This window comes from Diceros bicornis, chromosome 28 (assembly GCF_020826845.1).
Source record: "Diceros bicornis minor isolate mBicDic1 chromosome 28, mDicBic1.mat.cur, whole genome shotgun sequence".
In the NCBI taxonomy this organism is placed as follows: Eukaryota; Metazoa; Chordata; class Mammalia; order Perissodactyla; family Rhinocerotidae; genus Diceros; species Diceros bicornis.
In genome coordinates this window covers 30,417,099-30,489,187 of record NC_080767.1, presented here as the reverse complement: position 1 = coordinate 30,489,187, position 72,089 = coordinate 30,417,099, and the positions used below count along the sequence as shown (strand labels likewise).

General features: G+C 37.9%; 3 protein-coding genes and 2 pseudogenes across 3 annotated transcripts; all 5 read right to left on the bottom strand.

Annotated features, from left to right (window-relative positions):
* Nucleotides 1-325: 325 nt before the first annotated feature.
* On the bottom strand, nucleotides 326-1,250 carry LOC131393307 (olfactory receptor 1J21-like; annotated as a pseudogene).
* A 15,447-nt stretch (nucleotides 1,251-16,697) lies between these two features.
* LOC131393591 (olfactory receptor 1J2-like) lies at nucleotides 16,698-17,354 on the bottom strand. Its single transcript, XM_058524663.1, has one exon. The coding sequence runs from the start codon at nucleotides 17,352-17,354 to the stop codon at nucleotides 16,698-16,700; it is 657 nt and encodes a 218-aa protein (XP_058380646.1).
* Nucleotides 17,355-31,090: 13,736 nt separating this feature from the next.
* LOC131393309 (olfactory receptor 1J4-like) lies at nucleotides 31,091-32,099 on the bottom strand. The gene has a single exon (XM_058523959.1). The coding sequence runs from the start codon at nucleotides 32,027-32,029 to the stop codon at nucleotides 31,091-31,093; it is 939 nt and encodes a 312-aa protein (XP_058379942.1). The 5' UTR covers nucleotides 32,030-32,099.
* Nucleotides 32,100-40,949: 8,850 nt separating this feature from the next.
* LOC131393304 (olfactory receptor 1J4-like) lies at nucleotides 40,950-42,168 on the bottom strand (annotated as a pseudogene).
* A 14,434-nt stretch (nucleotides 42,169-56,602) lies between these two features.
* On the bottom strand, nucleotides 56,603-57,665 carry LOC131393590 (olfactory receptor 1J4-like). Its single transcript, XM_058524662.1, has one exon. The coding sequence runs from the start codon at nucleotides 57,593-57,595 to the stop codon at nucleotides 56,603-56,605; it is 993 nt and encodes a 330-aa protein (XP_058380645.1). The 5' UTR covers nucleotides 57,596-57,665.
* Nucleotides 57,666-72,089: the final 14,424 nt, after the last annotated feature.

Genomic DNA, 72,089 nt, shown 5'->3' with positions numbered 1-72,089 from the left:
TAGGGCAAGGGATACCTACAAGAGACACCTACATAAACATTTTAACTGCTTGTAGAAAGGGATACCTTTCTTCAGAGAAAGAAAAAAAATGTTTAGAATAAAATAATTACATAGGTATGTTTTTAATAAAACTTTCCCATGACACTCTAAAATGAACAAAAACCAAACCTAGAAGAAAACTAAGTCCAAGTTGTAACAGTGACTGAAGAAATAGTGCTGCATCAAGATTCACTAAAAAGCAGCTATTCAAGAGGAAAGGATGTTCACATGGCATTTTCAGGATGGAGAGTGTCTTATATCAAATTAGTAGGAAAAACAATGCTCATCATGGTGAAAATTTTCCTCTATTGACCGTATTTCCCAAAGCTCCATTCATATCCTGATTCCTCAGACTGTAGATAAAGGGATTTAGCATGGGAGTGACCGGTGTGTACAATATAACCACAATGACATCCTTGTCATTGGAGTTCTTAGATGAGGGGGAAAAGTACAGTCCAATAATTGCTCCATAGTACAGAGACACCACAGAGAGGTGAGAGCTGCATGTGGACTAGGCTTTGTAGATTGCCTTGGTGGAGGAGACTCTAAAGATTGTGGCCATAAGAGACCAAGATGCATATTAATGGCATGGTAAGGACCGCTGCTCCTACGATGAGGATAACCAGTTCATTGACTTTGGTGTCTGAGCCGGACAGCTTAAGTAAGGCAGAGAGATCACAGAAGAAGTGGGGGAGAATGTTGTCTCCACAGAAAGAGAGACGGGCCAGGAGAAGGGTGTGCAAAAGTGCACTGGTGAAGGATAGGACCCAGGACACAGTTACTAGCAGGAAACACAGGTTCTGACTCATGATGGTGGTGCAGTGGAGGGGGTGACAGATGTCCAGGTACCTGTCATAGGCCATTGATGTGAGAAGCAAGCTTTCAAGACACCCCCAAAATAAGAAGAAACACACCTGAGAAATACACCCAGCATATGACTTGGATTGATTCTGTGTCTGTATGTTCATGAGCATCTTTGGAGCTCTGACTGATGAGAAAAAGACATCAGTGAAGGCCAAGTGGCTGAGGAAGAAGTACATGGGAGTGTGGAGGTGAGAGTCCAGCCTGATGAGCAGGATGATGAGCAGGTTCCCCAGCACTGTGGTCAGGTACATGACCAGAAAAAGACTGTAATATATGCCTTGCTTCTCCGTCCAGATGGGGAGTCCCAGGAGGAGGAATTCAGACACACTCTGATTATCCCTCCTCATGTTCTTCTCTTTTGCTAGAGATAAGAAAAGAGGTGGAAATGTGAAAGAATGAGAAATAATTATGACTGTCACATAATGGAAACATGGTTTTGGACTAGTCAGTACATGAATTTTAACCTGAATTGCTCATTCTTTTTGCCCTGTTAATGGGCTAAAACTCCATAAACCTGATCTAACATCAGGATATTATGTGTCCCCCCAGCAACCAAAACGCTCTCTTTTGGAGAAACCATGAAACCTCAGAATGATTATGATATCAGATCAGGATAAAATTTGAGGATTCCAGGAGTTCATGACAGAAATCTGAGATCAAGAAACTATGGTGCAAGACTAAGTCAGTAACCAGTTCTTAGAAACTCTAATAGAGGCTCTCCAATTGTTCTGCTGGCCTTTCTTAACCTTTCCCATGCCTCTTATAAATTTTTGGCTAACACTTTTTTTCCATGGATTGGATCAAGGTAAGACAAACCAGTGGGCTGCTCTGATCTCCTAGAAATCAGGATTTGGAGACTTGGTGCAAACATATGTAACTTATCAAGGCAAGAGCATTAAGGACAAGAATCTATGTCAATAACATAAAAGATCTAGGGACATACCTTGTAACATAGCCTTCAGTCCTTCCTTTAAGAAAATTTCTTCCCACTCCTCAACATTTTCAGTCTACCATCACTCTTTCTAAAGGAATTTTCATGGAGTGTGGAGAAAAAACTCTCCTCTCCCAAATTCCCACCTTATTCCCTCATTTCTAGCCAGGTCACTCTTATTCAAGTTCTCAGAACACCAGGAAATACTTTGGCTTTTCCAGTGATATCCTGGATCTGCCAAAGAATAAGCTCTTTGTATGTGTCTGTCCAGATATTGCCAGATAACATAACTTTTTTGAGAGTTCCTAACCTAAGTTTTATGCCAGTGATTCATAACAACATTTTTCTCATCATATTCTAACACTTCTTGTACTTTGCCAATACTATCATTTCTCTCTCTTTCTTCTTCAGGTCAGTTAATCTTAGACTTTCCCATGGCAACACTCACAAAATGATAGGGAAGGGAAAATGATGGTTTATCTACTAAAAAATAGAATCCACCTGCTCTATAGCAACATTCATTCTAAAAGTCTTTCTCTTTGAGAGATGAGAAAATGTCTCACTACAGGACTCACTATTCATCTTGGGGGTTAACTGAAGTTTACATTATGTACCAGTTCTCCCAATTTGACTGACTTTTTCTCTACAGTTCCTACCTTCTTCAGTCCACTACATTAATCATCGTGTTAATTTAATATTGTTACCTGAGAAGAATTACACAATCAGTGTTGCTAGTCATTACCATGTTAATGATAATCAGTTTATCACAATGAAAGTGCTAACTAGCTATTTTATGGACATTTATGTTGTTTCTTGTATCTTTCTATTTCCAGCAATATTTTATTAATAACATTGTTCATATGCTATTTTTCACAATAGTGTGCTCTCACACACACACACATGTATATGTATATGTATATGTATATGTATATGTATATGTATATGTAGGATAAATTCCTAGAAATTGAATTGGAGGATATATACATTCACAATTTTGATAGACATTGTCAAATTTCAAGAGGCCAAAATGGTGAGGAAGCCTGTTCCTATTCTTTCTTTACAATGGGTCCTGAATAATAACAGCCTGTCATGTGAATATTATAAAAATAGGCATTCTAGTTGTTTGCAGAAGACAGGACTGTGGTGTTCAAAAGAAAATTCAAGAGCATGGTCAGCATGGGAATGTTATGGGGCTGGAGAATTGTCTAGGACCCAGATTATGTAAGATTTTTTCTGCTATTATGGAAAGTTTTGATTCTATTCTCAGACCAATAGAACATCCATGAAAATGTATTAGGAAAGGAGTGAATGAAATTTTTTTTCATTCACGCAGTAGAGAACAGATTATAACAAGACAAAAGTGTCAGCAGAAATTTAACCAGAAGCTATTGCAGTAGTCCAGGTATAAAACAGCATGTGCTTACAACTGGATCATGGCAGCAGAGATGAAGATCGCTACAGTTTGGGATAAAATTTGGAGAAAAGCAAAAAGACTTAATGGTTGGTAAGAGATAAGCAAGAGGAGATATGTTTTTCCCTATCCTCTCAAAAATTAGATAGATGATCAGTTTGAGATAAGTTATTCTACATGGAGCAGTCTGCTATTCCCTGGTGTGAGGAGAAGTAGAGCTGTTATGGATCAGTAGCACAGACTGGACACACACCTACACAGACATAAACACATACAATAACACTGCTGAATATGATTTCTATTCCTGCTCTGACATTGCCTCTTAGGTGATGAGCACATATACCTTCAGCTACAAGGCCAGGGAGGGCTCTTCCATTTCTCCCTAGAAGACACAGGATACAATGAAGCAGGTGGAGTCTTTAAGAGTCTCAAACATTCACTGCAACCGAGAGAAGAATTATCAGTTCAAAACCAAATAAGACAGATATGGACACACACTTGTTTGCAACTCCTGAGTGATGGGCATGGGTTCTAACTACAAATCATGGAGAAGATCTGGTAGTAGTGGCAACTCTCCAACCCCAGATCCAAATTGGAGACAAACAAGAAATAATTGCTTTGTTACCTTTAGTTCCCTTGAGGGAAGAGGTCTTTGCTGATAGCAGGCAACAGGAGAGTTCACGCCTGGAGGAATAATGATAATAACCACAAAACAGCTACTAGGAACTTGGTGATTCACAGAGCTTTTTTCCCTGTCTGTTGACTTTGGAGAAAATGTGACTCAGAGTCCATAACAAACCAAACTGGAGCCTTAGTGTGTTAACCCAAGTCTCTTGTTTCTGAACACCTTGCTATTTCAAGAACACCAGAAACACTCTAATACTTTAATTCTCTGAATAAAATATTGATGGACTTTATATCCCATCACCACAAATGGACTCTGGGGAATGGACTACAGTTTCTATAAATCTTGGTCTCCTGCCCAAAAGCTGTGAAGTCAGCATTCTCTTGGTGCAAGTTTATCACAATACTATAGATTAACTCTTCAAGAGATGTTTTCCACCAAACCCCTTACAACATTGATTCCAAATTTATTGCCTACATCTCCAGCTCCATTTCTTCAAAGCCAGGTAGAATATGAATATCTTGTGCTATTATTGGAGATGAAGATGTATGAATATTCATGTATTATTAATTTGTTAGTGTTAAATCAATCAATACTTGGACCTGCTGTTTGAATAATGAGTCTTGTAAGGTATTTAGATTTCAGAAATAGTCTCTAGGTCCTGTGGATTATGGTTGATAATCTGTTGCCCTATTTATAAGGCTACAATTGACCTGCCTGCATTCCTAAAAGTCAAGAGTCAACGAGACTTCCTTCTCAAACCAGAAGAACATCATTGGTACCTCCCACTTTTCCTACATGCATGGAGATAAAAACAAAATCCATGACTCTGCAGCATTTCTTACTTGATTAAACAGTATGAGAAAAAGTGTCTCTTTGAATTAAGAAATGACGTCACTACTTCCCCAGGTACCAGATACCATTCCCTAGAAGATCTTCATGTTTATCCACTGCTATTCTATCCCAGCTGAGATAGGTAGCTAGGTTGACATGAGCAAGGGATCATAGTTGGAGACCTTGCTGCACCAGTGAAGCATCTTCCTGGTATCCTACAAGATGCAGATAAAGGGGAACTGAGACCCGCCTGGCACCGCCACCGGAGCCTCAGACCTTCAACCACAACGATAGAAATAATGAGTGCACAAACAACACATACAAAGTCTTGCTATACAGCTCTAGAGGACATTGAACTTTCTTTAATTTACATTCAAATCCCATATGCATTAGCCCCCCTTCTGTGGGGGATGACTGCCATGACAGTTCTGGAGATTCCCCTAAAAGGTCAAGAACTACCCCTCCCAACGTGTGGATGAAGGAAAAAATCACTATTGGCAGATAATCAGATAATACTAATTCCCTTCTAAGACAGCCCAAATAAAAATAAAACTAACCCAAGACACAGGGAAGATGCGTTCTCTAGCAATGCTTGCTCCTCGCTTAGAGTGTATCTGTCCTTTGCTCTAAAAAATCTTTTCTTGCTTGCTGTTGCCATTGTGTCAGTGTCTGAATTCCTCTCTTACACTGACCAAGAACCTGGGCAATTGGACTTTTCAGTTACACCAGCCATCTTTCCAAAGCCTGTTCACAACCTGCTGCCTGCAATAGCTTATAATTTAATAACAAAAATACACTGATGTATGTACACAAAACAAAATCGAAAAATAGGCAAAATGAGATTACTAGGTATTTCAGAGAAAAGAAACTCAAATGAGCTAATAATCACATAAAAAGATAGTCAACCAGTAATAATCAGGGAAAGACAATTAAAACCTTAGTAAGGCTGCATTTTATATTAATAGATTGGAAAATTTAAGTTAGAGGCTGCTCTTTTTTGACAATAACTTAGTTGGAAGTCTTATTCATTTCTAATAGAGAATATGGCATTATATTTTGCATTTGAAAATATGCATTGCCTTGGACCATGCAATTACACTCTCAGGTTTATATTCTAAAGAAGTTTTGCACATGTACAACTGGAGACACAAATGAGAAGGTCTATAGCAACACTGCTCATAATAGTGGGAAAAAAGTTCAACAACAACGAAATTATAGTATTTTTACATGAGGAATAATATACAGCAATTGTATGCTATATCAGTGGACTATAGAAATGAAATATTGAGAGACAAAACGTGACTCCAACAATATGACAAAATGCAGAAATAAACAAAGATTTTATATATACATGTGTTGTTATGGACTGATGTTTGTGACCCTCTGGAATTCATATATTGAACCTCTAACACCCAGCCTGGCTGTATTTGGAGATGGGGACACTAAGAACATAATTAAGGTTAAATGAGATCATAAGGATGGGTCCTGATCCACTAGGATTCATGTCCTTATAGGAAGAGACACCAGGGAGCTTGCTCTCTCTTTCCATGCACAGACACCAAGAAAAGGCAGTATGAGGACATAGCAAGAAGACAGCCATCTGCAAGCCGGGAAGAGAGCTCTCACCAAAAATGGAATCTAATAGAACCTTGATCTTGTACATCTAGCCTCCAGAACTGTGAGAAAATAACTTTCTGTCATCTAAGCTACCCAGTCTATGATGTTTTGTTATGGCAGCACAAGCAGACTTAAGATATGTATATGTATATATGTATGTATGTGTCTATATGTGATGTGTATATATACACACATGCATACATATGTAAATATGTCTACACTGACACATAGAGAGAGAAAAAGAGAGAGACAGAGAGGTGCATGCACATAGAAGTAAAACTAAAGAAATTTAATGGAACCATAAATACAAAATTCAGGCTACCCATTTCCTCTTGAGAGGAGACAGGGATGTCGGATTTGGAGGAGGCCAAGGGTAGATTTGAATGATGCTTTTTAAAAAATAAATATTTGTTAATGGAAGTATAACGAACATATGGAAAATTAGCTTGCAATAAGTGTGCAGTTTGATGAATGAATTATCACAAAAGAAACACATCCATGAAATTATCAGTGAGATAAAGAAATAATCTTCTATCATGGCTTTCTCAGTCATTTCCTCCAAAGGTAAATCCTATTCTTATTTTTATCACCATATATTACTCTTAGATATTTTTTACTTCATAAAGGCAAAAGGAAATTAAACAGTCTGTATTCATTTTATATTTTTATTAAAATATATACTTTACAAGCAATGATATGCTCAGATATTATTGAATTAGTCAATCCATTTTGACAAATACATATCAATACGCACTGACATCACTCCAGAGGGTTTCTTTGAGCTCCTTCCCAGTTGATATCCTCCAGAAGCAACCACTAATCTCTTTGCTTTAACAACAGGTTAAAATACTTCTGGAGTTGGCTCCAGTTCTGGCACTGGAGCTATAATTGGCACTCGAGCTAGCTCTAGCTCTAGAGATGATGCTAGAGACAGTGCTAGAGATGGTTCTGGAGCTACTTCTAGCTCTGAGGCTGGCTCTAGCTTAAAACTGGTGCTAACTCCAGCTCTAGCTGGAGCAGAGCTGGCGGTACTGAATCTGAATTGAGGTCTAGAGCTGGCTCTAGCTCTGGACTGATTCTAGTTCTGGTGCTGATGCTGGTATTGACACCATAGCTGGCTCTAGCTGTGAAGCTGGTAATAGACCAAGCCCTGGAGCTGGCACTAGAAGTGGGAGAGGAGAAATGTTCACCAACATGAATGGATTTTCATTGCCGTTCCAAAGACAGAAAACATCACACTGCTTTTAAGAGAAGTCTCAGCCCAAACTCCACCCTAGAAAGTCTTCTCAGACTGCAGTCTACTGGATGAGTGGTCTGAGGCTACTTTTTGTTCCTGGCCCAACACCAGCCTCTGGAGGCTTCTCCTGGTGTGTCCCAACCCCATCCGCCTTCTCAAATGTGCACATGTACTGCATCCTCCTCTCCCTCTGGCTCTGCCCCAATAGGCTCTGGATGCTCCATCTGGGCCGGGAGAAGGTGGGCATGGTTCTCCAGGTCCAATCTGGGTAGGTTGAGCTGCATGTAGGCCACTAACTGCTTTAGGCTAATAAAGTGCAGAGACAGACAGAAATCCTCCTAGTACAGGTCCAGCAAGGTGCCTAGGATGGACGAGATGGTAGTGGGGGTAGGTGGATGTGCAATACTGTCGAAGGCCTGGCTTTTCCTTCCACATTGGTCTCCCACTGCATCCCTGTCGGAGGCTGCACTCCTGTGCTGTCTCCTCCCTGTCCAGAGGCCAGCCCCACACCCTCACCCCGACTCTGGCTGTCCTGGCAGTGGCAGTGCTGTTCACTTGGCAGGGGGTGACGGAGAGCCTCCACCAGAAGGAGCCCTCGGTAAATGGTCTGATCACCCCTCCCCTTCTTTGTTAAGGCTGACATACTTCTCTGTAGGTCTCCCGTGCACAAACCCTGCTTCCCTCATGGGAACATACATTCCATGAGAATGCGGAGAGTGGCGTCTGCTCTGTTCACTGCACCGCACTGGCACACAGTAGGGCTCCATGAACATCAGAGATGAGAGAACTGAGTCTATCTCCCTGCCCAGGCTTCACAGGGCCTTTGTGTCACCTCAACCTGTAGCTTATAGGACTCATGTTTTTGGGGTCTGTTGTCACTTCCAAGTCCCCCATCCAGATGCTCTGACCTTCGTGCAGCTTCATTGAGTCACCCACTATGCTTTGTAAGGGCCTCGTTCTTCTTAGTCTGGCTAGAGGTTTATCAATTTTATTGATCTTGTCAAGGAACCAACTTTTGGTTTCATTGATTTTCTCTCTTGCTTTTCTGTTTGCAGTTTTGCTGATGTCCGCTCCAATTTTTATTATTTCTTTTCTTCTGTTGCTTTAAGTTTATATTGTCTTCTTTCTATAGTTGCCTAAGGTGGATGATTAATTTTACATCTTTCTTATTGTCTAATATATGCATTCAATGCTGTAAATTTCCCTCTAAGCACTGCTTTTGCTGCACCCCACAAATTTTCATAAGTTGTGTCTTCAGTTTCACTTAGTTTAAAATATTCAAAATTTGTCTTGAGACTTCTTGTTTGACCCATGTGGTATTTAGATTTGTGTTGTTTAATTTCCAAATATTTTGAGATTTTCCAGCTGTGTGTCTGCTACTGATATCTACTTTAATTCCATTGGGGTCTGAAAGCATACTTTGTATGATTTCTATTCTTTTAAATTTATTAAGGTGTGTTTCGTAACCTAGAATGTGGGCTATCAGTGAATATTCCATGTGAGCTTGAGAAAAATGTGTATTCCGCTGCTGTTGGATAAAGTGTTATAGAAAGGTCAATTAGATCCAGCTGATTGATGATGCCATTCAGTTCAATTATACCCTTATTGATTTTCTGCCTGCTGGATCTGTTGCTTACTGAGATAAGTGTTAAAATCTCCAACTCTTTTTGTCTCTTTTTCCTTGCCATTCTATCACTTTTTAACGCAGTTGTTAGATGCCTACATATTAACGATTGTTATGTCTTCCATGTCTTACCATTTGAACCATATTTAATTGTATATTTCAATGGTTTTAAGTACTCATATTGTTGTGCAACCATCACCACTGTGTATCTCCAGAACTTTTTCATCATTCCACCCTGAAACTTTGTACCCATTAGACAACAACTACCAACTCCCCATGCCCCCAGCTCCTTGTAACCATTGTTCTACTTTCTGTCTCTATGCACTTCACTATTCTAGGTACCTCGTGTAACTGGCATCATATAGTATCACTTCTTTTGCATCTGGCTTATTTCATTTGGTGTACTATCTTCAAGGTTCATCCATGTTTTAGTATGTACTAGAATTTTGTTCCTTTTTAAGGCTGAATAATATTCCATTGTACATATATACCACATTTTGTTTACCCAGTCATTTGTCATTGGACACTTGGGTTGCTTCCACCTTTTGGCTATTGTGAATAATGCTGCCATAATCATGAGTGTACAACTATCTGTTTGGGTCCCTGCTTTCAATTATTTGGTGTATATACCAAGAAATAGAATTGCTGGATAATATGGTAATTCTATTTTTAATATTTTTGAGGGCACTGCAATAATATTTTCCGTAGTGGCTGAACCATTTTACATTCCCATCAGCAGTGCACAGGGATTCCAAATTCCCCACATCCCGGCCATATGTTGTTTCCTGGGTTTTTTTTTGATAATAATCATCCTAATGTATATGAAGTGGTATCTCATTGTGGTTTTGATTTGCATTTCCCTAATGATTCGTGATTTGAACATCTTCTTATGTGTCTATTGGCCATTTGTATATCTTTTTTGGAGAAATGTCGTTCAAGTCCTTTGCCCACTTTTGAATTGGGTGGTTGTTTTTTGCTGTTGTTGAGTTTTAGGAGTTCTTTTTATATTCTGGATGTTAATTCCTTGTCAGATATGAGATGTGTACATATTTTCTGCAATTCCCTGAGTCCACTCCTATACTTCTAACCTATCAGTGTCTTTATATTTAAAGTGAGTTTCTTATGAGCACATATGGTTAGGTTTTGTCTTTTTATCCACTCTAATGGTCTCTGACTTTAAATTGGTGAATTTAGTACATTCACAATTAAAGTGATTATTGATATAGTTAAATTACAATCTACCACATACTACCTGTTTTCTATTTTTGACACTTGTTTTCTGTTTCTATCTTCCCTTCATTTTCTACCTTCTCTGGTTTTAATTGAGCATTTTATATCATTCTACATCCTTTCCTCTTTTAGTATAGCCATTATACTTAGTTTTTTTTTTTAATTGTTACCCTAGAGTTTTCAATATGTGTTTAAAATTATTGTAAGTCTACTTTCAAATAACACTGTACAGAGCAAAGGTACCTTATAACAGTATTCCCAATTTCTCCCTCCCATCACTTGACATATTGCTGTCACCTATATCACTTATACATAAAATAGTATGTCCCTTTAAATTGTTGCTGTTATTACTTTGAACAGTTATTTGTCAGATAAAGGAAGAACAAATAAAAGATTTCATTTTCTATCATTTATTCTTCTCTAACACTCTTTGTTTCTTTATGTCGATCTGAGTTTCCAACCTGTATCATTCTCTCTGAAGAACTTTTAACATTTCTTGCAAAGTAAGTCTACTGATGACAAACTCTCTTTGTTTATTTGTTTGAGAGAGATTTATTTCTCATTCACTTTTTTTTTTTTTGGTGAGAAAGATTGGCCCAGAGCTAGTATCTGTTGCCAATATTCCTCTTTTTGCTTGAAGAAGATTGCCACTGAGCTAACATCTATGCCAGTCTTCCTCTATTTTGTACGTGGGAGGCCACCACAGCATGGCTTGGCAAGTAGTCTGCAGGTCTGTACCCGGGATGTGAACCAGCCAACCCTGGGCTGCTGAAGTGGAGCACATGAAATTAACAACTACACCATCAGCTGGCCCCTCTTTCACTTTTGAAGAATAATTTTGCTGGATATAGAATTCTAGAATATCTTACTTTTCAACTGGAGTGCAAGTAATGATAATTAAATTAACATCTTGGCTTTGGAAAGATGAATACTTCCCTTGTCTTCCACATGCACAGAGAAAAATCAAAACGTAGGACTCTGCTAGATTGTTTTGTTTAAATGGAGTTTGAAGATTTGTCTCATTTAGATGTAGAAATGATATCATGACCAACTGGGTAGCAGCAGAGGTTTTCTCTCCCTTATGCTTGTCTAACGTATGAAAATGAAAAAAGGAATATAGACGGGATTCCAGGACTCACTAGCATGATTTTTCTGCCCCACGTCCTTCATGAGTTACTGAAGTCTCTGTACGAACTGCCCTGCTGGTCATGCCCTCAGGAGGAAAACACTGACTTGGAGCTCCTCCTCTCTCAAAGGTTTTATGTTAATATTCAGGCTGATTGATTTTGTGCAAATGTTTGTCAGATGGCTATTCAAGATTCAGTAGAACCTCGCAGTGCGCACAGCCGTGCCCCTTCTCCCCCACCCCCCACCTCTGCGGGCTTGGCCGCGTGGGCAGGCCCACGAACCCCCTGCCCCCCCGCGGGCCGGTGTAGGGTGTGTGGGCTGCGGGAGCGAGAGGACCAGGAAGCTGACCCCTTCTCCAGACTCCCGCAGGGAGCGAGGCGGCCGCCGGGTGGCCGGAGGCGACTCAGCCTGACCTTTGACCTCAAGGACGCACCTTGTGCGGGACGGAGTTCGTGGACCGTGACATCTAGATGCAATGCGTGCTAGGATAAGCAGTGGGTGCACCGCTGGAATATGTATTAAAACAGTGGTTGTAGAGTGACGTCAGCATCATGGCGGAGTGAGCTTTCCCGTGAATTCTTCCCCCACAAGATACAACAAAAGCAACAGCCACAGACAAACAACGGAATCCCAGACAGTGAAAACCTAGAGCGGAGGGATCCACACTGCTGCACATCTGAGAGCGGAACGTGCTGGCCCCCAGAGGAAGTGGGGAGAGGTAAGGAGAACTCTGCTCCCTCCCCATCAGATCAGCCATCCCGGTCCGCGCAGTGTCCCTGCTTTCTCCCATGTGTATGTCGGGGGAAGAGGGAGAATCTCCCTCTGCCCTTTCCCTTAAGGTTCTTATGGCTGGCCAAATAATTAACAAGACAGGTTAGCATGAGAAAATAATACCAAGTTTAATAACATGTATATATGGGAGAAAGCAGGGACACTGCGTTTCTCAACACAATAGCAGAGATTCTCGTCTTAAATACCATGTTCAGCCAATGACAAAGGAGGATAGTGGGGGGGGGGCGAGTCAGTTACAGGAGATTACCACTAAAGCACAGTAAACAAGAGTAAGGTTTATTATGCAGCCCCAAGGCCTCACCTTCCACATTGATAAGCCTCTAGAAATGAGGCCATCCCCCTCTCTTCTCAAAACAGAGAGGGAGATACCTTTACAAATGGAGATTTCCCTTATAAATGTAAATGATTGTCTGGCAACTCCTCGCAGGGTCATCCAGAGAATGTGGCCAGAGAGACAGAACTTCTGATAAGAGGGGCTTGTTGGTGCCTTTTCTATTGTAACATTTACCCTATGTTATCTTTACAGCCATCATGATAGATCTGTTCCAGGAAGGAGCTACCATGTCAAATTCTTTAGGCAGTTAGTGGGGGAGGTCAAATGTCCCTAGAGAAAACAACCAAGGTAAAGAGATAGATTTCAGGGTGGCCAAATCTTGATCTCCCACATATACATGTTATTAAACTTGGTATTATTTTCTCCTGCTAACCTGTCTTGTTAATTATTTGGCCAGCCATAAGAAGCTTAAGGAAAAGGGCAGAGGGAGATTCTCCCTCTTCCCCTGACATTGGTCAAAAGAAATCTCAGCAAGACTAGTAGAAAATGTTCCTCTTACTCCAAAACTGTAGAAATATAGCCACCATCCTGGGTCAGGAAGTGGTCCTTCCCAATGTAATATTTAAAGACATCCAAATTTCAGAGGTTGTTGCTATGCCCTGTGAAGATACCTTCCCCACCAACCCCCGTCAATCCCAGGAGTTATGAAGGATAGTCTCAGTTCCTTGCCCTGGTTAATGGTCCTGAAACACTTCTACCCATTAAATCACCCAATGACTCTGCAAGATTCCTTATTTGAATGAGGAATGAGAGCATCTGCACCTCATTTAAATTAACATAGGAAACGAAAGAACACATTGCAATTCCCAGGCTTTTGAGAAACAGGATTTTAATATAATATTTAAGTGTAAAATTTGCTATTTACAGAAAATACATATTAGCACTCCCCAAATAGTAAACATTTTTTTGCCTTTTATACAAATATTAAATGACCTCCCTTAAATCTTTCCTCTTCCTAACTAACCTTCGTTTCATGTGGTCTCATAAAGCTCAGGATGCATTGGCAAGTGGCCCTTGCAGCTGAATGAGATTTGACATTAATGGTTCTCAACTGGGTCCCTCCTCCACATTGGAGCTGGAAGACCAACCAAGTGCACACTGGGTGTGTAGGCAAAGTCCCCGCTGCTGAGGAGGGGCCTCATCTGAGCTGGTCACAGGACTTGGAGTGGGGGCTGCTGCTGGTACTGGGCTCCATGTTGGGGCCTGGCTGCTGGATGAAAGGGCTAGCTTAACTTGGGGGTTCTCTTCCATGAACACAGCCTATCCCTGGTCCTGCCCTTTACTGCACTATGCTCCAGCACTGTGCTAAGTGGTTTTCTTTTCTTCTATTACATTTTTATGGTTTTGGTATTAGGGTAATGCTGGTCTCAGAATGGGTTGGGAAATTCCTTTCTCTTCAATATTCTAGAAGAGCTTGTGGACAACTGGTATTATTTCTTAAATTCTTGGTACAATTCATGCATGAGGCCATCTGTGGTTGTAGTTTTCTTTATGGGATGATTTTAAACTATAAATTCACTTTTTTTAATACATAATTTATTGTGTATTTCTTCCTGCATGAGCTTTGGGATGTTTTGTTATTTAAAGAATTTCTTTCATCAAAGTTGTCAAATTTGTTGATAAAATTGTTCATAACATTCTCTTATTTTCCTTTTAATATCTGTAGAATATGTAGTGATGTCATTTCTCATCTTAATATCAGTAATTTATATCTTCTCTCTTATCATTCCCAACCAGTCTGGCTAAAGGTTAATTGATTTTGTTTTTCTTCTAAAAGAACCAATTATTTATTTATTTAACTCTTTCTATTGTTTTCCTGTTTTCTATTTTATTAGTTTTGTCATTATCTTTGTCGTTTCTTCTGCTTACTTTGTTTCATTTGATCCTCTTTTTTTAAGATGGATACTGTGGTCATTCTTTTTCTCTAATGTAAGTGTTTATTGCTATTAATTTCCCCTTTTCCACTATTTTAGCTGCATCTCACATGTTTAATATGTTTTGTTTTTAATTCCATTCTAAAATCTTTATAGTTTCACTTTTTATTTCTTCTTCAATCCGTGGATTATTTTGAAATGTATTACTGATTTTGAAAATATTTGGAGAATTTTCATATATCTTTTTGCTATTGTTTTCTAATTGAATTAAGTTGTGATCAGAGGACACTCTTTGTATGATTTAAATCCTTTTGAATTCATTGAGACTTGTTAGGTTCCTCAGAATTCTGCTCAAGCCTCTAATTCTACCAGGCTGACATGAGATCCCTAAATCTCTTGTCTATATTATTCCAATAGCCTCATAATTGGTCTCCCTACGTTCACACTTGCCTTCTGTCAAGTCTCTTCTCAACAAAGGAGCCAGGATGATACTTTGAAAACTTAAGATAGATCATGTCACTCCTCTACTGATGACTTTCTGTTGGTTTCCCAAATCACTCATAGTTAAACCAAAGCCCTTATAATTGCCTACAAAGCCTTACAAAAACAGATCTCTTGTTACCTCTGACCTTTATCTCCTACCAATCGCACAATACACTGCTCACTCTCTGATAGTCAATTTAGCCTCCTTTCTGTTTCTTTAACATACAAAGTACTCTCTCATCTCAGACCCTTTGCAGTTTCTATTCCCCCTGTTTGGAGTGTTCTCCCCCCTCAGATAAAAACAATAACTTATTTCCATGTTCTCTGTTAAAACTCTTAACACTTAAACTCTTAAAACTGCTTAAAACTCTCCTTCTTATGCAGGCCTACCCTGACCAATAGACTACTTAAAATTGCAGTACCACCCACTCCTTTTCCCCTTTCACCCTACTTGTGTTATTGTCACTAATATAACACTCATTATCTTATAACATGCCATATGATTTACATATTTATTTTTTTAATGACAATATCTCCCCTCTATAATGTAAAGTCCTCAAAGGGAGAAATTTTGACTCATTTGTATAGAAGAGTTTATGCACATAGTAGTTAGAAAATACAAATTTATTTAATGAGTGATATCTCATGTATACGTTTATCTTTGCTTCAACTAGAAGTGGGTTGTCTTAGTTTGGGTGGAAAGAAAAAATCTTCATTTTTCCAAACTAGGAAGAAGAATATAGACCAGTCCACCAAGGAAAATCCTATAGAAGGAAAAGGACTTAGAATTAGGAAATTTGTTAATAACAGTGATTGCCCTCTGCATCCCTGTTAGATTCTTTCCACCATGCACACAATAAAATTAACTAGCAAGGTCAGAAGCATTGAATTTTTTTTTAGATTTTAGGAAGCTGTGAGAAAACACTTTATTAATAATCCACCTTGTTAGGAAGACAAGCATTTTGAACTTCCTCATATTGAAAACGAGGAACTACACTATATTTTTACAGCTCTGGAAAAAAATAGAGAAACTAAACTATATATTATCATGCACCTATTTTATAATACCTTAATTTCTAAAGCAACTCAATTTTATAAACATTAAAACTAATTCAAATAAGGGGTCAAATATACCATTCACTCTGTACTTGAAAAGTACCATCTCAAACACATTTGACAGTTCCAATCCTCTTCAACTTGGGAGTCAAGAATTTAAAGAGTGAGAAGGTACTTTCTACAATTATATTTTACACTTCAATTCCCAGGAACTATAGAGGACTAAAAATAGGAGAGATGATTAAAGGGACAGTGTATAGGGAGCAAGGAACAAGATTGGTCATTTAACTACACATTTTTCAAGGAGATCTCTCTGACAGGGTCAATGAATAAGATAAGAGGAAGAATAGGGTGCTGTCACTTGGAGAAAAAGATCTCCCTTCTGAGAATTTTCCCCAGGGCCCCTGTTATGTCTCTGTTTCTCAGACTGTAGATGAAGGGGTTCAGGATGGGAGTGACCACTGTGTACATCACTGAAGCAATTATGTCTTTGTCATTGGAGTTTCTTGGTGATAGTAAAAAGTAAAATACCACAATTTTCCCATAGAAGAAAAAACACAGAGAGGTGAGAGCCACAGGTGAATAAGACTTTGCAGATCCCCTTGATTGAGGGAAACCTCATGATGGTGGCCCCAATGTGGGCATAAAAGAGAGCAGGACACCAATAAATGACAGGATAATGACCAATTCCCCAACAGTGAAGATAAAAATCTCATTGAGGGAAGTGTCTGAGTAGGAGAGCTTAAACAGGGCAGCAAGGTCACAGAAGAAGTTCAGGATGGTGTTGTCAGCACAGAAGGACAGTTGAGCCAGGAGGAGAGTGTGGGACAGGGCACCAGCACAAGAGAGGAGCCAAGATCCAGCTAACAGAAATATACACAGCTCCTCCCTCATGATGGTGGTGTAGTGTAGTGGGTGACAAATGGCCACATACCTGTCATATGCTATCACTGCAATAAGAAGGTTATCAATAGAGACAAAAAATAAGAAAAAATACATTTGTGTTACACACTCTGCATAGAGGATTGATTGATCCCAAATATGCACGTTTATCAGCATCTTAGGGACTGTGACAGATGAAAAAGAGACATCAGTGAATGCCAAGTGGCTGAGGAAGATGTACATGAGGGTGTGGAGGTGAAAGTCCAGACTGATGAGCAGGGTGATGAGCAGGTTCCCCAGCATCATGCTCAGGTACATGCCCAGGAACAGGGCAAAGAACATGCCCTGCTGCTCTGGCTGTATGGGGAGCCCCAGGAGGAGGAACTCAGACATGCTGCTCTGTTCGCCCTCCTCATGCTACTTTTCGCCCTTCTGGGAATGCAGAGAAATGAGAAATATCAAGAACTTATAAACACTGAGCATAGCAATTACTGGAGGGTCACATACTTTCTCCACCTGACTGTTGTCAGTATATGAACAAATGTCTGCATTGCTTTCACCTTCAACAGAAATCAGGAATGAGTCATTCTTTTTTTTTTTTTTACATTTGGATACACTATGATTGACACGAGAGAGAGAGAGTAGTAAATAATATACAGTTTCTTCCTTTGGGGAGCCCACACCCTAGTGAACAACCTCATAGAGTACTGATTAAGAGCATGGCTCTGTGTCCAGACAAGACATATTGTCCAATAAGCACATATCAAGCTTATGTGCTTGAGTCTGATTCTTGCTTATCCCAATTATTGTTCTCTCTCCTTCCCTCTCTCTCTTCTCTCTTTCTCTATTATACACACACACACACACACACACACACACACACACACAGGTCACTTATAGCCTTATTGGGAGTATTGAAGAAATATACTATGTGCTCAACACATGAACTCACTTCGCACCATTAGAATGACTATTATCAAAAAGAAAGGAAGAAAGTAACATGTGTTTGTAAGGATGTGGTAAAGTAGGAATGCTTGTGCATTGCTGGTAGAAATGTAAAATGGTGCAACCAATGTGGAAAACTTTATGGCAGTTCCTCAAAAAATTAAACACAGAATTACACTTGTTCCAGCAATTCCACTTCTGGGTATATGTCCAGAAGAATTCATTGAAACATCTCAGATATCTGTACAGCCAGGTTGAAAGCATTGTTATTCACAATAGCCAAAAGGTGGAAGCAACCCGTGTCTGTTGAGAAATGAATGGATACACAAAATGTTGTATATACATACAAAGGAATATTATCAGCCTTAAAAAGGAGGAAAATCCTGACACATGCTACAACATAGGTGAACCTTGAGGACATTAGGATAGGTAAAATAAGCCAATCACAAAAGTATAAACACTGTATGATTTCACTTACATGAGATTCCTAGAGTAGTCAAATTCATAGAGACAAAATGCAGAATGGTTGTTTCCAGGGGTTGGGAGGAAGGAAAATGAGGAGTTATTGTTCAATGGGTACAGTTTCAGTATGGAAACATAAAAAAGTTCCGGAGGTGGATGGTGGTGATGGTTGTACAACAATGCGAAGGTACTTAATGCTACGGAACTATACGCTTAAAAATTGTTGAAAAGGTAAATTTTATATTACGTATATTTTGCCACAAGAAAAATGTTTTAATTTAGAAAATACATCAGCAAGTGTTAATAAATCATTGACTAAAAACAGCAATCAAAAGGAGAGTGACCAAAAAATTTAAAAAAAACCATAAACTCATTATTTTGGCAGGATGAATGACTGAGATCACACATCAGGACTTAAAGATAACAAAGATATGAGGAGGCCATCAAGCATGATCAAGTAACTTCCTGAAAATGTGTATTTACATCTGTTGTGTCTCTCCCATATCCAGGGAAAGAGGAAGGGCCCAGGCCATAGTCCCTGAAGATTAGAACATCCACAGCAATTGACTCATAGAATTTTTAATAAATTTGCCAACAAATAACTTACTTCACATCTGTCATTGTCTCTCTCTCTCCATTTCCATCTTCAATGCTTCAAAATGCTGATGCTGTAGAACTGAGAAGTTATATCAGAATTCACAGGCATCTGATTAACTAGACAGGATTCCAAAATGGACCACACCATGTTTCCAAAAGTGGAAATGTAGAAATCATTGAAAATTAATGAAGAAAATTTGGGGCCCCAGGGAAATTCAGTAGCCTTCAAACCACAGGAATAAATTGCCACCAATTTTGCGTAAAGATGACTTCACTTAGAGCTGCCTGTTTATGTCTAGAGCCGAGACAAGAGAAAAGTCAGGCTGTGAGCCTCTTTCACCAGGTAAAATTCATACACATATTGCTGTGTCAATCCCCTAGCCCTCTGCTCTACATCCATCCAAGGTGAGGAGAATTAAAATGTGAGTGTGCTGTACACAAAAACAGACACACAAAGTGACACACTGTCACACAGAAAGGAACAAACTCGAGATGCTACTTTTTGGCCCTCTTTGACCTATATTCATCCTGGTTGAAAGTGTAGAGGTTTGCATGGATTCTTATCAACTTACATACAACTTTGAAATGAATCACTACGTTACACACAACTTAAAAGACACATAAACAGGAATCTTTCTATACTGTTGGTGAGGATGTAAAATGGTGCAGCTGCTATGGAAAACAGTATGGAATTTCTCCCAAACATTAAAAATAGAACCACTACAGGATCCAGCAATCCCACTTCTATGTATATATCAGAAAGAATTGAAAGCATGATCTCAAAGAAACATCTGTGCTCCCCTGTTTATTGCAGTACTATGCACAACAGTTAATTCACGGAAACTTCTCAAATGTCCGTTGACAGATGAATGGATAAATAGCACGTGGTATACACATACAATGGGATATTATTCTACCTTAAAAATGGAGGAGATCCCACCATTTGTGAAAAGATGGATGAACTTGGAGGACATTATGCTAAGAAAATTAAGCCAGTCACAAAGGACAAATATTGCATGATTTCACCTGTATGAGGTATCTGAAAGAGTCAAGCTCACCGAAGCAGAGAATAATTGGCGATTACCAAGGGCTAAGGGGAGGATAAACTGTAGAGTTGTTATTCAATTGATATGAGGTTTCAGTTACGCAAGATGAGATAGTTCTAGAGACCTGCTATACACCACAGTGCCTATAGTCAAGAATACTACATTGTGAACTTAAGTATTCACGAAAAGTGTAAATATAACATTAAGTTTTCTTACCACACACACACACAAAAGAGACACAAGGAAAATTTTGGAGATGATGGATAAGTCTATTCCTTTGATTGTGGTGTTGATTTCATGGAAGTATGCACATGTCCAAACTCATCAAATTGTATACATTAAATATGTACATTTTTATATCAATTACACCTCAATAAAATTATTTAAAAAAGCCAGGCAAACACCACATTCAGTCACCCAGACAATTCACGAACCAAACACACACAAAAACTCCACTACACACATTAAGAATCACATGTAGTCAAACACAACACACAAACATAGAAAGAAGCAACATAAACACACCAACACAAGGTCAAACACATGCATTGGCAAGATATTTCCAGCCCTCCATAGTCTACTATCAACACTAAGTCTTATACAATAAGAATTTCTGCAATGATGGAATTGTTCTATATCTGCATTGTCCAACACAGCAGCACTAGCCTCATGTGACTACTGAGGACTGGAAATATACACAGTGCAACCGAGGAACCAAATTAATTTTAGTTAATCTTAATTTCATGGCCACACGGGGCTGGTAGCACCATATAGGTCAATGTGTGTGTCAGTTACCCACCCACTAAAAACAGATGGTTATGCAAACAACGTAAACACACATTTTATCTCTCTCTCCTAGTACTGACGAAAACACACATATGTAGGCCAAGTGATTGTTCTCCACATTGCTCTGATCAATGCCAATTCTTGCTGGTCCAGGCTGCTACCTGAATACTCATCTCTTATGCATCCATGGCCTTAACGATTTTTAGCACCTTCCATGCCAATTTATAAGTACTAAAACAATGAGCAGGAAGATCCACATTTACAAACAGGACTAAGACCCATGGGAACACAACCCCAAGCTTCTGGTTAGAGGAGAAGCCAACAGAGTTAATTGCCCAATTTCTTGCCTTCCTCTTGAGATGGATCCTGTGCAGGAGCCCAAGGGGCTGAACAACAGGAGACCCAGGAGAAGTGACATGTTGGCCTCTCCTCTGTCAGGTCATGAGGAAGAGAGGCCATGAATACCTTTGATCTCTAGCCAAAGAGGCAGCAATGGAATCTGCTTAGTCATACAACACAGAAGAGCCCAGAGTGTAGTACCAGCCCTTTAGATTCCCACACCACTCACCTTGAACTGTATTAGAGCACACATTCCACTGCCACCATTAGTTCCATTCATATAGAACCTCAAAAGACCCAGAGAAACCATAGTAATCTTGAGAAAAATGAACAAAACTGGAGGCGTGAAATGAACAGAGCTGGAGGTATAATTAATGCAGTATGTTACTGGTAGGAAAACAGACATGTAGACAATAAAACAGAATACAGAGGCCAGAAATAAACCCATGCTCATACCATCGACTAATCCTTGACAAAGACGCCAAGAATACACATGGGGAAAGGATAGTCTCTTCAATAAATGATGGTATACACATCTAATGGGATATTGGAAACTGGATATCCACATGCGAAAGAATGCAAGTTGACCCCCAACAATATGAAAACAGCTGTTTGTGACATCCCACGCCAGGGGCTAAAAATGTCTGCCAGCTTCATCAGCAACAGCATGGCCATCCAGGCATTGTTCAAGTGCATCTCAGAGCATGTCATGCCGTGTTTCTGTGTAAGGCCTTCCTATGCTGGTATACGAGTGACATGGATGAGATGGAATTCGACGAGGCCAAGAGCAACATAAATGACCTAGTGTCTGAGTACCCGCAGTACCAGGATGCCACTGCCAAGAATGAGGGCAAATTTGAGGAGGAGGTAGAAGAGGAGGTGGCCTAAAATGTCTGGTATGCTGCAGAGTGTAGAAGCCATGTGAACTCTATTCATGCACAACCTGTTCTCTGACAGCCATGTCTCACTGTGTGTACACTTGCTCTTCTTCCTGTCTTGACATCACATGCTACACAGAATATGACTTTTGTGTATGGTGTTCTCTATCTATTCTGGATACTAGACACTTATCATATATATATAACTTACAAATATTTTCCCTTAATCTGTGGTTTTCATTTCATTTTCTTAATCCCAGAGGAAAAGCTTTGAACTTTTATGCAGTCTAATTTATCATTTTTTTCTTTTGTGGATCACATAACTGATCTTTAAGTAACCTAAGTAAACAAAGATTTTCTTCAATTTTTTTTCTTAGAGCTTTATAGTTTTAACTCTTATGTCTAGGTCTATGATCCATTTTGAGTTAACTTTTGTGTATGGTATGAAATAAGGGTCTAAGTTTAAGGTTTTGCATGAGGATATTCAATTTCCCAGCTCCATTTGTTGAAAAGATTATCCCTTCCCCATTAAATTGCCTTCACACCTGGGTCAAAAACCCGTTGACCACAAATATAAGATTTATTTCTTATGAGGTTTATTTCTAGACCCTAGATTTTGTTGCATTGGTTTATATGTCTTATCATTACGCCAGTGTTAACAGTTTTTGGATTATTGTAGCTTTACAGTATATATATATTTTTAATTTTATTTATTTATTTTTTCCCCCAAAGCCCCAGTAGATAGTTGTATGTCATAGTTGCACCTCCTTCTAGTTGCTGTATGTGGGACGCGGCCTCAGCATGGCTGGAGAAGCCGTGCCTCGGTGAGTACCCGGGATCCGAACCCGGGCCGCCAGCAGTGGAGCGCTCACACTTAACCGCTAAGCCACGGGGCCGGCCCTACAGTATATTTTTAAATCAAGAAGTGAAATTTCTCCCACTTTGCTCTTTAAGTTAATTAACACATCCATTACCTCCATAGTTATCCTTTTGTGTGTGTGGCAAGAACACTTCAGAACCACTGTATTAGAAAATTTCAAGTATATAATACCATATCTTTAACTATAGTCAATATGATGTATTTTAGATCCCCAGAACAAATTCATGTCACTGAAAGTTTGCACTCTTTGACCAACATCTCCATAATTCCTTCACTCCGAGCCCCTAACAACTACCATTATACTCTATTTCTATGAATTTAACCTTTTTTTTTTTTTTATGATTCCAGTTATAAGTGATACCATACAGTATTTGTTTTTCTCGTTTGGTTTATTTCACTTAGCATAATGTCATCCAGGTTCATCTATGCAAATGACAGGATTTCCTTCTTTTTATGGCTGAATAACGTTCCATTGTATATACATACGACATCATCTTTATCCATTCATCCACTGATAGACTCTTAGGTTGTTTCCATGTCTTGGCTATTGTAAGATTTTTCATGTGAATAGCCAGTTTTCCCATTTGTTGAAGAGACTATCCTTTCCTCACTGTCTATTCTTGGCACCCTTGTCAAATATCAGCTCACTATATATGTGTGGGTTTAATTCTGGGCTCTCTATTCTGCTCCATTGGTTTATGTGTCTGTCTTTATGACAGTACCACATTGTTTTGATTAGAGGAGGCTTGTAAAACATTTTGAAATCAGGAAGTGTGATGCTCCAACTTTGTTCTTTTTACTTAAGAGTGCTTTGGTTATTCCAGAGGTTTGTTTTTCCATATGAATTTTAGGATTTTTTTCTATTTTTGTGAACAATGCCATTGAGATTTTGATGGAGGTTGCATTGAATCTGTAGATCACTTTGGATAATATGGACATTTTGACAATATTAAATCTTCCGACTCCTGATCACGTGTCCTTTCATTTATTTGTATCTTCTTTAATTTCTTTCATCAATGTTTTGTACTTTTCAGTATACAAGTCCTTCACCTCCTTAGATAAGTTTATTCCTAAGTATTTTATTGTTGTTAATGCTATTGCAAATAATATTGTTTTCTTAATATCTTTTTCAGATAGCTTGTTGTTCATGTACAGAAATGCGACTAATTTTTCTACATTGATTTTGTATCCTGCAACTTTACTGAAGTTGTTTATAAGTTCAACAGTTCTTTGATGAAGTCTTTGGAGTTTTCTGTAAAGAAGACCATGTCATATGAACATAGACACAATTTTACATCTTCCTTTCCAATTTGGATGCCTTTTATTTCTTCCTCTTGCCTAATTGTTGTGACTAGGACTTCCAGTCCTATGTTGAATAGACGTGGTGCAAGTGGGCATACTTGTCTTGTTACTGAACTTAGAGGAAAACCTGTCAGATTTTCCCTGTTAATTATGACCTTAGTTCCAAGCTTTTCATAAGTAACTTCAATTATGTTGAAGTAAGTTCCTTCTATACCTAGTTTTTGAGATTTTGTCATGAAAGGATGTTGAATATTGTCAAGTGCTTTTTCTACAACTAGGGAGATGATAACGTGTTTTTTATTCTTCATTTTGTTAATGTGGTGTGTCACATTAATTGATTTGTATATAGTAAACTATCTTTGCATCTCAGGAATAAATCTCACCTGGTCACAGTATATGATCCTTTTAATGTGCTGTTGAATTTGGTTTGCTAGTATTTTGTTGAGGATTTTTGCATCCATGTTCATCAGAGTATTGACCTTCAGTTTTCTTTTCATGTAGTCTTTGACTGGCTTTTGTCAGGGTAATGCTGATCTCATAAAATTAGTTTGCAAGTATTCTCTGTTATTCAATTTTTTGGAAGAATTTAAGAAGGATTGCTGTTATTTGTTCCTTAAATATTTGATAATTTCAACAGTGAAGCCACCTGGTCCTGGGATTTTCTTTTTTGGGAGGTTTTTGGTCACTGAGTCAGTTTCCTTATTTGTTATTGGTCTCTTAAAGGTTTCAATTTCTTCATGATACAATCTTGGTAAGTTGTATGTTTCTAGGAATTTATCAATTTCTTCTGGGTTATAACCCAGCAAATTTACTAAAAATCATTGAGGTGAATTTTGTTATATAAAGTTGCAAAAATAAAAGATTGAATCAGAAATATTAACTAGTATATTAAATGAATAAAAACAAATGAAGAGTCCAAATATTGAAAGGTAGAATTCAATTTTTATTGTTCACTGATATTATTATGATGTACCTAAAATACCCAAATAATATACAGACAAATGATAAGAATAAACAAGAGAATTTAGCAAAGTCATATATTGACTTTGACATTGAAATTCAACTATATTTCTATATGGTAGAAAAAAGTGAATATGAAATTTAAATGATTACAATTTTTTTAATTTCACACAAATATGAAATACCTAGGGAAAAGTTGAAAAAAGATGTGTAAGACCTTCTAAAATGACAAAATATATTGAAATAAAATAAAAAGATATAGATAACTGAAGATATATAGCTTGTTCCCAGATTGGAGATTAAATATTTTTAAAATGGTAGTTCTCTCTAAGCTGTTGTATGTTTTGAATACCATCCCAAATAAAATATCAGTAGTTTCGTTTTGTTTTTAATTGTTAAGCAGAATCTAAAATTCAAATGGAAATGCAAGACAAAGAAAGGAATCAAAATAACTTATATTTAGTCTTTGGCTTATAACAAAGAAAATATTGTAGTGGAATGGAGAAAAGATGGATTTTTTAATGAATTGTTGTATATCTATTGCATATTGATGTGGAAGAAAATTAATTTGTGTCCATATCTTAGAACGTACACCCAAAGGGAACCCAGATGTATTTATATTCACATACTAAAGGCAAAGTAAGAATTTTTAAAAGTAAAAACCTAGAGGAATATCTTCAAGATCTTTTGGTAGAAACACACTTCTTAAATAGGACACAGAGTTAGCCACATACAAAATAAATGGTTGCATATGCCTACGTTAAGCTCTGTAAACACTGTTCATCAAAAGACTGATTAAGATGATGAAAATGAAGCCACATAATGAAAGAATAAATTCTCAATACATATGTCCAGCAAAAGGCTATATCCAGGATACATACAGAACTACAGGAAACCATTGAGAAAAAGAAAAATACCACCCAATAAAACTGCAGCAATTGACTAGAAAGAGACCATTTATAAGAGAGAATACCCAAATGATCAATAAGCATAGGTGATGGAGATAAACTACATGAGTTATCAGACAAATGCAAATTAAAACACCAACGTGGTACTTCTACAAGCTAATAAGAAGGTGTATAGTGGAAAAGATGGACAGTATAAATGTTGATGAGTAAGTGGACCACACCTTTTTATACATTACAGAGAGGAGTGTAAACTCATACATGCACTTTGTCTAACTTTTAAAAAATTATATTTATTAATTAATTGAAATATACATAAATTTTCATCCAAAAATTCCATCACTAGGTATATGTACAAACCCCAAACAGGGAAAGCCCAAATGTCAATCAAAACTAGAACTTATGAATAGGTTAAAGAATATAGATACAATCAAAAGCTATAAAGCCATGAGAAAAGTTAACCATAACTATGTAGAGCAAAACAAAATAGAAACAATAAAGAGTACATACTCTATGCTTTTATATAAAACAGCCAAACTGGTCAATTGTATTTGAAATCAGGATAATGTCAATCAAGTAATATGGTTAAACACATGGTTTTTTGAAGTCATGCATTTCTGAACTTAGGTCTTGGGGGAGCTACTTAATAGAACTCCCTGGGCTTTAGTTTGATTCTCTGTAAATATGAAAAATATTAACACCTTTATAACAAGATTGTGCAGAGGAGTAATAAATATACATTTAAATGCTTAATGAATGCCAGCTGTGATAGTTACTCAACTCTTTCACAGATTTTACAGTTTGGTAACATCTGAATTTCTCGCACATGAAAATAAACGAATTTGAGTGGTACTATGAAAATTCATTTTAGTATGTGTTGGTATGAGTAGCAGATAGAGAGGGTTATAAAGAAAAAAATGGAGATCCAATACTGCTTAGAGCCCAGGGAAGTAGCTCCAAAGTCTTGCAAGCTTGCAAGCTTGCAGTGAACATCATCAGGCTATAGGAGGGCTTGTAGTTTCACTGCAGAGCATTAATACACAGAGTTCAGAGGGCAGATATCGAAAAAAGAACAATCTGATGAGCATAAAGATGAGAGGAAACATAAAATGAGGCCAAGAGAGGAGTGGCTAATAGTTAAAGGGTTGTTAGTAAGAGCTGGCCAAGTTACAACTGCTGAAGGAGACACAGCCTGCATATATGCCCATGACAGTGAGGTTGAATTAATGATACCAAGGAGTGTCCTTGGTCCCGAACATGTTCTGTAGAATACGTTTCACATTCTTATTCCTCAGGTTCTGGATGAAAGCCTGGGGGTGACAACAGTGCACATCACAGAAGCATTTATGTCCTTGTCTTTGGAGTTGCATGATGATGAGAAAAAGAAAACATCTGCAATAGTTCTACAGTTTAAAAGCACTACAAAGAGATGGGAGCCACATGTAGACAAGGGTTTGCAGATTCCTTCGTGTTTTTACTGTAGTAACATTGGTTTATAATGTTATATAAATTTTGGGTGTACATCATATATTTCAATTTCTGTGTAGGTTACATCATGTTCAGCACCCACAGACTAATTACAATCCATCACCATACACTTGTACGTAATCACCTCTTTCACTCTCCTCCCTCCCCCTTCCCCTGTGGTAACCACTAATCTAATCTCTGTCTCTATGTGTTTGCTTGCTGTTGTTTTTATCTTCTATTTATAAGTGAGATCATACAGTATTTGACTTTCTCTCTCTTACTTATTTCACTAAGCATAATACCCTCAAGTCCACCCATGTTGTCACAGATGGCCAGATTTCATCCTTTTTTATGGCTGAGTAGTATTCCTATGTGTTTATACACCACATCTTCTTTATCCATTCATCCCTTGATGGTTACCTACATTGCTTCAACATCGGTAGCAGCATATTTTCAAGTACCATCTCTGACCGGGCAAGGGAAACAATAGAAAAAACAAACAAATGGGACTACATCAAACTAAAAAGATTCTGCACAGTAAAGGAAACCATCAACAAAACAATAAGACAACCTAACAATATGAAGAAGATATTTGCAAAACATATATCTGCTAAAGGGCTTAATCTCCAAAATATATAAAGAACTCATACATCTCAAGAACAAAAAAAAACTACCCAATTAAAAAATGGGCAAACTATATGAATAGATATTTCTCCAAAGAAGATATACAGATGGCCAACAGGCACGTGAAAAGATGTTCAACATCACTAATTATTAGGGAAACGCAAATCAAAACTACAATGAGATATCATCTCAGGCTCATCAGAATGACTATAATTAATAAGAAAGGAAATAACAAGTGTTGGAGAGGATGTAGAGAGAAGGGAAGTCTCATACACTGCTGGTGGGAGTGCAAACTGGAGCAGCCAGTGTAGAAAACAGTATGGAGATTCCTGAAAAATTAAGACAGAACTACCATACGATCCAGCTATTCCACTGCTGGGTATTTATCCAGAGAATGTTACTGGGTAGGTCAACTGAAATAAAGCCCAGTTCGAGGGACCTGATGGACCCAGGACAAGAAGTAACCAATTTGGCATTGAGGGACAATATTTGATCATCAATGCTTTCTATCAAAAGATTAAAAATCAAAAGAGGAAAATGATAATAAAATATTTATAAATTAAAGTGTATGGGGAAGCCATTCTTGTTTGAACTTGTTTTGGCCTGAATTTTATTTGAAATGAAGAAGCCTGACTTACAGCCTGTCAAATATACACTGTTATCTGCTTTAATCATTACTCTAAATTAAAAAATGTACTGTTTGAAGATAAGAATCACTACATCCCTTCTTATGATACCAGTACTCTTTAAAAAATAGGAATTAATGTCTCCCTTCCTGTGACACTAGGGCCATCTTGACCTGCTGTGTACACAATAATCTGTAAGGATATTCTTCGTGAACACTTGAAGGAATGTACCCCTGTCATGCTTGATGTACATGTCTTTGTTTTAAAATGGTATATAACTGACCTGAAAATCGCTCTTATCCAGAGGGCTTTCTTCCCTTGAAGGATGCTACTTTCTGGCTATATTCCTCAGTTTGGCTCTGATAAAACTCTCTTCTTTTCTTTACAATAGAATGATTATTGATTATTTGCATCAATACCTTGATAGTGAGCCATCATTTCCTTTCCACAACACGTTTACTTACTTGCTGAATCTTTGAATATATGTTAACTAATTTCAGAATCTTGAATTCATACCACTGTTAATAAAAAACTAACTTCAGTTCAAAAACTTTGTTTACAATTTTTCTTTATTATTAGAGAATATATTCAAAGTTCTGCATTCAACAATTACTTAGGTTACTTATGTTATGCTCCCCTTTACTCTAATTATGGTAGTAATTTGAAATATAGTTAGGTTCATTTGTTTTCTTTTATTCTATTTTGCTTTATTCCTTACCCTCTTCTATTTACTTTTTTGTAGGTAAAACATAACATGGTCAAAACTGTATGAATAAATATATTCATCTCTTCACCTTTTCTACCCCATTCCCACCCACTCCACCTTTTCTACCCCATTCCCACCCACCTACTGTAGGTAAGCAATCTCATTAGTTTCTGATTTATTCTTTTTGTGTTGCTTTTTGCTCAAATGGGCAGATAAATGTATATTTTATTTCCCCTTTACTTTCCCACAAAAAGTAGCATGGTATAGGTGCTTTTTTTACACATTGTTTTTCTTTTTTTTTCCATTTAACAATATATGCTGGAAATTTCTCTGTATTGATTAATAGATATCTTTGTCATTATCTTTTCACAGCTGAAAAGTACTCAATTGCATTGTTGTTCCATAGAATTTCCTTTTGGAGTCCTAGAATGAGATAGTGGTGATGAATGTATATGCCACTGAATTGTATGCCTCAAATGGTCAAAATGGTAAACTTCATGTTATGTATATTATAGTAAAAGGAAAATATTTTAAAGAGAAAGTAAGACGTAATATCAACATAAAGCATAGAAGATAATTATAAAATAATAATGTATGATTAATAAGTTAATAGATAGAGAATGGAATAACAAAATAAACACTTAATAAAATGGGAAACAAAGAAAAGCATTATGAAACAGAGGTCTCAAACAGAAAAGATATGGTAATGTGGAAATATTAATTAAAATATATCATGATGACATTAGGTGTTAACAGATCAAATTCTCCAGAAATATAATGATTGCCAATTTGCATAAAAAGAGCAAAATCCAACTTTACACTGTTAACAATGGACATATCACAGACATAAGGATATAGAAAAGTTTAAAATAAAGTGATGGAAAAGAAATACTATGAAAACACTAACCAAAAGCAAGGTGGTATACCCATATAATATCAGAAGAAGTATACGAGATGTTAAAGTAGGAGTCACTGTAGAGATAAAGAGGAATATCTCCTAATTATGAACACAATGGTGTGCTGTTAAATCCACAAAAAATGACTTTCTTTCTCTCTCTTTTTTAGAAAGCCTTGATCTGTGTGTTTTCTAATTTCCATAGTGTCATTATTCACATTATGGCTGATTTCAGTCTCCCAACATAATGTCACTGAATTTGGAGTTGGAGAGAAATATGCACAATCAGCTTGAAGCCAATGAAGGTCAAATTCAGCACACCACTACATAAAGAATCAGTCCGTCAGGAGCAGATCATGATGCTAAAACTGTGTGTCCTCAATGATCTAGCATAAAAAATGTAAAGCAAAAACTGTTATATCTAAAAGGAGAAAAAGACAGCTCCACAATTATAATTGTGTGTCATGTTTTGCACAATAATTTGTACATATCTTATAAGACATGATGAGAGTAAGCAGAAAAAAATAATTAGGAATAAAGAATATTTAGCAATCCAAGTAGCAAACTGGACCTAGGTAACATGGTAGCAACACTATACATTACAGACGAGTGCATGTTCTTCTAAAGTTATAGGGAGTTGTCAAACACACAATAATTTTAGGAGGTATATCTCACTGTGCTCATGACTGCACTAAGAGGATTTAGTGATGGTCACTTAAAGAACTTAGTCCTATTGACAAATATTAATAGGGCCTGTTTTATGTCTCTGTTCCTCAGGCTATATATGAAGGGGTTCAGCATGGGAGTAACTACTGCATACATGACTGAAGCAATTATGTCTTTGTCATTGGAGCTCCGTGGTGATGAGAAAAAGTAAACACCTGCAAGTGTCCCGTAGTATAAGGACACCACAAAGAGATGGGAGCCACAGGTTGAAAAGACTTTAAAGAGTCTCTTGGTGGAGGGGACTCTCAGGACAGTGGACCCTATCCGGATATATGACCCCAAGATGCTACTCAAAGGCAAAAAGAAAAGCATTCCTCCCTCAGTGAAAATGACCATCTCATTAATGGATATGTCTGAGCAGCTCATCTTTAGGAGGGCAATGAGGTCACAGTAGAAGTGGGGGATGGTATTGTCAACACAGAAGGACAGTTGGACCAAGAGGATGGTGTGCAAAAGAGCATGTGCACAACAGAATAACCAAGACCCAGCTACTAAGGAGACACACAACTCCTGCCTCATAACAGTTGTGTAGCGGAGTGGGTGACAGATGGCCACATACCTGTCATATGCCATCGCTGCGAGAAGGAAATTATCAAGACAAGCAAAAACTAAGAAAAAACACATCTGAGAAATGCACCCCACATAGGGGATGGATTGTTGCTGAGTCTGCATGTTCATGAGCATCTTTGGAATTGTGACAGATGAAAGGGAAATGTCAGAGAAGGCCAAGTGGCTAAGGAAGAAGTACATGGGGGTGTGGAGGCGAGAGTCCAGCCTGATGAGAAGGATGATGAGCAGGTTCCCCAGCACTGTGGTCAGGTACATCCCTAGGAACAAGGTGAAGAATAAGACCTCCCGCTCCAGCGAGAAGGAGAGCCCAAGGAGGAGGAACTCCGACATGCTGCTCTGGTTCTCAGTCTTCATAGTGCTCTTCTATATGCTGGGGATGAAGAAGGTTTGGGAATCTCAGGAACTTAGAAAAGATTATCAGGACCATCACATCTCATCTTGTAATTCTCTGGGAAATCAATGAATTTTTAATTACACTCATTAATTTCTCATACATGTGGATGTGTGTATCTTCACTCTATCCCAGTCTGGCTCCTGTAAACCATCACATCCAAAAGCAGGCAACAAGACCTTATTGCACAGAAGCAAGAAAGTGTTCATCGTTTTATTCAACCATTATTTATTGAACACTGAGTCTGAACATGAACTTCTACTAAGGACTGCAATTGCAGCAGTGAAAAAGAAAGGCAAGGTTCCTGCCCTTTGTGAGTATAGATCTTGATAAGAATAGAGAGATAATTCACTACACCAAGACAGAGCCAAATCATAATAATTCACTGTGACAAAATTAGAAGATGAGCCTCAGCAAACTGGTATCACTTGTTTTTGCCTTAAAGTAACGTGAGACCCCAATACTGAGGAGGTCTTGTTGGAGTATTGTCACATTCCTCCTGTGAACCTCACTGGGTTCCATTGACCTAAGGCAATAAACTAGTGGTCACTTGAGAAGTGGATGGTCATTTAAAACCAGAATAGTCCACAAACTCTCTTTTTTAAGAAGGGTGAACATTTTGATGAACATTTGGGTACTAGGCTACAAACTTTACCTACATTTCCTAATTAAATCCACACATCAGACTTACATTCCCAGATTAAAAAAATACTTTCAGAAGCACTAAAAATGTATGTTCTTTTACCAATTCAGCTCTTAGAAGATATAGAAACAGAAATGATATAAATTTTATATATATATATAAACTATAATATTTCCATTTTTTAGGTTAAAAATTATAATATATTGACTACTTCATGAAGTTCTATCTAATATGTTTGTGTGATCAGATCCATCTCTTAACCACTACACGTAGAAACTTCCTACATCTTTGGTCAGGAGCACCAGACACCCTGTGTTGATTTAGGGCTACAAAGAAGCCAAAGTAGATCAAAATCTTCTCAGTTTCCTGCCCAGGTAGTTCCCTTCATTTATACTGATCTATTTTCCAATTGACAAAGGACTCTCACATTCATTATCATTTATTCAAACAGTAAATATTTAATGAGGTCCTGTAAGTTTCATGAAGCAAGTATAATGACTTCCATTTTATAGATTGAAAACTGAGGCCAAAGTAAGTTTCCCAAATTCTCGCCACCATTTGATAGGGGTTCTGCACTCTAACTTCACACAGCAGGATGCTAATGTGTCTTTTCCTGGGATATTAAGTGAAGGGTTAAAACACTCTGAGTGACACAGTCACACTCAGATATATGATAATCACTATTTCCCTTTCAGAAACAGGGATTTGCTTGGCACTTTGGTTATTTCAGTCAACGGTGCTCCAGAGGAATGTACTAAAGGAAATATTTGAGTAGTGGGGGAAAATCAAAAGTCCCCAAAACACATAGAAATCACACACACATCGCTGATTGTGGATCCAAGCCGCCTGTGACCAGTTCCCATCCTAAGGGTTGGACAGTCAATATGTGGTTCAGTTCATAAACACTCATGTACATACACACAATTCATGAATAAAACCAAAGTGAGACATACACAACACACAAAGATGTACCATTCACCCACAAACAAACTCACAATGCACATCAAAACACCTGGTCACCTGACGCACACACTCAACTCACCATATATACATAACTCATCACTATCACACACATCACCCAAAACACACAAGGCCACACAGAATGCAAAAATCTCAGAGGAAATGCATGTCAAGAATATACATGCATACACAGCCACACAGTCACCACAACAAGGAGCACACACACTTCTGTTACTGAGAAGGGTGCTTCAGCCCCTTCTGACCACATCCTTCCCAAGGAAGGGATCAGCATGGGACAGCAAAGCCTATTCACACAGGCACAGTCATTAAACCACCACCAACCCATGAACGTGGTAACATGTACATGGTAACATAAACACAGACAAAAGGAACAATATACCTTCCTGCTCTCACACATGGGTGTATCACCCACAAACAGAGATCAAAGCTACACTAACCTACACTGCTGAGTAGAGGTTTAAGCCCTCTGACCTGGTTTCTTTGGTGATGTTGGACATCTTATCCAGCAGTAGAGAAAACAATCTCACTCCTGATGCTGAGCTCTCATCTGCTCAGCTGTGGCACCCACCCAGTGGGGGAAATGTCCCATCATAATAACAGTAGGCAAATATTTAAGATCACAGGCATGAACCAGGAGGCCCTAAATCGTATGTTAAGAGGCTGATAAGTGGATCTATATGCACTAAAACAGAGCCCAGATTGATTCTATCTCAGGAAAAAAATCAGACTGTGAGTCAGATACATAGCACACACCCATGCATGCAATACTCAAACAACGTGAACACAAGCATACACACACACGAACACCCATGAACACAGAGATACTCATACACAAACCCACCAGCACCAAGGCATGCCCATCACCGAGTTCAGATTTCCAGCTCCCTCAGATCTGTACTCATTGTGGTTGACCTCAGAAACCTGCTCCAGACTGTTGCCCAGATCCTCAGCTGATCTTCAGGAGAGTCAGAATCCAGACAAATAGAAGACATATCTGTGGCCTCAGCACTTCTACAGATTTTCATGTTCCTTCACCAACTGTGGAGCAATGAGCAAACAGATAGCGTTTTAATAACCATCAAGAGGAGAGAAACAGTGTTTCCAGGCTTTTGGGTCAGGGAGGAGTCACTGCAGGCTAATTGGCCAAGTTATTGCTTCCCTTTGGGGAGCTGTGTGTCCAGAAGCTGGAGGGGAATGGACTCCCAAGCGATGGAGTCTCTGAGGCCAGGTATACTTTTCTTCTTGGTCATGATTCCAGCTTGGACAAAGTTCTTTTTCTTTTTAAAAAAGATGTAATAATGGCTTGTTTACAAAGGTCTTGGCCAGTTTAAGGGAAACTATTAAGGGATGGTGAGGCATCCAGGGCTAGCAGCAGTGGGAAACAGGTGCAAAGAGAGGGAGTGGTGATGAGAACCTAGTGGGACACATAGGGGTAGGAGAGGACCCCTGGACAGGAACTGTGAACAGCCATGTCAACCTATGATCAAGTAGGGAGGAAAACAGGAGAATAAATGCAGTTCATATTCTGTTTCTGACAGAGGCTGCAATGAGAATATTTTGGAAGATCATAGTTGTCTGCCTAGATGCCAACTTTAAATTTAGAGCTAGACCTGTAGGATATTCTATTCTGTCTCATTGAGTAATGATGGACAAAGGATTCTTTTTTTGTGTGTGCGAGGAAGCTCAGCCCTGAGCTAACATCTGCCAATCCTCCTCTTTTTGCTGAGGAAGACCGGCCCAGGGCTAACATCCATGCCCATCTTCCTCCACTCTATATGGGATGCCACCACAGCATGGCCTGACAAGCGGTGCGTTGGTCTGCGCCCAGGATCTGAACCCCAGGCCGCTGCAGCAGAGCGCACCCACTTAAACTCTACGTGATTGGGCCGGCACCGACAAAGGATTCTTTTAACTTTTTATTTTGAAATAATTTCAGACTTACAGAAAAGTAAAAGTAATACAAAAAATTCTCATATACATTTCACCTAGATTCCCCAAAAGTTAATATTTAACCATTTTTGCTTTATTAGTATGTAGGTATACACGTATCTCACATTCGGCCTATAGATCTTTGGCAGGTACAACACAGTGCACGTTATCAGAAGGCAGCTTATATCAATTTTTCCAATTACTGGGGGTTTTGAATATTGGTCTATTAATTAAGGTGGTGTCTATAAGGTTTCTCTACTGTAAAGTTACTATTTTTATTTTCGAAATTAATAAATATAACCTGTAGATATTTTGCAGTTATATAAACATGCTATTTCTTTTTAAAATTTCAATCACTTTATATAACATCATACTTAATAAGAATGAAGTAATTCTTGCCTGAAACAATTATTGTAATTGTGGTGGCCAAATGGTGATTTTTCTCATTCCATCAATCGTTGTACATATAATAGTTCTCTGTAAGAGAGAAGTTTCCCTTCTCTACGATTTATTTTTTTAAATTAATTTATTTACATCATTATGGATTCATATAGTCTCATTTAATCTCTGAATCATAATCCATTAGAGTTATCATTCTTTTTTTAAATTATTTTATTGAGGTCAAATTGGTTTATAACATTGTATAAATTTCAGCTGCACATTATTATATTTCAGCTTCTGTATAGACTGCAGAATGTTCACCACCAATGTTCTAGTTTCCATCCATCATCATACATATATGCCCCTTTACCACTTTTGCCCTCCTCCCACCCCCTTCCTCTCTGGTAACTTCCAATCTGTTCTCTTTTATCTATGTGTGTGTGTGTTTATTGTTATACTTTTTAAAACTCAAGTTATTCAAGATTAAGCATTCGGGACCCCCTTTGAGCTAGCTCCTGTGTCCCCACTATTTGCAGAACACTTCCTTCCTTTAGGGTCAGCAAAATTTTCCCAGATCATCTTTGTATTTCCTGGCCCCAGCCCTGGAATCACCCATTGCTCTAAGGCATTTGGGCTCCTTTTAGAGAAGAATGGTGTTTAGAGAGAAAATTTGTTAGATATGTTCATTGCTTACAAGGCATATACATACATATATACATACATATACATATATGTATGTATGTATATGTGTGTGTATATGTATCATAGAAGGAAGTATAAACAAGAAACTAGTTGAAATGGTTACTCATAGAAGGTGGGTTTGGAATAGGGTGAAAAGAATGGGGGATGAGAATAGAATAAATATTGATATATAATACATAAACTTTAACTTATTCATTTATGTATTAAAAACCATGAGTTCAAACTGACGTCTCCAATTCCAGTGCCACCAGAGTTCTTCCCAGCCTCTCCTTTTCCATGTATGTGGTACCTTTCTCTGATCATGAGGAGTCATTCCCTTCTTCAACAACATATTTACTTATTCACTGAATCCTAGAATAGGTCCTAAGTAACTTCAGAATCTTGAACCCATATCACCATGAATGACAAAATTCCTTAAAACAGCTCAATATTTTTACAGTTTTTTTCTTTACTGTAACGGTTTATAGACAAAATGCTGCAGTCAAGAATTACGTGGGTTAGTTATTTTAATTTCTACTTCTCTCTAATCATATTATTTTTTTGAAATATAGTTAACTTGATTTGTTTTGCATTTTTTTTTCCTGAGCAAGATTTACCCTGAGCTAAGATCCACTGCCAATCTTCCTCTTTTTTTATGTGAGCCACCACCACAGCATGGCCACTGACAGTCAAGTGGTGTAGGTCTGAACCTGGGAACCGAACCCAGGCCATCAAAGCGAAGTGTGCCTAACTTAACCACTAGGCCACCAGGGCTGGCTCAACTTGTTTTGCTTTTATTAGATTTTTTTGTTGTTTACCATTCTTTTTTATTTGCCCACTTTTGAACAAGCAAAAGATAACCTGGTCAAAACACACAAACAGGTACACCCATCTCCCCATCCTTCCCACACATTCCCACACAGCCCTTTTAGAAAAACAAACTCATTAGTTTCTGACTTCTTCCTGTGATACTTTGCTCAAATGAGCAGATACAAGTATATTCTCTTATTTCTCCTTCATTTTTACACAAAAGGTAGCATGTTACAGGTACACTTGGACTCACTGCTTTCTTCTATTAACAATACATCCTGGAGATCATTCCAAAAAAAAAATAACAGATATTGTCACCTGGAGAATAATAAGAGCTATAATTATAAATTATAAAAGTAGAATCTACTAATTGCTTTAGATCATGGACCTGTATGAAATAATTGACTTTAGTTCCTAACATCTTAAGGAGGAATATTGTTTAAAAGTTTAGATCCCTTGTCTGGAGATTTGAAGGAATTTTACACAAATAAGACAAGAATGGAGAGACAGGAAGGGCCCGAGGCCTGGGAATAGTTATTGACAGGTTGGAGAGGCAGCCTCATTGCAGCAGAGAACCCTCCGCAACAGGAATGGCCTACAAAGATGATTTAAATCTCTCATGTGACTTCAGAAAAATAGTTGGCATCCCGTTACAAATACCGTACCCAGTGTGGCATAACAACTAGGGTTATAGAGTTAAGAAAAAAAAAAAAGACTCTCTCCAACACTTTGTACCTGGAGACTTATCCCAATGGATCAGGGCATGAGCTTGCACTCAAGACAAAATGCTAATATTTTTGCAGGGAAAACTGAATAATAATGTAGGACTGAGTCTAGGTAAGAAATATACTCAGTAAGGTACTCCAAATAGAAACTTAGAATGAGGGCCTAAACATGGAAATAAAGTGAAACCTCATTTTAAAACAGTAACTGTCCTGTGGGAGCATGGTGGATAACAAGAGAGAGGCTGCAAATTGGATTTCATCAGAGGAACAGGAAACCAGGGTATTGAATTAAAATCAATTTCATTGTGAAGACGACACACAACTGTCCATTTTTGGAAGGAGATTAGAAATGGCTGGGTCTGTTTAGGTATGACCCATTTTATGTTCTGGTTGAATTCTAAAAATGGAGGAACTGGTGAACAGGCAGTTTTGTCTGTCAAGATGTGAGTTTACTGGTGAAGAAAGATCCAGGGGAAATGAGGCAGGATTGACAAATGTCTAACTCCTGATGACTATATGCAATTTCTTGAACTGACTATGCAGTTGCAGTACCTCCATACAATTTCTTCTTTCAAAATATCTTTTTTTTTCCTGTATTAAAATTAGGTAGGAAGTCCTCAGGAGTTTTTACTTCTTTTTTTCCAATTATTATGACTTTAATTGATGTCATTAAGCTAGTTGATTGGTGAATATATTCACCAAAATGTTGATTAGTGAGGATTCAGGTTTTGATCCTTATCTTAATAGAAATGCCTCTACTGGTTTATTATTAAGTACATATTGGCTTTATAACTAAAGAATATTATTTTATTATGTATAATAATATAAATAATATAATATACAATTTATTTTACATAAAATATGTACAACATATAAATATATTCATTATATATAATATACATAATATAACATTGTACATAATAAAATATATTTATATATATAATATATATTTCATTTAATATATTAAGAGAGGATCCACCAATTCTTTTTTTTTCTTGATTGTTATCAAATTCTGTTGAGGCCTTTTCAGCATCTATGGAGAGAGTTATATGATTTTTAACCTAAGATTTATTAATTTGTTGTATTATATTAAGGATTTTCTAATAATGAACTAACTTCAAATTCTTGTGAAAATCACACTTGGTTGTATGTATTATTTTACGAATGTGGTGTTGGGTTCTATTGGCTGATATTTTACTGACTATGTTTGCATGAATAGTCATATGTACTGTCAACTTGAAATTTTATTTTTGTACTTCTTTCTCATGCTTACACATCGATGTCATATTTGTTTCATCCATAAAACAAATTAAGATGTTTTCTTTTATTTTCAATGCTGTGGAACAATTCATGTAGCATTCAGACTATGAGGTCTTTAACCATAGGTAGAATTCCCCATGAAATCGTATGGGCCTGCTTCCATTTTATGCAGTAGTTGCTTAATAGCTTTCTCCATTTATTCTACAGAAATTGAAGTGTTTAGACTTTTTATATCATACAGAGTCAGCTTTGCTAATATGTATTTCCCTGGAAAATTATCTAATTCAACTGAGTTTCCAAATTTATTTTCACAGAAGTGTCACATTAGGATTATTCAGATAATCCCCATAGGATATTGTTTTCTAGTTAAGTCAATATCCAATTTTATATTTACGAATCTTATGAATACCTCTGAATTTTCTAGTTTCTCCTATAATCACTTTCCTTCTGCCTAAAGAATACTCCTTGGTGTTTCTATTAGTAAAGTTCAGCTGGCAATTTTTTCTTTTCAGTTTTTGTTTTTCTGAAAATAATTTTATTTCACCTTCAGTTTTGAAGGACATATTTGCTAATGTAGTATTCTAGGTTTGGCAGACTTTTTTTTTCCACTTTACTAAAGATGTCACTCCTTTGTCCCTTTGATTTCCTTCAATCTTTTACTGCTGCTCTTGTTAAAAAGTGAGCTCCCAGTATTATTAGTGTTTTTTGAGTGTGATATTTGTATAGATATAGTTATTTCTCAATCTGGATCCTCAGGTCTCCCCCAAAAACTTGGTTGCATTTACTCTTCCCACTCCTACATATTCTGAGCATCTTACGTAGGCCTCAGTAACTAAGAACCACATTCTGCTCATCACCCACACTTGTGCCCAAGATAGAGAACATTTCTAGCACCCCAGAAGGTTTCTTCACATTCCTTTCTCAGAAGTAATTAAAATATGGAATAAAACAGCACATTTTCAAAATCATATCATTTCTTCATATTTATTAAAGGTAGACAAACTCATATGAGCCCATAATTTAAAGTAAATTAAGTTAAAAGTCATTGAAAGTTTATTGTATGTTAGCTTTTTAAAAATTGAAAATTCGATTTATGTAAGCAAAATTTTCTGTGATACTCCTTTTGACTGCCTCCTTACCTTGACCCTGGGAAGCCAAGGGAAGAAAGGCAGGATTTTCTTGGAGATGGTGGGACTGGAGGAGCTTCCATCATCACTCCTGTCAATTGGCATCCTCACTGCCCCCACCCTCAATGAGCATGTTGTAATAAAGCATCATATATTCTAATCATTATTAATAAAATGTGGAATCATTGAAGTCCATCTGGGTAATAAAAGCTTGCACATGAGGGATACATAGATGGATGTGGGAAAGGTCAACCTTCCTGGGTTGTATGTGCAGCCAGATTAAACTGGACATTCAGAATGTCTGTCCAGGTTTAATAGTTTCCTCATTCATTTGAATGTGTAATTGCTATAGATTTAGTGATTGTGACTTAAAGAAATCAACCCTATCAAAAAATATTTCTAGAGGATGTTTCATATCTCTGTTCCTCAAGCTGTAAATGAAAGGGTTCGGCATGGGGGCTGAACCATATACATTATACCATATGGTATAATGTACCATATACATTACAGAAATAATTATGTCTTTATCATTGGAGATAGATGATGAGGAGAAAAAGTAAACACCTGCAATAGTCCCATAGTAGAAGGACACCACAAAGAGATGGGAGCCACAGGGAGAAAAGGCTTTGAAGAATCTCTTGGTAGAGGGAACCCTCAGGACAGTCATCTCTATCTGGATATAACAGACCAAGACTCTAGTTAAAGGCAGAATGAAAAGCATTCTTCCCTCGGTAAAGATGATCAGCTCATTGAGGGAGGTGTCTGAGCAGCTACTCTTCAGGAGAGCAGTGAGGTCACAGAAGAAGTAAGGGATGTTATTGGCAGCAAAGAAGGGCAATTGGACCAAGAGAATAGTATGCAACAGGGCATGTGCACAGCAGAAGAACCAGGACCCAACTAGCAATGAGACACAAGCTCCTTCCTCATGATGGTGGTCTAGTGGAGTAGGTGACAGATAGCCACATATCTGTCATATGCCAACACTGAAAAAAGGAAATTGTCAAGACAACCAAACAATATGAAAAAATACACTTGTGAAATGCACCCTGTGAAGAGGATGGACTTTTGATTAGTATGCATGTCCATCAAAAATTTTGGGACAGCAGGGCCGGCCCCGTGGCTGAGTGGTTAGATGCGTACGCTCCGCTGCTGGAGGTCTGGGTTCAGATCCCGGGCGTGCACCCACACGCCGCTTCTCCCGCCATGCTGAGGCCATGTCTCGCGTGGAGCAACTAGAAGGATTTGCAGCTGTGACATGCAACTATCTACTGGGGCTTTGGGGGAAAATAAATAAATAAAATGATAAAAAACAAAACAAAACAAAATTTGGGACAGCAATAGATGAGAAAATGATATCCATGAAAGCCAAGAGGCTAAGGAAGAAATCCATGGGGGTGTGGAGGAAACAGTCCAAGCCTGAAGAGCAGGATAATGAGGAGGTTCCCCAGCACTGTGGTCAGGTGCATGCCCAGGAACAGGGCAAAGAGTATACCCTGCTGCTCTGGTGGGATGGGGAGCCCCAGGAGGAGGAACTCAGACACACTGTCTTGGTTCTCCCTCCTCATGCTGTTCATGTCTCTACTGGGGATAAAGGAAAGTGGGAAAAGTCAAGAACCTAGAATTAACGAAAACATTATAGCAATGTCCTTTTAAGTGAAAATTATTATTTTTAACTATACTTCTGTTTATTTCTCACACCTGTTGATACATAAATCACAAGTCTGTCTCATTTGGAGTCCAATGATATGTCATACCCCACAATACCTAAAAGATTTCCTTCCATGGGAACCAGAAGGCATTTTTTTTTCTTTTATTATGCAAAATGTATTGAACAGCAGCCTTGTCCCAGTTACTGTGCATGCACAGAGTACATAAGAGCAAATGAGAAATGCAAAGTCTCTACATTCAAGGAGTTTATATCTTCATATCAAGCCAGGTCAAACCTCAGTAACTGACTGTGGTAAAACATGAGATGGGCACTAGGAGACAAGTATCAATCAGTTCTTTTTAAGGAGATGTGAAACTCTGCAAATTGGAATAAAATCACTAAAGCTTTGTTTACAGGAATCAGTCTCACTTGGTCATGGTGTATGATCCTTTTAACGTGCTATTGAACTTGGAGTAATCTCAGGAACATGGAAAGGGTGATCAGGACCGTCACATCTTATACTGTAATTCTCTGAGAAAACAGAAATTTCAAATACAGTCCTCTTAATTTCTTACATCTGTGGATACATGCATCTTCACTCTTTCCCTGTATGGCTCTAGGAAAGCATCACACCCAAATACAGATGACAAGACTTCATTGCACAAGGGCAAGAAGGCATTCATTGTTTCGTTCATCTATTATTTATTGAACATTGAGTCTGTATCAGGACCTCTACTAAGGAGTAAGAATGCAGCAGTCAACAGAAAAGCAAGGTTCCTGCCCTCTGTGAGTGTAGACCTAGAATGAGCATAGAGGTATAATTCACTATATCAAGACAGAGCCAAATCATAATAAATCACTGTGGCAGAAATAGTAGATGAGCTTCAGCAAACTGATATTAGTTGTTTATGCCTTAAAGTAACGTGAGACTCCAGTACTGAGGCAGTGTTGTTGGAGCATTGTCAACTCCTCCTGTGAACTTGGCCAGGTCCCATTGACCTACAGTTGTAAACTGTGAGTGGTCATTTAAAACCACTCGATGCCAGAGTAGCTCTGAAACCAGAATAGTCCACAAACTACCTTTCATAAGAATGGTGAGCATGTTGGTGAACATTTGGTTATGAGGCTAAGGACTTTACCTACATTTCCTAATTAAATCCACACATTAGCCTTAACATTATCAAATTTAAAAATATCTTCCCCACCACACTAAGATTAAATGTTCTTTCACTTATTTTAGCTCTTAGAATTTAGAAAGAATATATGGAGTCCTATATATGTATCTACGAACTATATGTATTGCCATTTTCTGTAGGTTAAAAACTATAACATATTGACTACTTCATGCAGTTCTGCCTAATATGACAGTCTGATGAGAGCCTGCGCTCTTACTTACTGCACAAGGAAACTTCCCACATCATTGGTTAGGAGCGCCAAAAACCCTGTGTTGCTTTAGGACTGCAAGTAAGCCAAAGTAGTTAAAATTTTTCTTAGTTACCTGCCTAGATAGTTCCCTTCATTTGTATTGATCTATTTTTCAACTGATAAAAGACTCTCACATTTATTATCATTTATGCAAACAATAAATATTTATTGAGGGCCTGTTAGTTTCATGAGGCAAGTGTAATTCCTTCCATTTTACAGATTGAAAACTGAGGCCAAGGAGTTTAGTGATTTTCCCAAGGTTTCACTGCCGTTGGTGGAGGTCCTGCACCCTAAATTTACATAGCATGACACCTAATGTTTCTTTGCCTGGGGAATTAAGTGAAGGGTTAAAAACTCTGAGTGACTCAGTCACTCTCAGGTATATGAAAATCATGGCAGATCAATTTCAGAAACAGTGAGTTGCTTGGAGCTTTGTTTATCTTAGTAAATGGTGCTCCTGAGGAAAGCACTGAAGGAAATATTTGAGTCATGGGGTAACATCCAAAGCCCCAAGCACACATACAAATCACTCACACACTCACACACACACAAACCCACTGTTGATTTGAGGATTCCGGTTACCGGTGACCAGTTCCCATTCTAAGGGAAGGAAGGCCATTTTGTGGTTCTGTTCATGAACACTCATACATATATACAAATCATAAATAAGCAAAGTGAGACATACACAACACAATGATGTACCATTCGCCGACAAGCATACTTACAACTCACATTAACACACTCAACACGTGACACATCTGATAAACACTCAACTCACCACATATACATAGCTCATCACTATACACTCACATCACCAAAAACACATAAGGCCACACACGATTCAAAATTCTCACAAGAAACACACCCAAAAAACACACATCCACACCAAGACACGGTCTCAGCACAAGAAGCAGCACACACATTTCCATTACTGAGAGGCATGCTTTGGTCCCTTCTAACCCACATTCTACCCAAGGAAGGCAGTCAGCCTGGGTTTGTTAAGCCTATTTCAGTCATAGACACAGTCATTAAACCACCATGAACAACTCATGCAGGTATTAACATACACATAGCAACATACACACAGAAAATATTAAACAATACACTTTCCTGCTCTCACTCACAAGTGTGTCATCCACAAACACAAGTTGCACATACGCTTGCACCCTGCTGAGCAGAGGTTTGAGCCCTCTCTGACCTTGGTTCCTTGGCGAGGTTTGGCATCTTCTTCTCCAGCAGCAGAGACGACAATCTCACTCCTGATGCTGAGTTTTCATCCACTCAGCTGTGACGCCCACCCAGTGGGGAAAATGTGCCATCATAACAATAGGAGGCAAATATTTTAAATCACGGGCATAATTAGGGGTCACTAATCATACGGTAGGATGCTGATAACGTAGTTTACATGCACTAAAACAGAGCCCAGATTGGGTCTAACTCAGGAAAAGAATCAGGCTGTGAGTCAGATACAGAGTACACACACAGGCATGCAACTATCAAATGACATGAACACAAGCACACATAATACATGCAGACACACACCCGTGAACACAAAGGCACACAAACCCACAAGCACACAGGCAGATCCATCGCCAGGTATAGATTTCCTCCTCCCTCTGACCTGTGCTCATTGTTGGTGACCTCAGACACCTTCTTTTCCAGGCTGTTGCCCAAATCTTCAGCTTCTCTTCAGGTGACTCAGTCTCCAGACAAAAAGAAGAAATATCTGCGGCCTCAGCACTTTCATATTCCTTAACCAGCTCCAGAGAAATGAGGAAAAAGATAATGTTTTAATTACCAGAGAGAGAACTGAAACCAAGTCCCTAAACTTCTGGCTAATTTCTAATAGTCCTTTGGGGAGCTGCGTGTCCGGGAGTCAGATAGACTGAAGTCCCAGGAGATGGTGTCCCAATGCCAGCAATGCCCTGAACTCCTTCCTTTTGGGGCCTGGTTCCAGCTGAGACAAAGGATTTTTTACCTTTTTATTTTGAAATTATTTCAGACTTATAGAAAGGTTGTAAAAATGAGGCAAAGTATTCCTACACACACTTCAGCCGTATTTTCACAATGGTTAACGTTTCACACTGTTTAGTTAAGTATTTATGTATATTTCAGGCTTAGGTTTTCAGCATGTCTACCACAGTGCATATTATCAGAAGGCACATGATACCAATTTTTCCAATTACTAGTGATTTTGTCCTTGATCAGTTGGTTAAGGTGGTGTGTGCCATGTTCTCTACTGTAAAGTTACCGTGCTAAACCTTATAATAAGTGTCATTTTGGTAGAGATTTTCAGACTATATTACCATAACTTTTTTCATATTAAAATTTCACTCACTGTATTTAACATCTGTTGGTGATTCTTATATGAAAAATTATTGCAAATGTCATGGCCAAATGGATATTTGCTAATTCTATCATTTCTTCTATGTTTATCAGTTGTACTCTCCTATAAGAAGGAACTTTCCATCAGCCCTAAAGCGTTTGTTTTTTCATCAATTTATTTATATTATTATAGACTCGTGGATTCTTATTTATTTGAGACATAATCTATTCCTAGTTTTATTCATTTTAAAGATCAAATTATTCCAGATTTGGCCAGTGGGAGCCCCTTGAGCTGGCTTGATGTCCCCATGATTTGTTGAGCACATTTTACTCTCAGGCTCAGAAAAATTTTCTTGGATAATCTTGTCATGCCTTGGCCCCAGCTGGGAATCATCTTTTTTATAAGTAATGTTTTTCCCTTTTAGAGGAGAATGGTAGAGAATAATTTGACATTAAGTGTGTTAATTTCTTTCAAGGCTGCTAAATGATCTCAGAGGATGCAGGTAGGAAATCTATGTAAAAGAAACACAGGTAGTAGAAACTAGAAACTGATAAACTAAGAAAATGACTAGCCATAGGAGAGGGGCCAAGAGGTGGACAGAAACAATGGGGGATGGGAACAGTATAAATGTTGATATATAATATATAAATTTCAATTTATACATTTAAATACATGAGCTCAAGTTGATATCTCCAATTCTAGTTTGATACTATACAGTATTTTTCAAGCACTCCTTTTACATGTATATGGCACCTTTCCCCTGAAAAGAAAATATTTTTATGTTAAAGTACATGGGGAAGCCCTTCTGGTTTGAACTTGACTTGGTCTGATTTTTATTTGAACCAAAGTAGCCTGACTTACAGCCTATCAAACATACATTGTACACCTGCTTTAATCATTACCCTAAAATAAAGAATGTACTCATTGAAGATAAGAATTAATGCCTCCCTTCTTATGATGCCAGCACATTTGAAAGATAAGAATGAATGTATCCCTTCCTACGATGCCAGGGTCATGTTGTCCAACTGTGTACGTGCTCATTGTAATGAACATCTCCTTGAAGACTTGAAAGGATGTACCCCCCTCATGCTTGATGTATGTATCTTTGTTTTGAAATGGTAATAACTTTGCTGAAAGTTGCTCCACTCCGGAGTGCTTTCTTCTCTTGCAAAGGCTACGACTCCAGGGCTCATCTCCTCAGTTTGGCTCAAAGAAATCTCTCTTCTTTTCTTTACTATAGAATGATTATTGATTATTGCATTGACATTTCTTGTGAGCCAGGCAGGAGTTCAGAGAAAGCCACCTGAGACCAGCTGGAGCCTACTTTGAACAGCACCTGGTACTAGCACAGACCGTTTGTATCCCTCCAGCTTCACTGCACCCTTCAGATGTTTTGGTTAGTTCTCCTGAAATCCAGACTTCCTCATTAAGTTGATGGTCCTGGCTTTTGTTCAAGCTGTTTTCTGTATTAGGATTTTAACATCTTAAGGGAGTACCGGTACCTTTCCCAGGTAAGGGGAACATAGGGAGAAATTTGGATTGAACTGGCATGGCTGACCTTTTAATTTGGCTTTAAAAATTAGAAAAGATTTATGCTTATAAAGTTGGAACAAATTGCTTGATGGCAAAATGAGAGGCTGAACTCATCCAGCTCCAAAGATAAAGGACACTTGCTCCTTCCAGCTGCAAGCCCTTCTCAGGTGACTCAGAATCTAGTGGAAGTGTCTGAGGTTAATCCTCTCAATATGCAGTGGCCCCATAGGGGACTCCATTGTGATTGTTCACATAAAATAGTTGATGATTCCTCTGGAGGTGCACACATAAAGATTTGTCATCCAGTGCTCTGAGCCTTCATGGTAATTTTAGACTGCTGGCAGGAGAAACAGAAACATAAGAGTGTTCATAGGGCAGCCTGGTGGTGCAAGCGGTTAAGTGCGTGCACTCGGTTGCGGTGGCCTGGAGTTCGCGGGTTTGGATCCCTGGCACGCACCAACGCACTGCTTGTCAAGTCGTGCTGTGGCGGCATCCCATATAAAGTGGAGGAAGATGGGCACTGATGTTAGCCAAGGGCCAGTCTTCCTCAGCAAAAAAAGAGGAGGATTGGCAGATGTTAGCACAGGGCTGATCTTCCTCACAAAAAAAAAAAAAAAAAAGCGTGTTCACAGCCTTTCGGGAAGTGACACTCACAGGCAGTACACTTTGGACCCACTGCACTGCCCTTAGGAGTTGTTCAGAGTTTACATTAAAATGAAGCTAAAAGAGGGGCTGGGCCTGTGGAGTAGCAGTTAAGTGCATGCGCTCCGCTGCTGGCTGCTGGGGTTCGGATCCTGGGTTCGGATCCCGGACGTGCACCGAAACACCGCTTGTCAGGCCATGCTGTGGCAGCGTCCCACATAGAGTGGAGGAAGATGGGCATGGATGCTAGCTCAGGACCAGTCTTCCTCAGCAAAAAGAGGAGGATTGGCATGGATGTTAGCTGAGGGCTGATCTTCCTCACACACACACACACACAAAAAACTAAAAGAATATGGGAAACCGTGCTCCTGAAGCTGACAATCTCACAGATAGGCAGCCACCCACCGGAAATCTGGCATCTTTATGAACAATAGGTATGGAGCCTTTACTTGTAAGCACTTAATAAAATGGGAAAATTTGAGAAAAGATAATTTAAGTCTTAGGTGACATGTGTGGGGAACCACTATTCTAAATCCTCTTCAGATGAAATGCTTCCTTCAGATATTTCACTTGGATACATGTATAAGAATTATGGAGAGGATAGCTGTAAATGTCTGGATCTTTGGATCCAGATAACCTGGAATAATTTAAAATTAAAGTGGCCTCTTTGGGGCTCTTTTGAGCTTCCAAAACTTGTCTTTTTGTGCACTAGATTTGGGGACCATGGAATAGACAGGTTAAAAGCAATCTTGAATCTCTAGAGAGTCAAGTGTACCACCTTCTGGCACACCCATTCAAAACTTAGTGCGTCCATAGGCTACAAATATTTACAAAGAACAGCAAAATCTTACTAAGCTTCTTTCGCATCCTGAGAGCCTGGCTTGGTAACTGTCAGGTTGGGAGCCCCAAAACATGGTTGGACAGAAATGTGTGTTGCACCCCAATAGCAGTCAGATGTGGTAAGACAGAAATGTAGGTTGATCTACGCTTGTGTCTATGGTCTTACCAAGCTGCTACCAGCCTCAAGGGAATTGCATTGGTCATTGGTAGGAAGATTCCAATTACATAAGATCATCTAAGAAGTGCACTTAAAAGCAAAATATTCAAAATTCCAAAATAGCCTTATTGAAAGTTTTGTAGCAAACAGTAATAAAAAATTAAGATATAAGACGCCCCTAAAAGAAAAGACTATATAAAAGTCTGTTATGTTAATGGCTTTACAGACACCTGCATATCAACCTGTGAATGAGGGCCCTATATGAACCTCTCCCAGAGTTAATGAGACTCTGAGAAATTTTCTGGGAAATTGCTACATTAGTCCCTTAAAGATTCAAGGGGAAACTAAAATTAAAAATTAATGTGAATAATGCTGCATTGAATACAGGGGTGCATGTATTTTTATGCATTGGTGTTTTCAAGTTCTTCCAAGTGCCCATCAAGGGGTGAATGGATAAAGAAGATGTGGTATGTATACACAATGGAATACTACTCAGCCATAAGAAATGATGAAACCCAGCCATTTGTGACAACATGGATGGACATTGAGGGTATTATGCAAAGTGAAATAAGTCAGAGGGAGAAGGTCAAATACTGTATGATCTCCCTCATTAAGTAGTAGATAATAACAACAGCAAACAAACACATAGATACAGAGATTGGATTGCTGGTTACCTGAGGGGAAGGAGGGAGGGAGGAGGGTGAAAGGGATAATTCGGCACGTGTGTGGTGATGGGTTGTAATTAGTATTTGGGTGGTGAACATGATGTAATCTATGCAGAAATAGAAGTATAATGATGTACACCTGAAATTTATACAATGTTATAAACCAATGTTACTGAATAAACAAAAAATAAAATAAAATAAAATAAAAATTAATGGATTGGGACAGAAAATTTAAAAATTAAAAATTAATATTTACTGTTTGTCCAGCTGAAATCTGAAAAGATATTTCAAAAGACTATCAACTTGTCATCAGAAATTTGGCCAAATTGGAAGCTGATATTAGGAGCCTGATAGGATGTTTTTTATTGGACTTCTTGTCTCAGTTAAAATAAAACTGTGTACCCAGAGAGAAAGAAGCAAATTAGGTATGACATGTTTGAACAGATAGATCAAACTATGATGTCATTTAAGTTACAACCCCATTTCTGAAGAATTGAGAGCAACTGTCCTTATCATACAAATCTTTGCAAAACTGGAAATTCAGATCTAGAGGCAGTTCAGATTCCATTCATTCCCTTTCCCGATCCCCAAAAGTTCCCTTACTTATCTCAAAATGCTTGTAACCTCTCTAGGAACTGTTATCTAGACCATCATCAATTCCTAAGCAGATAACCTTAATTTATTCTATCGGCAATAAATACAGTTTGTATCCAACTGTTCTTTTATAAATTAGTGAGTTTTGAATTTACCTGATTCATAGGAAAAATTTAGCAAAAACTATTTAAGATCTCTGCTTGCTTCTGTCTATGTATCTGTGTATGTCTACACATGTGCTGTATATATACGTGATGTTTTTCTACCTCCAGACGGTACAATATCTAAAAGATTTCTATTTGTTAGGCTTAGACTAAGCACTTACATAATTTATTTCTAAATGTAATAGAAATTAAGCCAAATGTTTTTCAAGTTAACATAATATAAAATAACCTTGCTTAAATGAAGCTTATTTAGGTTTGTTGGTTTGATTGAAATGAACATGTCTTCAGAGTTATCAGCTTGGATATGATTCAGTCATGCAACTTTCGTTCTACCTGTGTTTATTAGTCAAATAAGCTCATGTTATCTCTGTTACAATGTTTGTCAGCAAATATTATGATAGCTGATTTTGTCTAATATATCATGAAATTTTTGTAGGCAATCTAAACTTAATTATTGAGAACAAGTAAACTAAGTAAGTAAGATAAAAGTTTTTGGGTGAACCTTTTAACAATAATTATATGTTATGATATATGTACTAAAATGATTTCAAAAACTTTTGATAACTTGAAACCTTAGAGTTTTGCTAAATTAAGTTAAATGATAGAAATTTATTAAATATCTATGTCATTTCCACATAATATAAAATATTAGACACTAATTACTAAACATAGATTTATCTACTTTTGGATTATTTATTACAGAGAAACTAGGAATATACTTGGGTTTATTAATAAACATGTTTTGTGTAATGCTGAAAAATTTTCTATGAGTAAGCACATGTTTCTAGATAGTATGTATAAATCTGTCAATCCTCAGGATGTTAATGTAAAGAAAAAAGTAAACATTACTGTATACAAGGAAAGTAATATGTATGTTTTCAGTAAAGAATGTATAAGGAGTGGGGATATTTTTGCTTTTACTTTTGTTAAGAAAGGTAAATTTGTACCTAAAGTACTAGGAAGGAGGGAGGGCATGGGACAAATTCTGAATGTAAAAACAGAAAGTTATAGAAGGTTTGTGGAAGAGAAACCCTGAGGAAAGAGTTTTGTGCATGGTCAAATTGGCTAAGATTGAAATGAGTTTAAGTAAGTAAATGAGTTTCAATATCAACAGTAAGCTGGTGCAAAAATTAGAATATGATTTTCTTACTCTGAAATGGATAATTTTCTTGGACATTTAGTCTGCTCTTGATAAAGAGATTATGAAGAGTTTTCTTCTTTACCTTTGAGCAGTCTACCAAAAAGGCAGGGATTTTTATCCTTTATCAAAATTTATTTGTATTGTTGTTATCAGCGGTTTAATCACAAGAGCTAAGGTTTTTCTTACAACTATTTGCATTTCTGTATTTGCCTGAAAATCTTTGATTGTTAACATGGTTAAATGGATAACTAAACACTGTTTCACAGTGACCTATGATCCTATTTGACCAAGTGTTCTAAAACGGTTGCATATTTTTGACAAACTTCTCAAAAATCAAATCCAAAATGGTCTTTCTTTTGACATAAAAGTAACTTTGAGAATTTCCAGTGGCCCCCTGGGACTTAAAGAATTTGTTCTCTCTTCCTATAAAGAGGGAGATATTAAACTAATTAGCCTTATTTACCATGTTAAATTGCACTGAAATCATTGTCAAATAATGATGATAAACCTTCCTAGGTTATATTCCGTGGGTAAATGTTATCAATATAAGTGTTTAAAAATTTTATAACATCCCTAAAATTTTTATCTATCCTGGTTAACAGCCATAATTCTAGTTATTATCTGAAAATTTTATGTCATAGAATTGACCAAATATCCTCTTCCATTCCACTATAATGTTAAGTCTTTTGTCATCTATAAATATTAATTGTTTTACTATGATGCTTTTGCAAATATGTTTCATCTTCAAACAGATTCGTGGCAAGGCCTCTGACACTTATTCTAGAAATCAGGTTTCTGATAAACATTCAGATCATAAAACTGAACTAGGTAAGAAATTTCAGATCTCTAATGGAGAAACTGATGGTTTCATAAAACCGCTAACAAAATATGAAGATCTAATATTAATTACATATCACTACATAAACCAAGGAGGGTGCTGCAATATTTGTTTTTCCAGATTTAAAGAAATATTTTTTCTTAAGCTGTCAACAATTTGGTAAGATATACCTTTCTGAACAAAGATGAAACATTTACTTTTTCTTTCAATCTGATTTCTCCAGAATTCAGAAATTCTCAGTGAGTATTCTTATTTTCACATATAAATAATCAAATTTTAATATAAACAAATTAATTTTACTGTGATTATCTTTGATAAAATTGAGGGTAGTTGTAGAGAGGAAATTATGTTTCATCTTTGTGGATATTGGGTTCTAGTCCTGTTAATTGTCTTCGATGTTTTGTTATATACTTTTATACTGGAGCCCCCTTGACTAAGGTATTGCCTTTGTTCTTGCTGACTGCTCACGTACCCATCTTGGAAAACATGAACTGACCCCACGTGGAATCGTCACCAGAGATCAGTGTCTGTTGGTACACAACCTTCTGCTGATCCCGTGTTGTCTTATTCTAGTATGACCAGCTACTGTAAGCCTCTAATGTCGTATATTCAAGCCTATCATCAACAGGATAAAGAAGCTTTCCTGGATTCCGATTTAAAGGATCTTGTAATTCACATAAGTGTTCAATCACAGCTTTAGTACCTAACTTACAACAAGACACACCTATGATTTTGCCCAAGTAGTAGGAATAGGGACCAATTTAAATTCTATGAGAATTCTCCCTGTTGGGGGAAGATCGGTCTTATTATCAAATAACTCTTACTGGAACTCTACATCCGCTCAAATCTGTGAATTTTGATTTGATTGTGGCTATGCCCCAAACAGCAGTGCAACCCCAAATTTCCCTCTAATTGGCCTATAACAACCACACCCATGCAAACAATATATGGTATATGGGTAAAGAGAAATTTTGTTGGGAAGGTTTAGGTTTAGAAAATACTTCTGATATACATTCTGACCTGTATTATAATCAAAGTACTTTTTATCATAACTTTACTGCTATATGGTGTAATACCAGCTTGACTAATCAAATAGAACTGTTTAAAGATAGTAAGATTTATAATAATATTGATATTGATGATCAAATGTTTTGGGAATTAGAACTACATCCACCACAAGAAGTAATTTTAATGGAATCTAACTGGCCAGAAAAATCATTACAAGTGACAACTGAAGATCTTCTTACTATAATAAACCAGTCTGCCCAAACTTATAAAGTACACATAACAGTAGATAAAGGAGGCAAATAAATAGTTAAATTAGTACAAAATTACCAAAATTCATGTTATGGATGTTTTGGCTTCTTCTTTTGTCTCTTTAAATCCATCACTAAATCACATTGGCTCTTCAAATATTATTGATTGGTTTCTTGTTATTTTACTATATCTGTTCAATAAATGTTATGAACAATGCAATCACAAAAGGTCACAAAAGCACACATAAAATGTTTGCATGACATTTTGAACTAATTAAAATATATATAATCTATAAAGTTACTTCTCATGTTAGTGTATACCTCTATGATTGTCAATTATATTTAGCTATTACCCCCCAGCATGGATTACAGGGTAGGTCAATTGAAGTAAAGCCTAGCTCCAAGAGACATGAGGGGCCTCAGGCAGGAAGCAACTGCCAAGGCATCGAGGGATACTATTTTGATCATACATGCTTTCTATGGAAAGACTAACAATCAAAAGTGGGAAATGATATGAAATTTTTTACGTATTAAAGTATATGGGGAAGCCATTCTTGTTTGAACTTGATTTGGCCTGAATTTTATTTGAACCTAAGAAGCCTGACTTACAGCCTATCAAACGTACATTGTACATCTGCTTTAATCATTGCGCTAAAGTAAAGAATGTGCCCTTTGAAGATAAGAATTAATGCCTACCTTCTAAGAGGTCTCAGTACTTTTTAAAGATAAGAATTCAAGTCTCCCTTTTTATGATGCCAGGGTTATGTTGACCCACTGTGTACACGCTAATCCAAAACAAACATCTCCTTGAACCCTTGAAGGAATGTACCCCTGTTATGCTTGGGGTATGTATCTTTGTTTTGAAATGATATATAACAGGGCTGAAAACTGCTCTTCTCTATGGCACTTTTTTCCTTTGTGAAGGCTGTGACTCCCAGGCTATAATCCTCAGTTTGACTCAAATAAAACTCTCCTTTCCTTTACTATAGATTGATTATTGATTATTTGCACTGACTGCATGATAGTGAGCAGTCATTATTTTCCACAATGTTTACTTATTGCAAAATCTTTGAATATACGTTAAGTAATTTCAGAATCTTGAACTCTTATCACTGTTAATAACAAACTGCAGCTCAAAATTTTTGTTTACAGTTTTTTTCTTTATTCCGAGTATATAGAGACAAAATTCTGTGTTCGAGAACTACTTGGCTTAGTTATTTTATTTTCCCCTTTAGTCTAATTGTGGGATTAATTTGAAATATATTTACATTTATTTGTTTTCTTTTATTCTATTTTGCTTTATTTCTCGCCCTCTTCTATTTATTTTTTAGTAGGTAAAAGATAACATAGTCAAAACTATATGAATAAATATATTCATCTCCCCAAATTTTTACCCCATTCCCACCCACCTCTTGTAGAATAGCAATCTCATTAGTGTCTGATTTATTCTGTTTGTGTTTCTTTTTGCTCAAATGGGCAGATACATGTATATTTTACTTCCCATTCAGTTTTGCACAAAAAGTAGCACGCTATAGATGCTTTCTTACATTTAGTTTTTTTCCATTTGACAATATACCTTGAAAATCCCTCCATATTGATTCATAGATGACTTTGTCATTATTTTTTTCACAGCTGCAAAGTACTCAGTTGCATTGGTGTTCCATAGAGTTTCCTTTTAGAGTCCTTGAATGGGATAGTGGTGATGAATGTAGTAAATGCCACTGAACTGATACCACAAATGGATAAAATGGTAAATTTCATGTTATGTATATTACTACAATAAAAACATTTCAAAGAGAATGTAAGAAGTAATCTCAACATAAAACACAGAAAAGAATTATAAAATAAAAGTAATGTACAAGTAATAAGTTAATAGAATGGGAACGGAATAATAAAATATATATTTAATTAACCAAAAGGGAGAGAGAGAAGACAGAATAAATATGAAACAGACACCTCAAATAGAAAACATATAGTAATATGTAATATATAAATTCAAATATATCATGATTACATTAGCTGTTAATTGATCAAATTCTCCAGAAATATAATGATTGTCAATCTGCATAAAAGAGCAAAACCCAACTTTACACTGTTAACAACATATACTTCACAGATATAAGGACATAGAAAAATTTAAAGTAAAGTGATGGAAAAGAAATACCATGTAAACACTAATCAAAAGAAATCTGGTATATCTATACTAATATCAGAAGAAGTAGATGAGATGTTAAGGTAGGAAACATTGTAGATTAAGAGGAGTATCTCGTAATTGTAAATGAAGTGGGGTGCTGTAAATGCATAAAAACTGACTCTCTCTCTCTCTTTTTTTTCACAAAGACTTGCTTTGAAGAATTTGCCGATTTCCATAGTGTCATTATTCCCATTATGGCTGATTTCAATCGTGATCATCAAACATGATGGCACAAATATGATGTCATTGAATGTGGACTTGGGAAGAAATGTGCACAACCATCTTGTAGTCACTGCAGCCAGCTTCAGCATACCGCTACACTAAAGAATCAGTCCATCCGGAGCAGACTGTGATACTAAATCTGTGTGTCTTCAATAACATAGTATAAAAATTACATAAGAAAAAACTGACATATCTAAAAGGAGAAAAAGACAAATCCACAAGTTAATTAGGAATGAAGAATATTTAACAATTCAAATAGTAAACTTCACCTAGTGGACATATTAACAATACTGTATATGACAGCAGAATGTATATTGCTTTAACCTTATATGAAGTACCAACCATACAATAATTTTAGCAGATACATCTTACTGGGCTCATGGCTGCAATAATAAGAATTAGCAATTGTTGCTTAAAGAAGTTAGCCCTATTGACAAATATTTCTAGGGCCTGTTTTATATCTCTGTTCCTCAAGCTATAGATGAAGGGGTTCAGCATAGGGGTAACTACTGTATACATGACTGAAGCAATAATGTTTTTGCCATTGGAGCCCCATGATGAGGAGAAAAAGTAAACACCTACAAGTGTCCCATAGTATAAAGATACCACAAAGAGAAGGCAGCCACAGGTAGAAAAGGCTTTAAATAGTCTCTTCATGGAGGGGACCCTCAAGATGGTGGTCCCTATATGGATATATGAGCCCAAGATACTAATCAAAGGCAAGACGACAACCATTGCTCCCTCAGTAAAGATGAGCAGCTCATTGAGGGATATGTCTGAGCAGCTCATCTTCAAGAGCACAGTTAGTTCACAGAAGAAGTGGAGGATGGTATTGTCAGCACAGAAAGATGCTGGGACCAAGAGGAGAGTGTGCAAAAGTGCATGTGCACAGCTGAAGAACCAGGACCCAGCTACTAATGAGAAACACAGATCCTGCCTCATAACAGTTGTGTAGTGGAGTGGCTGACAGATGGCCACATACCTGTCATATGCCATCACTGCAAGAAGGAAATTGTCAAGACAACCAAAATCTATGAAAAAATACAACTGACAAATGCATCCCACATAGGGGATGGATTGTTGCTGAGTCTGCATGTTCATGAGCATCTTTGGAACCATGACAGATGAAAGAGAAATGTCAGAGAAGGCCAAGTGGCTGAGGAAGAAGTACATGGGAGTGTGGAGGCGATAGTCCAGCCTGATGAGCAGGATAATGAGCAGGTTCCCCAGCATTGTGGTCAGGTACATCCCTAGGAATAAGTTGAAGAACAAGCCCTGCTGCTCTGGTGGGATGGGGATCTCCAGGAGGAGGAACTCAGGCATGTTGCTCTGGTTCTCAGGCCTCATAGTGCTCTTCTATATGCTGGATATGAAGGACGTTTGGCAATCTCAGGAACCTAGAAAGGATGATTGGGACCATTACATTTCATACTGGAATTCTCTGGGAAAAAAGGAATTTTTAAATGGACTCCTATTAATTTCTTACACTTGTGCATGCATGCATCTTCGCTCTATCTGAGTCTGGCTCCAGGAGAACATCACCTCCAAAAGCAGTCAAGGAGACCTCGTTGCACAGAAGCAAGAAAGTTTTCACTGCTTCATTGAACCATTATTCATTGAACATTGAGTCTGAACAGGGACTTCTACTAAAGACTGAGAATGCAGCAGTGAACTGATAGGCAAGGACCTTGCCCTCTATGAGTGTAGATCTTGGTGAGCATAGAGGGATGATTCACTAGACCGAGACAGAGCCAAATTGTAATAATTCCCTGTGGCAGAAATTGTAGATGAGCCTCAGCAAACTGGTATCAATTGTTTCTGCCTTAAAGTATCATGAGATTCCAGCACCAAAGTGGCATTGTTGGAGCATTGCCACACTCCTCCTGTGAACCTGACCAGATCCCATTGACCTACAGCTGTAAACTCATGGTCACTCTAGAAGTGGGTGGTCATTTAAAGCTGCTTGATACCAGAATAGCTCCCAAACAAGAATATCTACAAACTATCTTTCATAAAATTGGTGAACATTTTGGTGAACATTTGGATACAAGGCTAAGGATTGTCTTGACATGAGTACAGCCATGTTTGGCCGCTCCATTGACCTACAGCCACCAGCACAAAAAGAAATACAAAGCTGCTTTCTGCGTGGTGGGAACCGGCCCTTCTCTCACGGAGGGAGTTGCAGGTTGTAACATTTCAAGGCTCTTGGAGCGTCGTAGCACGGGATGGACTGGCCATCTATGCCGGGCTGGGACGATAACCAAAGAGAACAATGCACGTACACAACTACTGGGCTGGGACGTTAGCCAGGGGGCTCAGTGCACGTACGCCACTGATAACCATTTTGTGCATGGAAACACTAAATGCTTGCTCTGCAAACTCTGTAATTGCTTACTCTGAAAATTACTGATGGTATAAAAACTGCTGGAAACTGAGCCCTAGTGAGAGTTCCACCTGTGGAAGGGACACCTTGCCCAGGACGTGTGATCCTTGCCCAGCCGCGTCGATTGACAGAGCTCTCCCGGCAGTGGGGCGTGGATGTTGTGAGTAACTGATTTGATGTGAAGCAATTGATTTGATATGAAGTAATTGATTTGATGTGTTCTCTTTTTGGTCAACCTGGTGTTTCTCTTTCTGGTTGATTTGTGTCATTTCTCTTCAGCCGATGTGGGTGTTTGCCCTTTCCAGTCGGGCTGATGTTTTTCCCTCTTAATATTTGACCTATTTGGATCTGTGTCACCTTTACTATCCTCTATATAATAAAATATACCTTCAGTCCATTTGTTTGGAGTGGAAAGTGTCTTTTACGTCTCCGATCGAATCCCCGAACCTCTCATAACATAATTGGCGCTGTGAGCAGGATTCGATTAAGGAGATGGCTTTCCTGTTCAAACAAAGGGTAACTGAAGCCAAGGTGGAAGAGATCCCAGGATGGGAAGACCCTCCCTTTTGCACTCTGGCTGGGGAGTGGGCTCATAGGTCAGGATTATGTGAATCTTGGGATGTTCGTCTGCAAGATATGAATCATTGGATGTGACCAAAACTTTGCAGACAGTAGGAAAAAAGAGATAATGTTTCTTTTCTGGCACGGCGAGGTTAATGTTTATTGACTGCTTATCGTCGGGCTATGGAAGATAGGGATAAAATACAAGGGAGAATGTACTCTTGAAAAAAGAAGTTTCAAATTTACAGTCCCGGCTGATGTCACCCAAAATAGAAACTCTTTCCTTGCCGTGAGCCTGGCATTCTAGTTTTATTTGGCCCCTCTTAAGTGACAAATAGTGAGCCTAAGTATGTATCCAATAATAATTTGGCGAGCCAGCCGGGAGGCTCTTTGTCCGTGGCTCGGTGGGCCCGGGCCGGGTGGGATGTCCTGGGAAACAGTCCAGCAGCTGCCTAGGTGATTTGCCCTAGGGACTGCTCCCAGTGCTTTCCATCTGACCTGGCACCGCTGACCCTGGGCACATTTTTCTTATGACAGGGAAACAGCCTCTAGAATTATTTGTTTGCCTATTTGTTTGTTTTTGCTTACACCAAGAACTCCCTTCCCCTCCATCTGGAGTCCTGTCTCTTTAAGAGGCAGGGCTATCCCTACTGGAGTGGGAATAATTGTAGGACTTTTACCCAGAATCTGTTAGATGCATCTATCTGTTCTGTTTGGGATCCCATTTAACTGTCTATTCTGTATGTTTGTAATTTTGAAGGGGGAAAGTTCCATCTGTCCCCAAGGAGAGCCCTCTGGGCCACCTCTTGGCTAAACGGGCTATATTCAGCTAGGAGCCCATATCCAAGAAGAAGATAATTTTTTCTTGTAACACCACATGGCCACAATATTCCATAGACTCCAGAGAGGAAAAGTGGCCAAAATGGGGCAATTTCAATTTAAACTTTTGAAGTAATTTAAAATTGAAATGGCTATTCTGGAGAATCTGATGAGTTCACCTTAAGGGTCGCCCTTAAAAGAGAGGATTCAAAACCTCTCACGATGAAATGCAATCTTTAATTAATACACAGAGACTTCTAAAAGACAAAGTTATTTCAAAAACAGCTTCCAAAATCTTTTTGGTAACTTGAAGCTTTAGAGTTTTGCTAAATTAAGTTGATAAAAATTTATTGAGTCTCTGGTCATTCCCACATAAGATAAAACATTAAAAATTGGTTACTAAGCATAGATTTGTCTGCCTTTGGTTTCTTATCTCAGAAAAACTGAAAGATGCTTACATTTATTGATAAACATGTTATGTGCATGTTGAGGAATTTTCTATGAGAAAGTACACATTTCTGGAAAGTCTGTATACAAAAAAAAAGCAAAAGGTATGTTGTCCATAAAGAAGGTATAAAGAATAGAGATATTTATGTTTGTTTTGTTAAGAAAAATAAATTTGTCCTAAAGTACTAAGAAAAGAAAAAAGGCGTAGGACAAATTCTAAATGTAAAAAATAAGTGACAGAAGGTTTGTAAAAGTAAAGCCCTGAGGAGTTTTGCACATGATCAAGTTGGCTAAAGTAAGCTGATAAAAAATTAAAATTTGGCTTTCTCTCTTATAAAGGTAATTTTCTTAAACTTTTAGTCTGCTCTTTATATAGAGATTAAAAGGTGTTCTTTTGAGTAAGTCTATGTAAAAGACAAAACACCTATGTTTTGTTAAAATAATTTCCTATGTTCAAAAGGACTGAAGTCTCTCCCTTAAGGTTTTTGTTTTTGTTTTTTGACTGTTTTAACTCTCTGTTTGCCTTTAACTGTTTCTGTTGTCAACTTGATTAAATAAATAACTAGGCATTGTTTCCTATTTGACCAAGTGTTTTAAAATCTTTTGATATTTTTGATAAACTTCTGCCAAAATTAAAGTTTTTTTAACTTAAAAAAGAAATTACAAAAAGACATATGATTATGATGCCAAAATACAATTGTTACTGTATTTCATGTTGATGCTCACAGTTCTTTAATTTCTACAGAACAGAAGTATAACTCTTATGCTGATCAGCTGGTGCAAAGTCATGCAACGCACAACCCAGGCTTAGCACAATAGGTCCACGAAAATAGTGGACACTTGGGAGAACAAACTTCATACAGGTGGGCACAACAAAGGGGAATCCTTGTCACCCATGATGATATTGCCACTGCAGTACAACAATGTCAGTTATGCCAACAGTTAAATAAACGGGGAGTTCCACACCCCTACCAAGGTCATATCCAAAAGGGATTATTTCCCGCCCATACCTGGCAAATAGATTTTATTGGACCATTGCCAAATTCTTGTGGATATACTTATGCCTGCACTGCTGTTGATACATATTCTGGTTATTTATTGGCTATACCAGCTAAAGCGGCCACTCAACAGAGTGCCATAAAATTATTAGATATAATCAAGTTATATTATGGAACACCAAGGCAAATTCAGAGTGACAACGGTTCCCACTTTACAGGTAAGTTGATTCAAACCTATACCAAGGAAAATTATATAGAATGGATTTATCATATACCTTATTACCCCCAAGCTGCAGGCCTCATAGAACGAATGAATGGATTGCTTAAACAACAATTGAGGAAACTTGGTCATAGCTCATTAAAGGGGTGGCACAACCATCTAAGTACTGCTCTAAATGTGTTAAATAACAGGCCACTAGGCCCTAATGAGACTCCTCTGTCAAGGTTGTTACCAGCAAAGATTACAGAAGTGGCAGCCGCCACCCATGAGCTTATGACCTTAACCTATTGGCCCCTGACTCAGTCTGCTAAACCGCCTTTTCGTGCCACGGCCGAAGAGGCTGGATTGGATTTATCTACTGTTCATTCTATTCAATTGCCCCCTAAGAAGCAGTCTATAGTCCCTACTGGGATAGGGATACAATTTCCCAAAAATACCTTTGGTTTGTTAAAAGGACGCTCTGGACTGGCAGCAAAAGGTATTGATGTACTGGGAGGAGTCATTGATCCAGATTACCAAGAAAAAACAAAATTTATATTATATAATGGTAGTGACACAGTACTAACTGTAGAGTCTGGAGAACGAGTGGGACAATTATTGGTGCTTCCCCTCTTGACTCCAAATGTGTCACAAGGACAGCCTCCAAGTGAATTAACTAAAAGAGGAATGCAAGGATTTGGGTCTACAAATGGATGGAAACCTGGAGCAAAAGTGTGAGTGACACATCCATCCAATGCAGCTCCCCGTGCCGCAGAAGTAGTGGCCCAAGGGCCCACTGCAACACTCATAGTTATGTATCCAGGAAATGAACAGTTATATCATGTTCCTAAAAATTCTGTTTCTTTGCGTGAATAGATACTCCTGCTGTGTTCGCTATGCTGTGCTGCACCTCCATGTCTGCTGCAGACCTACACACAGAGGCATTAGTTGCATCTGTAGGACAACCTTTGACCCTCTACAGTTAGACCAACTGCTCTACACCAGTGGGACCTATAACCTGGACTATGAATGGCCGAGAAATTTGGTCTCAGAAACAACAAGCAACTTTGCAATATAAGATAATTTCTCTATTACCCTGCCTTCTGCTACCCTCTGCGATGGGGGCTGATCTGAACTTCTGCAAGCTAATTTGTTATGCCTAAGTGTTACCTTATCTAATGTTATCTTTGATGCTGTACATGATTTGCAAGATCAAGTTAATAACATTTCATATTCTAAGGGGTTATTTGATTGGTTACCTTGGGGTTTAGGTCCTTTATTGTGAGATAGTTTTATAATTATTGTAGTCATTGGATTTTGGATTCTTGGATGTGCCTTATGTACTTGTGTACGAAGTTCATTGTCTGTGCATATGGTGTCTTATGGTTAATGGAGACGGCCACGGCCGAATATGTCTTGACATGAGTACAGCCATGTTTGGCCGCTCCATTGACCTACAGCCACCAGCACAAAAAGAAATACAAAGCTGCTTTCTGCGTGGTGGGAACCGGCCCTTCTCTCACGGAGGGAGTTGCAGGTTGTAACATTTCAAGGCTCTTGGAGCGTCGTAGCACGGGATGGACTGGCCATCTATGCCGGGCTGGGACGATAACCAAAGAGAACAATGCACGTACACAACTACTGGGCTGGGACGTTAGCCAGGGGGCTCAGTGCACGTACGCCACTGATAACCATTTTGTGCATGGAAACACTAAATGCTTGCTCTGCAAACTCTGTAATTGCTTACTCTGAAAATTACTGATGGTATAAAAACTGCTGGAAACTGAGCCCTAGTGAGAGTTCCACCTGTGGAAGGGACACCTTGCCCAGGACGTGTGATCCTTGCCCAGCCGCGTCGATTGACAGAGCTCTCCCGGCAGTGGGGCGTGGATGTTGTGAGTAACTGATTTGATGTGAAGCAATTGATTTGATATGAAGTAATTGATTTGATGTGTTCTCTTTTTGGTCAACCTGGTGTTTCTCTTTCTGGTTGATTTGTGTCATTTCTCTTCAGCCGATGTGGGTGTTTGCCCTTTCCAGTCGGGCTGATGTTTTTCCCTCTTAATATTTGACCTATTTGGATCTGTGTCACCTTTACTATCCTCTATATAATAAAATATACCTTCAGTCCATTTGTTTGGAGTGGAAAGTGTCTTTTACGTCTCCGATCGAATCCCCGAACCTCTCATAACAGGATTTACCTACGTGTCCTAATTAAATCCACATATCAGCCTTACATTCCCAGATTTTATAAAATCTTTCCAGCTGCACCAAAAATGAATGTTTTTTCACCTAATTTAGCTCTCGGAAAAGAGAAACATAAATTATATAAATTCCATATAAATGTATATATATATACATTAAAATATTGCCATTTTATGTAGGTTGAAACATAAAATATTGACTACTTTATGTGGTTCTATATAACGTCTGTGTGATCATAGCCCTTGCTGTCAGTTACTACACATGGAAAATTCCCCCATCATTGGTTAGGGGCGCCAGACACCTTGAGTTCATTTAGGGCTGCAAAGAAGCCAAAGTAGTTCAAAATTTTCTTAGTTCCCTCCTTACATAGTTCTCTTCGTTTATACTGATCTATTTTCCAATTGACAAAAGACTCTCACATTCATTATCATTTACTCAAACAATAAACATTTATTGACAGCCTGTAAGTTTCATCAGGCAAGTGTAATTCCTTCCACTTTATAGACTGCAAACTGAGGCCGAGGAGTTAAGTGATTTTCCCAAGCCTCATCACCATTTGGTGGGGGTTCTGCTCTCTAACTTCACACAGCAGGATGCTAATTTGTCTTTGCCTGGGACATTAAGTGAAGGGTTAAAACACTCTGAGCGACTCAGTCACATTCATAGCAGATCCATTTCAGAAACAGGGAGTTTGGAGATTTGGTTATCTCAGTCAATGGTGTTCCAGAGGAAAGGCACTGAAGGAAATATTTGAGTCATGGGGGAAAATCAGAAGCCCCCAAAACACATACAAAGCACACACACACACATACACACCATGCTGATTTGAGGATTCCAGTCACCTGCGACCAGATCCTAAAGGAAGGAGAGCCAGTATGGGGTTCAGTTCATACACACTCATATACATACATACAAGTCAAAAATAAGACACAAAAAGAGACATACAGAATAACCAGTGATGTACCATTCACCACAAATACACTCTCAATGCACATCAAGATACCTGACACATGGCACACCTGGTAAACACTCAACTATCACAAATACATAACTTATCACTATACACACACATCTTCTAAAACACACAAGGCCACACACAATGCAAAAATATCACAAGAAACACACACCAACACATATGCACACTTAGCCACACACTCACTACAACAAGCAGCACACACACTGCCACTACTGAGAGGCATGCTTCAGCCCCTTCTGTCCCACACCCTTCCCCAGAGAAGGCAGTCAGTGTGGGGCAGTTAAATCTATTCACACAGGCACAGTCGTTAAAACACCAACAACCCATGCATGTGGCAACATGCACGCAGACAAAAGCAAACAATACGCTTTCCTGCTCTCACATAGGAGTGAAAGCACCCACAAACACAGCTCCCACATACAATAGCTCATGCTGCTGAGAAGAGGTTTGAGCCCTCATGGACTTCAGTTTCTTCGTGAGGTCGGGCGTTCTCTCCAGCAAGGGAGACAACAGTCTCACTCCCAACGCTGAACTCTCATCTGCTCAGCTGTGATGCAAGTATTTAAGACCGTAGACATGAATCAGGGGTCCCTAATCACACGTCAGGAGGCTGATAACTTGGTCCACATGTGCTAAAACAGAGGCCAGATTAAGTACAACTTAGGAAATGAATCAGGCTGTGAGTCAGGTACATAGTACTCACACACACACAGGAATGCAACTATCAAACAACACTAACACAAGCATACACACACACTCACACAGTTGAACACAAAGGCACACAAACCCACAAGCACACAGGCAGATCCATCACCAAGTACAGATTTCCAGTTCTCTCTGACCTGTGCTCACCCTTGGTGAGTTCAGACACCTGCTTCAGACTGTTCCACAAATCCTCAGCTTCTCTTCAGGAGACTTAATATCCTGAAAAGAAGAAATATCTGTGGCCTCAGTGCTTCTACAACCATTCATGTTCTGTAACCAACTCTGGAGCAATGAGCAAAAGAGAACGTTTTAAGTACCAGCACGAGGACAGAAACAAAGTCCCCAGGCTTCTGGGTCAGGGAGGAGCTGCCAGATGCTAATAGGCCAATTTCTTACTGCCTTTTGGTGGGCTGCATGCCCAGGAGTAAGAGGGAACTGGAGTCCCAGGGGATGGAGTCTCTGATGCCAGCAATGCCTTTCTTTTTGGGCATGGTTTGAGCTGGATCAATGGATTTTTTAAAAAGATTGTAATAATGGCTTGTTTACAAAGATGTTGGCAAGTTTAAGGGAAACTCCTAAGGGGTGGTGAGGCACCCAGGGCTAGCAGCAGTGGGAAACAGGAGCAAAGGGAGAGAGTGGTTATGAGAACCTGGTGGGACTTGTAGGGGTAAGAAAGTGCCCCTGGCCAGGACTGTGGACAGCCACTGCCATCCCACAATCCAGCAGGAAGGATAACAGAATAAATGCCCCAACCTCTCTCTCCTTCTGCATTTGATCCCTTGCTTGTGTTTCTATTGGCAAAATCCAAAGGACCAGGGAGCCCAGCTGATGCAGTCCATGAAGGTCAGACTCCTGAGAGAAAACAAGCTGGAGAAGGCTGGAGAATGGACCTGGGGGAGCAAATGGAAACTATCTAGGAAACATGGGTGTAGAGAACATTTTCTAGTTGCACATTTGTGTGTCAATTTGTGGGTGGCAATTATGCTAATACGTTTTGTTCTACACAGTGCTTCTTCTCTCCGTGTAAAATTGCTTCTACAGTTTCATTATAGAGACTGTAAACACTTAAAGAGCAGGGATGACATTTTATAGAATTACTTTCCTGTGTCCTGCCCGTGGTTCAGCAGTCCATATTCTGTCTCTGACAGGGGCTACAAGGAGAATATTTTGGAAGACATAATTGTCTGCCTGGATGCCAACTTTAAACTTTAAATTGAGAAATATAGCCATACGATATTCTTTTTTCTCTTATTGAGTAATTATGGACAAAGGATTTTTTTAACTTTTTATTTTGAAACCACTTGAGACTTGTAGAAAAGTAAGAACTATACAAACAATTCCCATATACCTTTCACTCAGATTCCCCAAAAGTTAATATTAACCATGTTTGTTTTATTATTATATAGGTATGCGTATATCTCAGATTCAGGCTACAGATCTTTGGCAGATACACCACAGTGCATGTTATCACAAAGCAGCTAACATCAATTTTTCCAATTACTGGTGATGTTAACCTTGGTCAATTAATTTAGGTGATCTGCCAGGTTTCTTCACTATAAAGTTACTATTTTTATCTTTGAAATTAATAAATATAACTTGGGTAGGTATTTTAAGGTTATATAAACATGTTATTTCTCATTAAAATTTCAACCACTATATATAACATCATACTTCAAAATAATCAGATGATTCTTTCAGGAAACAATTATCGTAATTGTAGTGGCCAAATGGTGATTTTTCTCATTCCATCAATCATTCTACATGTATTAGGTCTCTGTAAGATGGAGGTTTCCCTTCTCTACTATTTATTTTTATCAATTTATTTATATCATTATGGATTCATAGATTTTCATTTAATCTCTGAGTCATAATCCATTATGGTTGTTATTCTTTTTGAAGTTCAAATTATTTCAGATTTGACCACGGGGAGCCACTTAAGCTGGCTCCTTTGTCTCCATGATTTGTTGATCACTTCCTTACTTTCAGCTGTAGCAAAATTTTCCCAGGTCACTTTTGTATTTCCTGGCCCCAGCACTGAAATCAGTCATCTTTCTAAGTAACGGTTTCCTTTTAGAGAATGATGGTATTTAGAGGGAAAATTTGTTAGGTATATTCATTGCTTACAAGACTTCTTATATGTATATATAACAAATAAGTATATATAAAAGAAACACAGAAAGTATGAACAAGAAACTAATAAACTAATAGAAATGATTACTCATAGGAGGTGGGTTGGGAACCAGATGAAAAGAATAGAGGATGAGAATAGTATAAATATTCATAACTAATACATATATTTCAACCTATTTATATGCATAATAAAAACCTGAGTTCAGACTGACACCTCCAGTTCCAGCTGACACCACAGAGTTCTTTTGAGCATCTCTGTTTCCACATGTGTGTCACCTTCCCTGATAGTGAGGAGTCATTCCCTTTTTCAACAATATATATTTTTTTTTGCTGGAGAAGATTCACCCTGAGCTAACATCTATGCCAATCTTCCTCTATTTTGTATGTGGGTGGCCATCACATCACGGCATCAGACCAGTGGTGTAGGTCCATGCTCAGGAACCGAACCCGGGCCGCCAAAAAGGTGCATGCCAAACCTAACCACTAGGGCACAGGGCCGGCCCCAACAATATTTTTATTTATTCACTGAATCCTGGAATATATGTTCAGTAATTTCAGAATCCTGAACCCATATCATTGTGGATGACAAAACTACTAACTGCAGCTCGATATATTTTTGCAGGCCATTTTTTCTTTATTGTGATGGTATACAGACAAAATATTGTGTTCAAGAATGACTCAGTGTAGTTATTTTAATTTCTCCTTCAGTCTCATCATGTTATTCACTTGAAATATACTTAACTTATTTTGTTTTTATTCTACTTTCCTTGTTTCCCAGCCTTTATTTTTTCACTAATTTTTGAGCAAGTAAAAGATAACATGGTCAAAACATGCAAATAGTTATACCCATCTCCCAGTCCTTCCCACATTTTCCCACCCAGGTTTGTAGGCCACCAAACTCACTGGTTTCTGACTTCCTCCTGTGTTCCTTTTTGCTGAAATGAGCAGCTACGCATGTATTTTCTTATTTCTTTTTCATTTTTACACAAAGGAAAGCATGCTACAGATACTCTTAGACACATTACTTCCTTTCATTAACAATATATCCTGAAAATCATTCCATATCAATTCACAGATATCCTTGTCACCTGGAGAATAATAATAGAAGAGCTAAAATTATGAATTATTAAAGTGGAATCTATTAGTTGCTTTAGATTGTGGCCTGTGGGAAATAATAGACTTTAGTTAACACCTTAAGGAAGAATGTCCTTTAAAAGTTGAGATGACTTACCTGGAGATTCGAAGAAAATTTGCTCAAATAAGACAAGAAGGGAGAGAAAGGAAAGGCCAGTGTCCTGGGAATAGTTATCCACGGGTTGGAGAGGCAGCCTCATTGTAACAGAAACTGCTCTGCAACAGGAATGGCCTACAAAGATGATTGCAATCTCTCATGTGAATTCAGAAAAACAGTTGGCACCCTGGTCCAAATGCCATGCCCAGTGTGGCATAATAACCAAGTTGTAGAAATTTTTTTAAAATGACTCTCTCAACCATTATACACCTGGAGACATATCCCAATGGAGCATCACGTAAGCTTGAACTCAAAGGCAGTACGCCAATCTTTTTGCAGGGAAAATGAATAATAATGTTGGGCTGAGTCTAGGTAAGAAGTTTACCCAATAAGGTACAACAAATAGAAACTTAGAATGAGGGCCTAAACAAAGAAATAAAGTAAAACCTCGTTTTAAAGCAGTAATTGCACTGTGGAAATGTGACAAGTTACAGGAGAGATGCTGCAAATTGGATTACAACACAGAAAACAACACCAGAGTATTGAACCCAAATCAGTTTCACTGTGAAGATGACACAGAACTGTCCACTTTTGGAAGGGGATTGGAGGTGGCTGGGTCTGTTTAGATATGACCCATTTAACATTCAGATTGAATTCTAAAATTGGAATAATTGGTGAACGGGGAGTCTAGTCTGCCAAAGTGTGAGTTTGCTGGCGAAGAAAGATCAAGGGGGAATGAGGCAGGGTTGACAAATGTCTGACTCCTGCGGACTACTTGCATTCTCTTGAACTGACTATGCAGTTAAAGTAACTCCATACAAATTCTGCTTTCAGGATATCTTTTTTTTCTGTTTTTCAAATATGTAGATAGTCATCCAAGGATTTTACTTCTTTTCCAATTATTATGACTTTAATTGATGTCATTAATCTAGTTTCATTGGCTAATAGTTTCACCACAATGTTGATTAGTGAGCATTCTGAATCTGATCCTGATCTTAAAGGCAGTGTCTTTAATGGTTCTCTATTAAGTAAGATGTTGGCTGTATAACTATAAATTTTATAATGTGTAGTAATATTCATAGTATAATATATAGTGTATTTTACTTGAAATACATGTAAACTTCATGTAAAACATATATTTTATTAAGAAAGGACCCACCAATTATTTTTTTCTTGAGTGTTGTCAAATTCTGTTGAGGTCTTTTTCATCCTCTATGGAGAGGGTTATATGATTTTTAACCCAAGATTTATTAATGTATTGTACTATATTAAGGATTTCCTAATAATGAACCAACTTCAAATTCCTGAAAAAAATCCCTCTTAGTTATATGTATTATTTTATTAATGTGGTTTTGGATTCTATTTGCTGATATTTTATTGAGTATATTTGCACGAATAGTCATAATTACTGTCAACCCGACATTTTATTTTTGTACTTCTTTATCATACTTACACATCAGTGTTGTATTTGTTTCATCTATAAAACAAATTAAGATGTTTTCCTTTATTTTCAATGCTGTGAAACAATCAGCAAGCATTCAGACTATCAAGTCTTGGACCATTGTTAGATATCCCATGAAACCATATGGGCCTAACTTTGTTTTCTACAGAAATTGATATGTTTGGACTTTATCTTATGGAGTCTATTTTGGTAATATGTATTTCCCTGGGAAGTTATTGACTTCAACTGAGTTTCCAAATACATTTTCACACAGTGTGACCTTAAGATTATTCAGAAAATACCAATAGGATATTGTTATTTTTGGTGTTTTTTAGTTCAGTCAATATTCATTTTTATGTTTACCAATCATACGAATATTTCTGAATTTTCAAGTTTGTCCTATAATCACTTTCCTTCTGCCTAAAGAATTTCCCTTGGTGTTTCTGTAGGTAAAGATCTGCTGGCAAATATTTTGTTGTTTTTCTTTTTCTGTTAATATCTTTATTTCACCTTCAGTTTGAAGGATATATTTGCTGATGTAATATTCTAGGTTGACAGAATTTCTTTTTCACTCTGCTAAGGTTGTTACTCCTTTGTCTTCTGACTTTCTTCAATCTTTTGTTGCTGCTATTGTTAAAAAGTCAGCTTTCATTCTTATTAAGGCTTATTTGAGTGTGTTGCTTGGGTCTATACAGTCACTTCTCATGCTGGATCCTCAGCTCTCCCTCAAAAACTTGGTTGCACTCACTCTTCCAGCTTCTCCAGCTTCTGAGCATCCTAAATAGGCCTTGATAACTCAGCAGCATGTTCTGCTCATCACCCACACCTGTGCCCACCTGAGATTCCCCCCCCCCCCAAGATGATGGATTTGGAGAGGACATAGTGGTAAATATTTGATGATAATGCAAAAAGAAAGAAGACTTTGTTTCAGTGAGTTATGACGCAAGCAAAGAAAGAAAACATTAGAGAGGAATGAAAAAATCAATAGGAGAAACGGGAGCATTTCCTCACATGGACAATGACGATTAATGACATTAATCATCTATGGATATCTCAACATTTATTATATATATTTTTTCACAACATATATTGATTTTCACTCAGAAAATCATGGTCAACTCCCTTTTTGTATTAATGTCTAACAGGAATACATTAAATGTATAAATCTGAAATATGTGACCTGATGAATTTTTACATATTTATACAACCTTCGTAACTACCACCTGGATCAAAATATAGAACATTTCTAGCACCCCAGAAGGTTTCTTCACATTCCTTTCTTAGAAGTAAGTAAAATATTGAATAAAACAGCACATTTTCAAAATCACATCATTTCTACATATTTATTAAAAGTAGACAAACCCATATGAACCCATATTTTGTTTGTATATTTTTGTTCTTTCACTGTGCATATACTTTTTTTATTGATGACATAATAGTTTATAACATTGTGAGATTCCAGTTGTACATTATTATTTGTCAGTCACCATATAAATGCGCCCCTTCACGCCTTGTGCCCACCCCCCAACTCCTTCCCCACTGGCAACAACCAAACTGTTCTCTCTGCCCGTATGTTAGTTTATATTCCATATATGATAGACGTCATACAGTATGTGTCTTTCTGTCTGGCTTATTTCGCTTAACATAATACCCTCCAGGTCCATCCATGTTGTTGCAAATGGGACGATTTTGCCTTTTTTATGGCTGAGTAGTATTCTATTGTATATATATACCACATCTTCTTTA

Excerpts from the sequence above, each read along its gene's own strand:
- LOC131393591 (XM_058524663.1), bottom strand. The coding sequence starts at position 17,354 with ATGTCTGAGTTCCTCCTCCTGGGGCTCCCCATACAGCCAGAGCAGCAG.
- LOC131393309 (XM_058523959.1), bottom strand. The coding sequence starts at position 32,029 with ATGAAGACTGAGAACCAGAGCAGCATGTCGGAGTTCCTCCTCCTTGGG.
- LOC131393590 (XM_058524662.1), bottom strand. The coding sequence starts at position 57,595 with ATGAGGCCTGAGAACCAGAGCAACATGCCTGAGTTCCTCCTCCTGGAG.